The following is a 64,909-nucleotide window of genomic DNA, read 5'->3' as shown; positions in this document are numbered from 1 at the left end:
CACAGTGACCATACAAGCTGAAAGCCTGCGGTAAAAAGCTGCAAATCCCATTTAGATTGAGTCACATTGAATTATGCATTCAGCAGAGGCAGAGCCACGTCCGGGCAGGCGTGTGTGTCTGCCGATGTGGAGGCATGGGTTTGTGTTGTGTGTCAGGAGGGGTCAGGAATAAATTCTCATTGACTTGTGTGTGTGTGTCTGCGTAGGTGAGTTCTCTATGTGCCGTGTCAACAACGGAGGATGTCAGGATCTGTGTCTGCTGACCTCTGAGGGAAGGGTCAACTGCAGTTGCCGTGGTGACAGGCAACTTTTGGATGACAACACCTGTATAGGTACGACAAGCAAGGGATTCACTATAACAAAAGTTCAGCTTGAAATTATCAAGGTTTTAAAAGTCATCTTTCATTTACTGCTTCATTAAACTATGATTTGTGTGTTTTCTCCTGTCCTCGTCTCACAGCCCTTAACACTACATGTAACAACATTGATGAGTTTGAGTGTGGAAACGGAGACTGCGTTAACTACACCCTGACCTGTGATGGTATGGCCCACTGCAAGGACAAGTCTGATGAGAAACAGTCCTACTGTGGTGGGTGGAACCTTCTTCTCTGTCCAGACAGTTCTCAGACAGTTCTCTCCTTGTTGACACTTGTGAGTTGAGTCTGTGTCTCTTTCTGGTTCTCAGCAAACCGTGTGTGTAAGAAGGGCTACAGACGCTGTGTGAACGGCCGCTGCGTGGGGCACAGCTCCTGGTGCAACGGGCAGGACGACTGTGGAGACAACTCTGATGAACTCTTCTGTAACAGTGAGTCACGTTTTCCCATTAATTATGTCATCAAATAAGACAAGACCAGATTAACTTAATCCTAATCTAAGATTAACTTTATTTATGTCACGTTGGGGAAATCCATTTATTACAGCAGCAGATATTTCAAATTGGGTGTCAAAACATGTAAAAGCTTAAAATCTAGTTAAAAAAAAATATCCAGTAAAATAAAATGAGAGGAGGAAACGTACTTGAATAAATGTACTTGTGACACAGGAAAGGTAGGAGGATGTATACTGTATTTGTGCATTATGTATAAGGAAATATTAAAATAAATGTGTGTGTATATATATATATGTATTTAGACTAATATAGTGCGAAATACAACTTGAATTGTGACATTTTTGTGTGTGTTTTTGTGAATAACACATAAAGAGGCATCATTTGGAATAATTCAATCTCTATATGTTATACAGATATAAATACAAATAATGTTCAGGTGACGTTGGGTAGTTGGAACATTAAAAAGCGGTACTGCATTTATTCAACATATATTTTTTCAGTCTGCAGACATTTTAAAACTCTGGTGTGTGTGTGTGTGTGTGTGTGTGTGTGTGTGTGTGTGTGTGTGTGTGTGTGTGTGTGTGTGTGTGTGTGTGTGTGTGTGTGTGTGTGTGTGTGTGTGTGTGTGTGTGTGTGTGTGTGTGTGTGTGTGTGTGTGTGTGTGTGTGTGTGTGTGTGTGTGTGTGTGTGTGTGTGTCAGCCACGCTGTGCTCAGCCGATCAGTTCCAGTGCAGAGACGGTGGCTGCATCTCCAACTCCAGCAAGTGTAACCAGAAGGTGGACTGCGAGGACGCCAGTGATGAGATGAACTGCAGTACGTTCAGTGGACGTCACAACAGTAATAAGAAAAGCCTCCACTCGCTCCCTGGTGCTAAAGTGTCTCTGCTCTCTTTGTCCAGCTGCCACGGACTGCTCCAGCTACTTCCGTCTGGGAGTGAAGGGAGCCACGTTTCAGAAGTGCGAGTTCACCACTCTCTGCTTTGCCTCTTCGTGGCAGTGTGACGGAGCCAACGACTGTGGAGACCTCTCTGATGAAAGAAACTGCCCAGGTATTTGAACACCCTCTGAGAAGCACATGTCTTCTCTTTGATAAATGTACAGACAGTTGGGTTTGAGGAGAAGAGGAACTTCTAACAGACGGGTTAGAGCAAGAGCCTGTAATATACAAGAAACAAAACCAATTTGAATAAAATTGGAAAACTAACCATTTAGTAGCACTTAAATGGCACTTACTTATAGCACTTTGTAGTTTTGAAATTGTACTTTCTGGATTTTTGTTGTTCTTGGTTTTTATCCTCGTGGTTGAATGCACTTATTGTCGCTTAGATTAAAAGATTTAGCTAAATGAAATGTAATGTAATGTAGTTTCATCCATTAAATTGAGGAATGGGACAAAAGTCTTCATTCTGGCTTATTCACTGGACGTTTTCTCACTTATTGACCACTTGTCTGTCTGTGCCAGGGAGCGGGAAGACAAGCTGTCCGACGCCCTACTTCGCCTGTCCTAGCGGCCGCTGCATCCCCATGAGCTGGACCTGTGATAAGGAGAACGACTGTGAGAATGGTGCAGACGAGGCTCACTGTGGTATGTCTGGACGCCTTACTGTAACCTAAACAATGTGAGGTGCACCCGACAACTGTTTTTGTTGTTCCATTTGTATTTTTTACACTTCACGAATTCTTTCCGTCCGTCCAGATAAGTTTTGCTCGGCCGCCCAGTTTGAGTGCGGGAACCACCGCTGCATTCCCAGACGCTGGGTGTGTGACGGAGCCGATGACTGTGGGGACAGCAGTGACGAGGACAGCAAGTGCAGTGAGTGTTTGACAGGAAACCTCAGCGAATACAAATATACAACATTACCAAAAGCAGTACTGACACATGTAGGAGTAGAAGTATTGTGACAGCCGTAGATTCTGTGGGAAAATGTGAGAGTGCATTGAATTCTCAAATCAGATTCAAGGATATTATGAAACTCTTTTAAAATCTTTTTGCATTTAATGAATTTTTTCACGATTATTATAATGGTGCTGACAGAATTGATTGGACAAAAAACAGGGGGATTCATTTTTCGTCAATAAAGTTAAATTAAAGCAATTGAGATAAACGTCAATCTTCTCTTCTTTTCCCCCCACAGAGACCAAAACCTGCAGCCCCGAGGCGTTCCAGTGTCCCGGGTCCCATATGTGCATCCCTCAGCGGTGGAAGTGTGACGGGGACAAAGACTGTCCCGACGGAGCTGATGAGAGCGTCAAGGCCGGCTGTGGTGAGTGAAGACGGGGGGGGGGCAGGATCGGGTCAAAACAAACACAAATGCATATAAATCCATTCTGCACCTGTTGGAGCATGAAACCTACTCACTTGTTTGTGTCTCAGTGTTCAACGACACGTGCAGCAGCAACGAGTTCATGTGCCAGAACCGACAGTGCATACCCAAGCACTTTGTGTGTGACCATGACAACGACTGCAGTGATGGCTCCGACGAGTCCCAGGAGTGTGGTGAGTGAACCCGTGACCTCTTCCTCCTGATGGGGGGGGGGGGGCTTTCAAAAGAGCTCTCTCCTGCTCACTGTTGCTTTTGACGCCGAGCTGGACTGACCTTCACCCTGCTGCTGCTGTGTGTCTCTGCAGAGTATCCGACGTGTGGAGCCAACGAGTTCCGCTGCGCCAACGGACGCTGCCTCATCCAGGGCTCATGGGAGTGCGATGGAGACTTCGACTGCCACGACCAATCAGACGAGGCGCCCAAGAACCCACGCTGCACTGGGCCGGGTAAAAATCCCCATCGCTGCTCTGGAAGCACTCTTACATTTTTACCTAGTTACATCAGTAGATAAATTGACAGCGACAGATGCAGCCAGATGTCCCATTTTCATCTGCAGCCTTTGAGCGTGATGATGTTTAAATAAAGAAGCAGCCAATAAGATAGATGTGATTATAACACCACAGCAGATCAACCGTACATAGAGCAAACACGGGGAAGAATCCTGTATTATTAATGTGTTAATGCACTTTAAAGAGAATATTACATTTGTTATGGTCTTTTTGTCAACTGGAGAGCACAATAAATAGCTATTATATTACATTATATTATTATACAGCACCTTTCTATCTGCATGCAGTGCTGTGTTATTGATGTACGCGTCAGGGAGTGTGTAGCTATCACTGTGTCACTTAAAAAGTCACTTTGAAATCTGGTTTGAGCAGCAAGAGAGACCGGACTGTAGAGCTGTGATTGTAATAACATTTCAAACCCCCTTCATATGTGGCTTGGCTCCAATTTGTGAAAATCCCATGTCATGTGTTTTTTATTTTGTCCAAACTGTCCACTGATCAGTCTCGATACAATCTGAATATGGTGAAAAGCAGATTTGGGCTGGCCCTCTGAAAGAGGCTGAAACACTGGTTCACTGTCTCTCTCCGTTTGTTTCCCTCTTCTAATCGAACAGAGAAGAAATGCAACGACACGGCTTACGCCTGCAACAATGGAAACTGTGTGAATGAGACGCTGCTCTGTGACCATAAGGACGACTGTGGTGACGGATCAGATGAGCTGAACTGCTTCATCAACGAGTGCCTGAACAGCAAACTGAGCGGCTGCTCCCAGCTCTGTGAGGACCTGAAAATAGGCTTCAAGGTAAGTGAACGCTGTGAAACTCTGAGTTGAGTTCCCCTGTCACGAGTGTGGAATATAAGCCCTGCGTACTGTTGCTTTACCTGCTCTGTGCTCGGTCCCCTCCCAGTGTCGATGCCACCCAGGCTTCCGTCTGAAAGATGACGGGAAGACGTGTGTCGACATAGACGAGTGCACGACCAGCTATCCCTGCACGCAGCGCTGCATCAACACACACGGCAGCTTCCACTGTCTGTGCGTGGAGGGTTTCCAGCTTAGTCCCGCAAACCCCACCATATGCAAATCCACCTCTGGTAGGAAACATGACAGATTAATAACACTCAAGTGTTTAAGCCAAATCCACTCACGTGTGACGTCTGCCTCCCTGCAGATGAGGAGCCATTCCTGATCTTTGCCAACCGCTATTACCTGAGGAAGCTCAACTTGAACGGATCCAACTACACACTGATCAAACAGGTGAGACACACAGATACAGTCAAGCACCTGGATAATCTATGCACACCCTCCTGCAGGGGTTTATAGCTGGCCCGGGCTAATGCGGCTCCTGTGCTCTGACAGGGCTTGAACAATGCTGTGGCTCTGGACTTCGACTACCGGCAGCAGATGGTTTATTGGACAGACGTGACCACCCAGGGCAGCATGATCCGGCGCATGCACATCAACGGCAGCGACGTGCAGGTCGGTGTAGCAGCAGCTTGTCTCTGGAAGATAAGGGAGCTGTGTCTTTCTCGTAGGATTGTAAAACCAACATTCAAAGAGATTAATTAGTTGTCAAGAAAAACCCTGGAAAAAATGATTCAATTCTTCATTGTTCAGGCTCCGATTCAGGAATTCTGCTTGCTCCTTTGTTAGGTCCTTCACCGCACGTCGCTCAGCAACCCAGACGGTCTGGCTGTGGACTGGGTGGGAGGGAACCTGTACTGGTGCGATAAGGGACGGGACACGATCGAGGTGTCGAAGCTGAATGGAGCGTACCGGACAGTTCTGGTCAACAGCGGCCTGAGGGAGCCACGTGCTGTGGCAGTGGACGTACGCTATGGGTAAGAGGGATGAAGCTTTTGAAGATGTGGGTCCGCTGAAAGTTAGAAAGTATAACTGACTATTTCAATGTCAATCCCATGTAGTGTATTAGATTGACTTTAAAATGCTGTATTTCCTGATAAAATAGTTAAAAAGTAAAACCCTGATTTGAGGCTTTTTTGCTTTGCATTGTTTTTACATACAAAAACAATATGTAACAAACTAGAGGAAAGAGAAAAACTGAACAAGCTTCATAATCTTCCCTTCAATTTTTGTTTCGCCAGTAAATCTAAATAACACCTCACATCCCTGACAGGTATTTATACTGGTCAGACTGGGGTGACAGCCCTCACATAGGGAGGATCGGGATGGACGGCACCAACAGGTCTGTAATCGTGGAGGATAAGATCACATGGCCCAACGGCCTCACGCTGGACTTCATTAACGACCGCATCTACTGGGCTGATGCTCGGGAGGACTACATAGCATTTGCCAGCCTGGATGGAACCAACAGACACATAGGTAACACACACACACAAACACACACACACACACACACACACACACACACACACACACACACACACAGAGGAGAGTGTTTGGTTTGGACTCATTTGTCTTTGTGCCTCTGCAGTTTTGACTCAGGATATTCCCCACATCTTTGCGATGACCCTGTTTGAGGAGTACATCTACTGGACGGACTGGGAGACCAAGTCCATCAACAGGGCTCATAAGACCCTGGGAATCAACAAGACTATGCTGATCAGCACCTTACACAGGCCTATGGACGTTCACATTTTCCACCCATACCGCCAGCCTGAAGGTAAAACCATTTCATAACAAAGAGTGAAACCCTCACCCGTGTCATGTGACCAGCTCTTAACTCTACTCGTGTGCACGTGCTCTGCTCTCCAGTGGCCGGCCACCCGTGCCAATCGGACAACGGCGGCTGCAGTAACCTGTGTTTGCTCTCACCTGGGGGGGGCTTCAAGTGTGCCTGCCCCACTAACTTCTACCTGGCAGCCGATGGCAAACAGTGCCTGTCCAACTGCACTGCCAGTCAGGTGAGCCACCTGGAGGTTATCAGCTTTTCACATTCAACCTGTTGATAATCTGACAAACACAAATCACCCTTCTCCTCTGTCCCCTCAGTTTGTCTGCAAAAATGACAAATGCATTCCATTCTGGTGGAAGTGTGACACCGAAGACGACTGTGGCGACCGCTCAGATGAGCCCTCAGAATGCCGTGAGTGATGGGGCGCTGTGGAGATAGTCAGCAACATCCTGTGGATTCAGTGTCACGGTACAATGTTTTGGTTGTTCGGATGAATAATGTGCAGCTTCCCCCCCCTCTTCCCCATACTGCAGCTGAGTTCAAATGCAGACCAGGCCAGTTCCAATGTGGCACCGGCATCTGCACCAACCCAGCTTATATCTGTGACGGAGACAATGACTGCCAAGACAACTCGGATGAGGCCAACTGCGGTACACAGAGTCGACACGCACCAGCAGATTTGAAGTCTTTTTCTTCGGTGTTTCTGTGCTAACCTTTGTTCTTGTGTTTCTAGATATCCATGTGTGCCTGCCCAGCCAGTTCAAATGCAGCCATCCCAGTCGCTGCATCCCTGGCATCTTCCGCTGCAACGGACAGGACAACTGTGGAGAGGGAGAGGATGAGAAAGACTGCCGTAAGTCTTCCTCTCACGTTGCCCTGGTAGTGGCAGAGTCTGAGGATTGAACAACCAGCTGCACGGCCTGTAATGGGCCAGGGGAAATTAATATAAACTATTGAAACAAGCTGTAGGAAGCCACCAGACACACTTCTGCTGGACATAGCACTGGAATAATAATGACAGTAATGACCAGGAGCTTTTCCTGACACAGAGAGGAGAAACATTTATGAAAAGACCCCAAATGATCACTGTTAGTTGAGCTGTGCATGGCTCAGTGGGTGTCTGCCCTGGGCCTGGTACCCCCGCCATATTTTCAACCAAGACCTTTCCCCTCTCATTTCTAAACCCCTTTTCTCCAGGGGTATTAAAAAATCGAAAGCGCAGGTAGGAAATCGCTGAAGATTTTCAAGCTCCCCAAAGGATCTCTCTTCATTTTGACTTTTCCTTCAGCAGCACCCCTTGCCCCTCCACTGAACACATTCATCCTCCGCAGAGGGAGATCACATGACCTGTACCTTTGTGCTACTCTGAGGTCACAATTAACCTTGGGGCACCTTTCCATTGTAAAGCTGTAGGAAACCATGTGATGTGATCATTTTGTCTCTACAGGACTTTACTGTTGAGGTCTTTTTGATTTGTGAAAGTGTGATGAGATTAGTCTTTCAGTTAGTGTGTTATGGAGTAAGGGACCTAATCTGTCTGTCTCTTGTGCAGCTGAGGTGACGTGCGCCCCCAACCAGTTCCAGTGCGCCATCACCAAACGCTGCATCCCCCGGGTGTGGGTGTGTGACAGGGACAATGACTGTGTGGACGGATCTGATGAGCCGGCCAACTGCAGTAAGACACAGTTTTGATATTACTGAACCAAACAACACCTCTGCTTAACAAAGAGCTCGGCAGTGCAGCGTGATCACTGTCTCCTAGTGGAGGCTGATGAATGATATGGATGGGAGCCAGTGGACGTCAGATCAAATCTAAGTGTAGAAAATGTTGCACTGGGGTTTGTAATTTAATAGGAAGCGGGCATCAACATCCACTTTATCATCCTGATTATGAGGCTGAGCTGACCAGCATTCTTAATAACCCTTTTATCTATTTGATATCTAGCATTATAATCTTGTATTCCTATTTAAATGGAAGGTGAATTCAGCCTTCTTTTTTCCAACTTGTCCTATGTCACAAAACATAGCACTTTATTACCTATAGTCCCATTCTCCCATTCAGGTATATATAAGAGCTTCTACACACAGGGTTTTCTCTCATTCTCACTTTGCCGTCAGGGGCAGTTTAGGCCTCAATGTTTAGCCCGAGGACAATTCTGCACACAGACTGGAGGAGCCGGGGATCGAGCCGACCTTCTTGCTCATGGACGGCCCACCTTATCTCCTGAGCCGCAGCCGCAGCCACCAAAGTCTAGTCTAATCTACTTTTAACATGTCTAATCAATTAACTCCTCTCTGTCGCAGCCCAAATGACGTGTGGCGTGGATGAGTTCCGCTGTAAGGACTCGGGACGCTGCATCCCGGCTCGCTGGAAGTGTGACGGAGAGGATGACTGCGGGGACGCTTCGGACGAACCCAAGGAAGAGTGTGGTAAGGAGAGAGGTAGAGGGAAAAGGAGATGAAGGCTGTCATGGAGAAGATATCGAGTGTATTAAGGAGCTAGAGCCACGTTTCTAATTTGATGCCTGTCATGGGAATTTCTCAATAGTCAAGCACAAGTCATTACAATGTCTTTCTGGAAGTTTATTCTACATCTGCAGATGGGCATCAATGTACAAGACCATTGAATAGATTTCATACAATGATAAATGACATACAAGAAAAGCAGCACTTTATACATCTCCAAGCCCCTCCTATAGAGGAAACAAATGTTATCGATCAACCTCTTTCATGTTAAGCAATAGGTGACCAATATCCTGTCACCTACTCTTTCCCAGACCCTTGGAATGTAAGATCTGTTTTCAAGATCCCTTTCCCAATGTTTACAACCACAAATCCCCCGTTCTGTTAAGTCTTTGTTAGGTGACCCTGTCAGTGAGGAAGTCATTTAACATCAGTTTGAGTGCAACCCTGACTTCTCAGGCAACATTTGTTATCTTTCGAAACATCAAAGTAGTTCCTCATGTCAATCATTGCACTAATAGTAAAATTTCTATCACAATGCCTCTACGCCGTCGACAGCCAGTGGCCGGAGGCATTGAGTTCTCAGGTCGTCCTTCTGTCCTGTTCTTGTAAAGACGACATTTCAAGAACGCCTTGATTTGGTACAAATATTTACTCGGACTCACGGATTAGCTGATTAGAATTTGTTGGTCAAAGATCGAGGTCACTGTGACCGTACAAAACAAATTTTTTGTCTTGTGAATGTAAAAACTCAGGAGAGCCTCGAGAGAATTTCTCCAAATTTGGTACAAACATTTTCTCTTGGACTCAAAGATGACCTGATTAGATGTTAGTGGTCAAGGGTCATGAGTTATCGATAGAAAATGAAATCACCACAAGGCGATAACTGTAGTTGACGTGTGTTTGGTGCACAGACGAGCGGACGTGCGAGCCGTACCAGTTCCGCTGCAAGAACAACCGCTGCGTGCCCGGCCGCTGGCAGTGTGACTACGACAACGACTGTGGTGACAACTCGGATGAAGACAAGTGTGGTAGGTTCTTTTTTTTTTATAATTTCCTGATTGTCGCAGAGGGACTGCTCACTCGCACGTGTCACGACCTCAACTCACTGTCTGTATGAAAACAAAGATTCTGACGAGCTCTTCTTCAGATGGTAAACGGTGCCTCACCTGTCACTGTGTGTGTGTCTGTGCCCTGTGGACTCAGCTGCAGGCATGGTGGAGCCTTGTTTCTCTTTTCAGTTGATTACTGCTGTGGCCATTTGCACATCTCACATCATGTCATGTCTGTTTTGCATTTCACACTGGCCCGTTGCTGTGAGCCAGAGGTAGGTGTTTTCACGCTTTCACCCAGTTTCCTCTGTGTGCCCCCCCCCACCCCCCCACCCCCCGGCTTGTCTTTTCTTCTCTCTTCCCGCCGCTGCCACCGACGTTGTACCATCCCCACCTCTGTGATTTGAATAACCAGATTTATTTTATTCATGTACGTCCTGCGCGAAACCAACCCTGTTTTCTTTTTAGCAGTCGGCTCTATTCCCACTTTTTCTCTTCTCTTCTCCTCTCCTTGCTCCTCGCCCCTACTCCCTTCCTGAATGACCTCCCCTCGCCCTTCTAAGCTGTCTCCTCTCTCTCCTCAGTGCCTCGTCAATGTTCCGAGAGCGAGTTCTCCTGCACAAATGGCCGCTGCATCGCCGGGCGCTGGAAGTGCGACGGGGACCACGATTGTGCCGATGGCTCAGACGAGGTATCACATAACAGTTTACCTCCTGATTTGCGTTTCTGCTTTCAACTTCAACATCGTAGAGATCGGCTCCTCGTGAAAATGAGAATGAAAACGCCGTGATTCCCTGTTTCCAGAATGGCTGTGATGTGAAGTGTGACAGTGATCAGTTCCAGTGCAAAAACGGCCATTGCATCCCCATCCGCTGGCGCTGTGACGCGGATCCTGACTGCATGGACCGCAGCGACGAGGAGAAATGTGACAGTGGCGGTAATAAACACACACTTATCTCCTCCCGGGTGTTCAGTGGAACATAATGCAGAAAAAAGGGGATGCTGATGTGATGTATAGGGTCATTTCCATCTCCTCATCCTTTTTACCTTGGTCATTTAGTGGGTAGACACTGCCCCCAGGATGAGTTCCAGTGCAACAACACCCTTTGTAAGCCTCTGGGCTGGAAGTGCGACGGCGAGGACGACTGTGGAGACAACTCCGATGAGAAGCCAGAGGAGTGTGGTGAGAGCTACTCGGATTTCACATCCGCCATTTCTTACTCTGGTAGTTAAGACCCTCCTCTTCACTTATGTAATATTTCTCTCTTTAGTTAAATTCCAGTGTCCACCCACGAGGCAGTTCCGCTGTCACAACGACCGGGTGTGTCTGCCGATATCGAAACGCTGTGACGGAGTCAACAACTGCGGGGACGACAGTGACGAACTCAACTGCCGTGAGTTTTTGTTCGTCTCGTTTCAAGTTCTTAGCATTTTGGGTGGATTTTTTGCACACGGCACTAAACCAGGGTGATAACCAATCCTGTGACTCCTCCAGTGCCGCCGTCCACACCGGCGTGTCAGAAGGACGAGTTCCAGTGCTCCAGTGGACGCTGCGTCAGCTCCGTCCTGCGCTGCAACTACTTCAACGACTGCGAGGACTACGGTTCTGATGAAGTCAACTGCAACAAGAAAGGTGCCCTGTGTGTGTCATGTCTCATTTGTCCTGATGGGAGTGTTCAGTCTGCGTGACAATCAGTTCCCTGGTCCCCCCCCCCCCCCTCCAGGCACGGTGCTGAATGACTGCAGCAGTAACAGAACAGTGTGTGGAGACGGAGATGAAGCTCACTGCGTGACGAACGGCACCGACTCTTTCTGCTCCTGCAAACCCGGCTTCCTGTCCAGAGGACGGAACAGATGTGAAGGTACAGCTCTCTCCTCACCGGCTTCATTCTCTCTCACCGTTGCGTTGTGGCTACAGTTGTGTGTAACGTGTGTCGTGTGGCCTTGGGTTGTCGCGCAGACAACAACGAGTGCGAGCAGTTCGGAGTGTGTTCCCACATGTGCAACAACACCAAGGGTTCCTACAAGTGCAGCTGCCAAAAGCACTTCAGCAGAATCAATGACACCTGCAAGGCCGACAGTGAGTATTCCTACATTACAGCTGTTAGCTCTCCAAGTTCATTTGAGAATGCACCGAATGTTGTTTTCCTGCCTTTATTTGTCACATCTCTGCTCTACTGCCACGATCCGTTTGCCTGACTTGAATTCCTGTGCCCCCCCCCCCCCCCCTCCCCCTCAGCTCAGAGACAAGTGCTCTACATCGCTGATGACAATGAGATCCGCAGCCTGGACCCCTCGATGCCAAACTGGCGCTACGAGCAGATCTTCCAGGGCGACGCCAATGTGCGCATCGATGCCATGGACCTGCACATCAAGACCAACCGCATCTACTGGACCAACTGGCACACAGGGCGGATCTCTTCTTATGATTTGCCTTCTTCCTCCTCCTCCCCTAACAACAACCGTAACCGACGGCAAACTGACTCCAGCATCACCGACCTGGAGGTAAGTGCATACAGAATGTTTGCTGTTGTATGCATATGATTTCAAATATGAACAATTTGGAAAAAGTGAGACCAATATTCGGGATTCTCACATCAGCCTCTATGTCTCTGTGTGTAGATCCCTGGTCTGAAGATGCCACGGGGCATCGCTGTGGACTGGGTGGCAGGGAACTTGTACTGGACTGACTCTGGTAGAGATGTTATCGAAGTCGCCCAGATAAGTGGGGCCCACCACCGCAAAACCCTGATCTCTGGGATGATCGATGAGCCATACGCCATTGTGGTCGACCCCCAGAGAGGGTGAGTGGGGCTGCAGCTAAATGAGAGAGAAGGAATCCACTAGAATGCAAAATGCTGATTTGATTGTGATGGCAGCAGTGATGAATGGAGCACTTACATTTTGTCCATTAGGAAAATGTACTGGGCAGACTGGGGGAACCACCCCAAGATTGAAACAGCTGCCATGGACGGAACCATGAGAGAAACGCTGGTGGAGGAAAACATCCAGTGGCCGACGGGTAGAGCCCACACTCATACATCAGTGCTTCTGCTTGTTAACAATCTAGACTGTGGCGTATATTCATTATGTACTTATTCTAATCTGTCCCACCTCAGTTTCATAATGAACAAACATTGTTTTAACCTCCTCATGATAACATAAGAGATTCTTGGCTTTGCTGCGTGCTCCCTTGTGCACTCCCTATCCTCCATAAAGATGTTTCCGACCACACAGACAGTCCGACCTCATAGTTTCAGTGCACGTGCCATGCAATGTATTTCTCTCTCTCATGCAAGAACTTTTCCTTTTCCTTAATCTCTGTACCTCGGAATCTGTTGTGCGTGAAAGCAAAGTTTTGTGTGCCCGACTACCGCCACAGATTGAATAAATTCTGTGGGAAAAGTTGTGAAGGATATCTCCTAACCCTTTATCATGTGTAACTTGCTGAAGTAGGAAGTGTGATTTACTTTTTTAATCCACACTAAAACATTCGACTGTTTGTACAGGTCTGGCGGTGGACTACTTCAATGAGCGTCTGTACTGGGCCGATGCCAAACTCTCCCAGATCTGCAGCGTGAAGTTGAACGGCAGCGACGCAGTTGTGGCTGCAAACAGCATTAAGAACAGTTGAGTGCTCACAGCGCCACAGCTTGAGCTTTAATCCATAACAACCATCAGTCTTTATCAATCAGTTCTCTGACGTAATGTCGTGTGTCTCCTACACAGACGTCCGTCATCCCTTCAGCATCGATGTGTTTGAAGACTACGTCTACGGCGTCACCTACATAAACAACCAAGTCTTCCGAGTGAATAAATTCGGCAAAGGTCCCATTGAGAACCTGACAACTGGGATGAACCATGCAACAGATATAGTTTTGTACCATCGCTACAAACAACCTGAGAGTGAGTTAAAAACAAAAAAAAACACAAAACCCTGAACATCAACGCTGAAGCAAACACGGTTATTTATCCTGGTTTCTAATTCCGATTATGTGTGTGTGTCAGTTGCAAACCCCTGCGACAGGAAGAAGTGTGAGTGGCTGTGTCTGCTGAGCCCCAGTGGGCCCGTGTGCACGTGTCCCAACGGACGCACGCTGGACAACGGCACATGTGTGGAGCTGCCCACTCCCACCCTGTCTCCCATCTGTGAGGAAACACATTCACACATACAACAACACACACACACAGACACTGAGATTTAAATCGTTACTGAAAAAAACCCTCCTTGTACTCTACAGCTCCTCCTAGTGGTCCCTGCCTGGTCCAGTGCATGAACGGTGGCAGCTGTTTCCTGAACGCCCACAAGCAGGCAAAGTGTCGCTGTCAGCCCAACTATGGAGGCGATCGGTGTGAGATCGACCAGTGTAGAGACTACTGCAAGAATGGAGGCACATGCACACCTTCCCCTACAGGTAGGATCTGGACATTGCAAGCTGGTTATGGCATTTTGCGTTGTTGCTTTGTCCACGAGAGCAGTAAACACAAGCATTGTCGTTAAACAAGGCAATGTGAGTCTGAGTCTAAAACGTGGTTTTGTGGGCCATGTTAATGTTTCTGCTCTTTCTCTGTTTCCCTTCTCTTCATCCCTCTGTGTTTCCGTCCCTCCTCAGGTTCTCCTACTTGTCGATGCCCGACAGGCTTCACAGGGCCAAACTGCAACCTGCACACATGTAAGGATTATTGTAAGAATGAAGGCAACTGCACAGTCAGTGCCGGAAACCAGCCGACCTGCCGGTGTCCCGATGACTTCCTGGGCGACCAGTGCCAGTACAGTGAGTGTTCCCAGACTTCCTCTGACCAATAAGCAATACATCACTAAAGTCGTAATTGCAATGTTAATCTTAATTATATGTGTGTGGTGCAACTTAAAGATTTAGTTGACTTCAAAATGTGATTGGTTATGTGTCAAGTTGGAAATGACTGTTGTCTGAAAAACAGGTAACATTCATATCGCATAACGGGGCTCATGGAAAGAAGTATTATTTCATAAAACAACATTAGAGAAGATGTGTATTTCTGTATATTAAGTGAAATTGTTGAATTCTCTGGACAAATAGATCAATAATATACACATTTTTATATTTAGTTAAAGAAAATGTGAAAGGAAAAATCATGAAACTGTACGAAGTTTTTGGCGAAATAACTGTTAATGTTATGATGATGCCTATTGATTTATGTATAACTGATTTGTGAAAAGATAGCAAATCAAATGAGAGGATCGGCCATGTTGTTATTTATATTCCTTTTCCGTTTACTGAATGTGTACAAGTGAATTTAGTTTTTTTTGTGAAACTGTACATTTGTACACGCTGAAATCAACAACCCTAATGATTGCAAGTTGGTTGGTAGGCACCTCTGTATTCATATGTGTGTGTCTGTGTGTGTCTGTGTGTGAACAGGAAGCTGTGAAGGCCACTGCCTGAACAAAGGCACATGTCTGCTGAGTGAAAACGGCGCCAAGCACTGCCGCTGTCTGCCCCAGTTCACCGGCAGCACATGTGAAATAGACAAGTGTCACTATTGTCGTGACGGCGAGTGCATCCCCAGCAGCAGCTTTGCTTCCACAGGGGAGTTTGCCTGCCGGTAAGAGAACTGGACACACAATAACAACAAGACGCACACATGCACAGTTCCCTTGTCCTCCTCATCGTGGCTCCTGTTTCTTTTCATTGTTATTTCATCTCCAATAGCTGCTCGAACGGCAGAGTCCAGCCCAGCTGCTACACATGTGATACCAACGAGTACTGTGCGAATGGCCAGTGCTCCATCAACCCCGTCACCCGCCTCCCGGAGTGCAGGTCAGGAGCAGACTGTGTTCACCTGTGTTCCAGTTCACTCTGAGTGTACCCGCTCACACACACCTCTCTGTGTCCTCTCTTGTGTGTGTAGATGTTCTCCAGGCTGGGCAGGGCATCGCTGTGAGGCGGTGGCCCACACTGACAGCGGCTCAGGCTCAGGCGGACGTAAGTCCACACTGCAGTGACCTCAGTCAACAGTTATTTTGATTGTTTTTTTTATACGATTGAGGATGACTTTGTCAGTTCTTCATGCACCATGTGTGTGTTTGTGTTTGTTTGTGTGTGTGTGTAGGCACAGCCTCCATAGTGATCCCAGTGCTGCTCCTGCTGCTGCTGGTGCTGCTGGCTGGAGGAGCGTTGTTCTGGTACAGGAGGAGGATGAGAGGGTGAGTAACACACACACACACACACATCAGGAGTCCATGCATCCCCTCTTTCCCTCCCTCTCTTACTTCCCTCTTTCCTTTCCTCGGCCCGCACTTCTCCCCTCCTCTCTGTAATGGCATCTCCTCTGCTCCTCAGGTCTAGCCGGCCCGGCAAGACCGGCTCCAGACGCTTGCGGTAACGGTTGCCAGGGTTTAACTTTTCCCTCCATGCCAACATTCAGTTTTGCATCCTGCCCTAACTCTCTCTCTCTCTCTCTCTCTCTCTCTCTGTCTCTCTCTCTCTCTCTCTCTCTCTCTCTCTCTCTCTCTCTCTCTCTCTCTCTCTCTCTCTCTCTCTCTCTGATGCTCTCTGTCCTTCTCTCACTCATGAGTCTTGGTTGCTGTGCGGTGTTTGGTCCTGTGGTGAATGTCGCGTCATTCTATCTGATGTTCTTGGGAGCTGCAGCTCATCATGCTCCCGCAGTGTTCTTATGTTTTTATTTTTTTATTTTTTTATGGATTGCCCCCCTCTGAGCAGCTCCCTGGCAGATCTATTAAAAAGATGCATTGAATAGATCTGTCTGTGCTGCAGATCTCTCTCATACTGGTGTCCCATCATTCTGTGCCACGTTGTGCTGTACTGTGCTGTGGGTCGTATCGTGGTAGCGTCTCTCATAGTGGAGACGTGGGACACTGCAACCGCATTCTTCCAAGCTCAGATTGGAAAATGCAGTTTGAAATGTCCAGCATTTACTCAGAGGTAGATGCAGATGTTTATATTGTCGAGGATCTATTGTGGGATTGTCGTGAGCAGCCTGTCCAGGACCAGTCCCAGGCTCACTGGGTCTGGGTCTGTCCTGGGCTACATGAATGCTGGGCTTGTGTAGGTGTCTGTGCTGTTGCTTAGATCCCTGAGCCTGGCTGGTGGTGAGAGCCATGCAATGCCTCGTCCCTCCCTCTGTAATGTGGCTGTGTCCCTGCTTGCCCTGTTAAAGCTCCTATACCTTTAAATAAGAAGCAAAGGTGTGACTGTGCCGTTAATGTTTTCTGTAGGGCAAAGGGCTTCCAGCACCAACGGATGACCAACGGTGCCATGAATGTTGAGATTGGAAACCCAGCCTACAAGATCTATGAGGGCGAGCCTGATGATGACGCCGGGGAGCTGCTAGACGCAGACTTCACGCTGGACCCGGACAAGGTAGAGAAACATGTACATATATACAGTGGGGAAGGAAGTACTCAAACATTATACAGATGTAAAGCCCCAAATAAATCCCATCACTGTATATATGTGTATATACTGTGTACCCACATACCATAACCTGCACGTTATGTGTGAACTAACAGATGGTTTTGATCATTTCCAGCCCACTAACTTCACAAACCCAGTATATGCCACTCTGTACATGGGGGGTAACAACAGCCGCAACTCTCTGGCCAGCACAGACGAGAAGAAGGAGTTGCTATCACCTGGGGATGAGGAGCCCCTCGTGGACCCGCTGTCATAGACTGTCCATCGGCCTGGATCATGCCATTCCAAACACACCCCTCTTCTTGCCTTTTAAAGAAAAACGAAACAAAAAAATTGATAAAAAAAAAAGAGTGAGAGAGAAAATTGATAAAAACGTGTGAACACTGTATAAAATGTACAAAAATGAAGGACTACTTTTGTATGTGATTGCAGTATTATATTTTGTTCTTTTGAAATTCCTCTGGTCAAAAATGAGTCACATTTTCTATGAGAGATTTTTAATTTACACTTTGTCCCTTACCCTTTACCTAAATAGCCACTACCTCTGTGCAAAATGAAATGAAATGGAAATCTGAAGAAAAGATGCTGTCATTGAAGCAATTTTAACTTTTTATTTTTGTATGAATTGTATAGAAAAGAAAAAAACATTGTTCCATTTCACCAGTGCCAACTGTTTGTTGTTTGTGTTGACTTTGAGCGGGGAAAGGCAAAACTCAAAAGTTTTCTAAATCGGTACAGATGTTTGTCTCGCTGAGTTTTCTCTGCGAGGTGGTGAGACAGATTTGTGATCGCACCGTTTGTGTATAGCACATGTAAAATGTCAGTACCAGATGGCAACTACAGTATTTCCACAACACTCTTTTTTTTTTTTTTTTTTTCTCAGAGAACAATGCTCATTAAATGATCGTGTTGTCTTCCTTGCACAGAATATCATGTTTTACAGTAAAGTGTAAACTGTGGGCTTTATACCGTGAGATGTAAAGCAGGTATGTTTGTTTATTAATCACATTGTCGACAGTTGGAGCTCACGTGTGTTGCTGAAACAAGAGGGTGAGCTGCGTTTTGATGTGGGATTATGGAGAATGATGAAGTTGGTCACAGGTTAAACATTCCAGGCAAAGTGGAGGATGGAGATCACAGATGTAAAGAGACAGACAGGATGGTTAGCTGGGGGAGGCCATAGTGGAGACTTACAACCGGTTTGTTCCAGGGTTTCCCTCCAGAAGGAAAAGGAGACTGAAGTTCTGGTGAAATTGTTGGTAAACCTTGATTGAGAATCAGTATTTTGCTTATCTACTCCTCCAGTCCATTACTTTGTAAAAAATAACAAACGGATAGTGTCCGTCTGGCTTTGTGCGTAGATTTATCTTTCTACCTTTAGAGGATCAAAGTCTGTTTGACCACAGTTTTGTAAAGACTTAGTCTTACTTGCATTACGTTCATTGGGTCCTCAGCATCTCTGTTTTGAAATGAGCTCTGTCTGATCTCTCGTGCTCTGCTCTGCTGCTGCTAATGCTACCATTCTGGTTGCTCTGACACATCCTTACACTCAGCCTCTGCCCCAAAAATGCTGCTTCTGTCAGAAAATGTGTCGGCCATATCTTAATGCATGTGAACAGTAACACCGATCGTTAATGTACCTACAATAACAACTCTTTATTTTGCTTACCTGTCAGCAAGTGTTATTTTATGCTGTTGTATATGTTTTGTCTTTAATTGAGAGAGAGAAGTACAATCATTTTACCTAAAGAATTTTTTTGCTAAATCGTACATGCATTTTCAGAATTACTTTTCTTTGATTAGTCCTTTTTTTTAAATGAAAAATGACACATAGCTTTTATAGTACACGATGCATGGAGGCTCAGACTTTCTTCTGTAAAGAGAATAATGTTTAATTTTTGCTGGAGTACTTTACAAACTAAATAACAGATATTGTTATAAATAAAATTTTGAAAATTGTACAGAAAACAAAGTGTGTTTTGTTCACAGCCTGGTGTATTTGTTTTTTTAATCTAAATATGATGACACTGTAGTCCAGAATATCAGATTGTGCAGTGTTGATATTTAGATGTGTGAGGGAATACATGGTTTCCACATTTAGTTTTTAATGACATAGAATATCGGTTCAACACATTCCTCTGCCAAAGCCCGACAGTCACCTTAAATTCAATCGGCTCCAAATGTCAAACACTAATAGATATCAGTTCTGATTATTTCAATCACGTTCCATGAATTATTCTCAGGGAAAACTGTGAAATGTACAGTGCCTTGCATAAGTATTCACCCCCTTTGGACTTTTCTACATTTTGTCATGGTATAACCACAGATTAAAATTGATTTCATCGTGAGTTTATGTAATGGACCAACACAAAATAGTGCATCATTTGGAAGTGGGGGGAAATATTACATGGATTTCACAATTATTTACAAATAAAAATCTGAAAAGTGTTGAGTGCATATGTATTCACCCCCTTTACTGTGAAACCCCTAACAAAGATCTGGTGCGACCAATTGCATTCACAAGTCACATTTGCAAGTCACATAATTAGTAAATAGGGTCCACCTGTCTGCAATTTAATCTCAGTATAAATACACCTGTTCTGTGACGGAGTCAGAGTTTGTTGGAGATCATTACTGAACAAACAGCATCATGAAGACCAAGGAGCTCACCAAACAGGTCAGGGATAAAGTTGTGGAGAAATATGAAGCAGGGTTAGGTTATAAAATAATATCCAGAGCTTTGAACATCTCTCTGAGCACCATAAAATCCATCATAAGAAAATGGAAAGAATATGGCACAACCGCAAACCTACCAAGAGGAGGCCGTCCACCCAAACTGAAGAGTCGGACAAGGAGAAAATTAATGAGAGAAGCAACCAGGAGGCCCATGGTTACTCTGGAGGAGTTGCAGAGATCCACAGCTGAGGTGGGAGAATCTGTCCACAGGACAACTATTAGTCGTCTACTCCACAAATCTGGCCTTTATGGAAGAGTGGCAAGAAGAAAGCCATTGTTGAAAGGGATCCATAAAAAATCCCGTTTGGAGTTTGCCAGAAGCCATGTGGGAGACACAGCAAACATGTGGAAGAAGGTGCTCTGGTCAGATGAGACCAAAATTGAACTTTTTGGCCTCAATGCAAAACGCTATGTGTGGCGAAAACCCAACACTGCCCATCACCCTGAGCACACCATCCCAACAGTGAAACATGGTGGTGGTAGCATCATGCTGTGGGGATGCTTCTCTTCAGCAGGTACAGGAAAACTGGTCAGAATAGAGGGAAAGATGGATGGAGCCAAATACAGGGAAATCCTTGAAGAAAATCTGATGCAGTCTGCAAAAGACTTGAGACTGGGGCGGAGGTTCATCTTCCAGCAGGACAATGACCCTAAACATACAGCCAGAGCTACAAAGGAATGGTTTGGATTAAAGAATGTTAATGTCTTAAAATGGCCCAGTCAAAGCCCAGACCTCAATCCAATAGAGAATCTATGGCAAGACTTGAAGATTGCGGTTCACAGACGGTCTCCATCCAATCTGACTGAGCGTCATCTTTTTTGCCAAGAAGAATGGACAAACCTTTCCATCTCTAGATGTGCAAAGCTGGTAGAGACATACCCCAAAAGACAGCTGTAATTGCAGCGAAAGGGGGTTCTACCAAGTATTGACACAGGGGGGTGAATACTTATGCACCCAACAGATGTCAACTTTTTTGTTCTCATTATTGTTTGTGTCACAATAACATTTATTTTGCACCTCCAAAGTACTATGCATGTTTTGTTGATCAAACGGGAAAAAGTTTATTTAAGTCTATTTGAATTCCAGTTAGTAACAGTACATAATGGGAAAAAGTCCAAGGGGGGTGAATACTTATGCAAGGCACTGTATAAAAACGCTCGAAACCTTTAAATATTGAAAAAACGGAAGAAAAAAAACTAGTTTGACCGGGCTCTTCCCTGACCCACACTGCATCCTTCCACCAAGTTTCATGCAAGTTGTTTTTGTGTATTTCTGCTGATAAACAAACCACAAAAAAGGGACAAGGGTGAAGACATCAGAATCAGAATTCTTTTAATTGCCAAGTACATTTGCACATACAGGAAATTGCCTTGGTGTGGTTGGTGCATTGGACATAAAAACAACAATCGGACATGACCTCCTTTTGGAATAATCAATACTCACTTAAACATTAACACACAGGGTTCACACACGCACACACTTACTGCACTTTGCATGTCAGAGTACAAAGTGCGAGTCATAAAAGTCGGCTCGCTCAGTAATCTGTCCGTACTGAAGACCGTTGCAATGATGTTCACAAAGATTAATATGACCGATTATTATTTACTGCTGTATTTGTGCACTTAACAGACTAAATTGATATTGTTGTAAATACAAATATGAACATTTGACAAAACAAGTGTATGTTATGCATCATGTTCACATCCTGTGCTGATAAACAGAAGAATACAGCGACGAGTCGGTGTGCAATACTTTATTAGTAGTTTAATCAGGTCTTAGGTGAACAATAAATCAGATCAAATGCACTGTGCACATTAAATTAAATGAATACATTCAAGGTTCATTCTTACAGTGTTTATTCCTTCAAAGAAAATTATATTTAAAACATGCAGATATGCTGCTAAACAATTCAATCTTAAGCAATGAACACTGTCCATTGAATCTCAAAGTAACTATGTGATCATTTGGAGAAACTACAATAAACGGCATATAATATAATAATGTGTATCACACTAAATATTGGTTTTAGATAATCGTAAATCAAAATTAATCATGTTGATATCTGAGGCCTCCCTGCATGTTGAATTCAGACCTGCGTCTACTACAGAGTTCACTTGATGCCTTTAGCCTTCAGCTCCTCTCTCACTCTGCTCAGGTAGTCAGGATCAGGATAACCATATCTGTGGAAAGAGAATGTACAAGGGTCAACACAGTAGTTCATTAAGCTGCTTTCAGTCATGCACTGAACTCCAGATAAACTCCAGATAAATTCCGACACTGGTGTTCATGTGCCGTGAATAAAAAAGACACACACACACACACGTACCGACATTCTGCTGAGTTCATGTCTGAAAACTGGCTTAAGACTGGACACTGAAGGAGGATACAAAATAAAGAAGAGATTTGACTACTGTACTTCTCTGGTCCCCCTGATTGGGAGGTTTTGTGGTGAATGTCGTTCCAGGTCACCTCGTTATCCTGCCCAGTAGTTCTGGACCTCCCAACAGTGAAAATGAGCTTCTGGTTAAATGCTCGAGACAACAGCTTCAGCACTTCTCTGCCTTCATCGTTGTCTGGCAGATATGCAACTCTTTTAGTACCATGGTAATATTGTCCAGGATTGGGATGTCGTTCCTGCAAAGGAAAAGAGGGAGAATAAGAGGTAGACCTTATAGACATCATCATCATTCAATTAACACACATGCATACAAAATCAACTCATTTAAATGAAGATTTTTACCGTCTGTTTCCCTCCTGGAATAACATAGGTGATGACTATAGTGCCACAATTTGGGAATCCATTGAGGGATGACCTCATGATGTTCGAGTTCATTGTACCAGGCGGTTGGTCTCCCTTCATCACATCAAAGACATCTCTACACACAGGACAGATTGGCCCTGAATTTATCTTTGCTAGTTGCAGGCAATCCTTACAAAACTCATGCCCACACTTCAGCTGGGTCTTATTGGTGAACTTCTCCATGCATATGGGGCAGATTGCGTCTTCTTCTCTTACAGCCACTGTCCCTCCTGTGGGTTCTTCAGCGTAGCCCCTGTTGTATCCTGGCGGCCCTTTCGATACAGCTCCAGCGGACGCCCCCTCTGACTGATAATCATTTGTCTTGAGAGAGCTGTTGAATCCACTGACACCGTAGCGTTTGGTTAACCCCAGGGGGGATGTGCCGATCCTCTGGTACAGACGAAGGAGAGCCCTGACAGCATGGCTCTCCATTGATTTGTTTGGTTCAGATCTTCTGTAGAGAGCTTTGATGTTCACTTGTCCTTTACCGATGCCTGATTCTTTTAAGTCCACATTAAACTTAGCTTTCAGCTCAGCTACTTCCTCGTTGAAGGAGGTATTCATCAGGCTCCAGACGCTCCCCTCAATGTCTAGTCCTGCGTAGGCAAGAGGGTCCTTGATGCTCATGCCAATCGTCTGTGGTTTCTCATAAGACGACCGTGTGGGCTCTCCAACAGAAGGCTTGGTGTTAGTTGAGGTCGTCTGTATCATATCGAGAGAATTGCTGATGTCATCCTGACTTTGGCCTGGGTCACTTTCCACCATTTCCTCAGAGGACGGCGTAAGCACAACCTTGTTCTTGTCTTTCTGGAGGACTTCCCGAGCCATTACCTTGAGAGGGATGCTTAAGCTGTCGGATTGAGTGAGGGATATCTGGACGAGGTTTCTGAACTCAGACATAGCTTTGCATGGGTCTCCGTTTTCCTTGTCTGGTTCAAAATTTACCATAACTTGTGCTGCAATTTTGACTCCATTGTCTGCCGCTATACAATCGATGTTCTCCTTGTAGATGTGGTTCATATAGAGGTAAGCGGCAACTGGGATTTTACAAGTGTATTTCTCCTCTTCAGCTACAGAATCTGCAACTGGGCGCCTTAACTCCTGGAAAAAAACAAAATGTTTAATATGGTAAAAATAATTGTGTCACTTCATTAACTACACATACATACATGTTGTGGGTCTGGCACAGATGGTGAAGGGAGGTTAATTGGAGCATTTTGTGGTTCTTGTGTCTCTGGACATCTCACTGACACTAAAGTGACTATTTTCCTGTTTTTGTTGCTCAGCGTTTGTCCCTTCGCTTCCCTCAGCTTTGTCAGGACCCAAATGAGTTTGCCTCCTAATGACATAAAAGAAAACAACTGAATTAAAAAAAATACAATATTAACCCAGTATGCTGCTTGAAGTGTATGATATTGTAGTTAATATAATATGTTGGTGCTGGTTGTGAGAGCTAATTTGAACTTAGAAACTCAGTCATACTGCACCTGGAGCAGGATTTATCTTTATCGAAGCTTCAGAGTCAGAGGCTTCTTCCACCTCGATTACCACGTCAAGCTTGTTAGTGTTGACCCAAGTCTGGAAAGCTTTGGTCAGTTCCAATTTATAGTGTTCTGGTGTGAAATCCTGCTCCCACTTGATGGAGAGAACGACTTGAACTGGATCTTCAGTCATCATCTCCTAAAGACATGATATCATTAGTGTCATCGTTGCGTCAAGAAGAATCCTCCTCATCTCTCAGCTGAGAAAAGTTTGAAAACATTTTGAATATTTAAATATTCTATATATATATATTTAGATAATACTATAACCAAAATGAACATTATGTGCAGTTTCATATTAGAAAAAAACGTCATTCGTTTGTATTAGAGCCTGACCAAATATAAAAACGGAGAAATAAATCGAGCCTTTCACAGATATATCTGAGCCTGTATTTATATTTGCCTGTAAGAAAACCGGAATTTCATAGAAAAAACAATGCAGGAAATAACATGCATTTCTTTAAATTTGATCAAAATAAGTATGTACATTTCTTAATTCAACTTCTAGATATTTGGTTGTATTTGTTTTTTTTATAGTTATTTATAATAAAGTTTCTGATCAACTGTAAAACATCAAGCCTCGATCACATTTGTTCATCATAAGAATTTAAAAATGGCATAGTTGGAAATATTTTTGGAGGCCGAAGTTGACACCGATATTAGAGAATACAAAATTTGCCGATGGCTCAAAATAATTCATCATCAATTTGTTATGACCAAGAAGAGTCTTACATTTTCCAGTTTCTCTATAAAACTTCATTATAAAAAATATAGAAAAAAACCGCCAAATATAGAAAACTTGAGTTAAGAAAATCAACATGCTTTTTACATTTCAACTCAAATGCACATATTTTCTATATCGTTAATTCTGAAAAATAGACGTTTTCACAGCGCGTGAAGCGACAGGCTGTAGTTATGTTGAGACTAGTGGTGAGAATCTATCCTACAAACTTCCATGCTTTCACTTTCACCTACACAGACACACAGGCCTGCTGCAGCGCCACCTGGATTCTCTATCCACCTCGTTTGGTTCTTTTTTATGACTTTAAGACTCTATAAAATCGAACATACCTTAGCACACCCACACACACACACAAACAAACACACACACACACACACACATAGTCTGACACCCACCACATCAGCAGCTGTAGGAAGTTTCACAAAGCCCCCCTCGTCTTCACCCTGCACCAAATAAGAGGGAAGACAGGATATAAGAACAGATCAAATGAGAGAAGAAACACTTGTAAACTGAAGGGATCAGATTTAAACCCACGGTATCCATCGACTCCTCAGTGTCGTTGGTTGCCATGTTGAGTCTTCTTCCTGGAACACACAGGGACCGTGAGTGACGTACACACACACAGAGACACACAAAGAGACACACACACAGAGACACACACACAGAGACAGACAGACAGACAGACAGACACACACACACACACACACACACACACACACACACACACAATATCAACACTAATTGTGTATAAACAATCCTTTACTCTGAACTTGTTGACTGTATAGTGGACGCCTGGTTTCTCTTTGACTTCGAACAGATGAAAGCAGACACCTACAGATTGTCGACTAACTTTAAACTTTACCCTTAACTCCACCCGACGTGTTGTTGTGTCGCTGTGTGTTACATTAGAACGTATTTAACGTTAAAATGTACGTAAATTACATAAGACTTACCCTGTCCGGACTTTCTGGTGCGCACGAAGCTTCTTCCTGTCAGGTGAAAGTGAAAGTGTAGCAGCTGCAGCTACGTCACAGCGGCTGACGTAGGAGGGGATCGAGCAAACAGAACTGAAGAAGAACCCACAAATTAAAGGGGAGGATCCCAGTTTTTTTTACTCTACTCACCGGCAGTGTTGTGCTTGAACGAACGCAAAAGAACGCGTTCATTGAACACGTTCACTTTTATGAGAACGATGAACTGAACGCAACTCAATGACAAATAATGAATTTGAACGGTGACCACGTTCATATTGTAGCGTCCTGGCGTATAGACGACAGGAAACTTCTCTCTTTATGTGTAACTTTATTAAAGTCCAGCGAACACGACACGCTTCTTGTTCGTAACTCTGACACTCCTCTCATCCACCACTGTATTCTTCACTCTCCTTCCTCATTCACCCTTGATACGCCAACTAATCAGCCAATGAGAGCCTGCCATCCCACCAAACCCTACAGCCATTGGCCTAGAACTGTCACGTGCCAAGGGGTAGTGATGGATAAGGTTTTCTTTAACAAGTTAAGTCTTTCATTCTCACTTTCCACCTTAAAACTATGAAATGAACTGAACTATGAACTAGTTCAGAATTTAAATTACAAACTATGAACGTGAACTATTCATGTTTACATGTATGAACTGAACTTTGAACTAGTTCATGAGAGTAGTGAACTTGCACAACACTGCTCACCGGTATATGCCAATGGAGGGACAGGTGAAGTGTTTAAGTTCACAAAACCCTTTCGAAGTTTACATTACATTACATTTAATTTAGCTGACGCTTTTAATCAAACCAACTTACAATAAGTGCATTCAACCACGAGGGTACAAACCCGGAGAACAACAAGAATCAAGAAAGTACAATTTCTTCAAAAAAGCAAAACTACAAAGTACTATAAGCAAGTGCCATGAAATTGTTAGTTTTAAATTTGTATTCAAGGTATAGTCAGAAGAGGTGTGTTTTTAGTTTGCGGCGGAAGATGTGTAGACTTTCTGCTGCGATCAAAAGAAATGGAAAATATCGCTGTTGGAGAGTTACAGATTCCCAAAAAAGGGGACTAGTCATAGAAGAAGGAATAAAAGCATATCTGTCTCACTCTGAACTTATTGAGTGTTGTTAAGTGTTTTTAGGTTACTTTGAAGTATCCTGAAATTATCTATTCCACAGTGAAAATGTTGGACTTTACTTTGAAAAATCTCTTAATCTATACAGTAAAAATGTTTAATATTCAGTATGTGGGTAGTCAGAGAGGTCCTGGACACAGGCATATCAGTCTCACTCTGAATTTATTGAGCAAAGTGTTTTTATAGAACTTTGAAATATCTAGAAATGAACTGATTTGATCGTACACATGTTGGACTTTACTTTGAAAAATCTCTTAATGTATACAGTCAATATGTTTGATATTCAGTACACTGATAATTTGAGAGGTCCTGAACACAGGCATATCAGTCTCTCTCTCTGGATTTAATGATCAAATTGTTTTTACAGTACTTTGAAATATCCAGAAATTAGCTACTTGAAGCTAAAAATTTGTGACTTTTATTTTGTAAAATCCCTGAATTGATAAAGTCAAAATGCTATTCATAAAAATGACACCTAAGATGATACTTCTTGTGAATATAATCCAATCCATTTCCTTTTCAATTATGCATTTTGTATATGCTCTTTGTCAACAGTTTATTTTGAAAAAAACGTTTTGGATGCGTTTACCATAAATGTCAGTATATGCGCGCAGCACAGTGGGCAGAGGAAACACTACGGCTTTTGTCCACAGTGTCGCCAAAATCAACAAAAACGAAAATTTACTCATAGGAGCTTTAAGGTAGTTCAACACACTGATGTCTGTTTGAGTGTTCATTTGTTTGGTAGATTTGGTTGAAGTCTGTTCTGCAATTGGTCGAGCATGTGCACCAGTGGGACCTCAATGTTTATTGTACGATGGGAGGAAGTTGAGACGTCTGGTGCATCTGCCCACAAAGTGTGGTTCACTACAGCTGTAACCAGTGTTCTTTGGAACACTTGCACAGTGACAGCACCCCTCAAACAGCATTTCAACCACCTCTCTAACAGGGCGATACAGATTGGCTGCTGCCCTGCTCGTTCTCATCCTCAGATTCATTTTCTTCTGAGAGTCTCAAGCTCTATTTTTCATGATCTTTAGAGCTGAACATTTTATATAAAAGCTGCTGAGGAGAGCTTGACTTGGTGTCAATGGCCTCAATAAACTGAAACTAGCATTGATGTCTTTGATAAAGATGACACGATGAGACTGCAGGAAACCACAGAATCTGAGACAACAAAAAATCCCAGTTTCTGGTTCATCGGTGACAGGAAATATGTAACTGAGAGTTCTCAGCGAGAGATTTTTTGCACCTGATATTGTTGGTGAAGTGGGAAGCCTTGAGAACCTCAAATAAAACAGTTTTTTAAATTCAACCCACCATAAAATCATTTCACGACACCATGAGCGGAGATGTCCAAAATCTGTTTATTTTTCCTCTGTCAACACACAGTATCTGATCCATGATCTTAGCAAATATACATAAAATCAAATACAGCACAATTTGATTGTAACACAGGTGCGATGTAACAGATGTCTTGTAGAAAAGAAAAACACACACAATTGTTTTCAAAAGCAAATTCAAACACAAATGTAGCAAAGCATCTAAAAATGTATATTAAACCCGATGTAAACCTGTCGTTTCAGATCCGAAATGCTGAAAAAGCATTACCATCCATGTGCAGCACACAACAATGGTCTAAAATGGCACTGCTTTTCTCCTGAGATAGTCTCAGATCAAACATTCTTGCAGCAATAAAAATAGCAATAACATAAACATGACTTAATCCTTTCTGTCCCTTTACATCTTCCCTCTGCTCCACTCAATCTTTCAAACTAGTAATTCTTCATATAGTCAAGTAACCTTCATTCAAAATAAACATGCACTTTAACCTCATCTCCGCTACTTCAGCCGATTATCTTTGTTTCGAAGTGTGTGAAGACGTATCTTTGGTGAGAGTATTGATGTATGTGAATATGCAGTGAAGTCCACTTCTATATATTATACAGCATGTTGATACACAGAGAGCTGGGTGGATGCAGGTAAGGCTGCCACGGTGGCGCTGTGTGCAGAGGTGTGAAGGAGAAGGCATCAGTGTGAGTTGCAGCAATTGCACGATGCCAAGTTGAGCGATGACATCATCGTCATCATCTTACGTCCTCAGCAAGCAGAGCGACTATTCAGCGTCATCTTTCAGAGTGAACCTAGAATAAAGAGAGCGACAGTCGGTCAATGGAAAACAAGTAACGATGATCCTCAAGTGCACAGTTCAATTATATCATAGACGCAGCGGCTCAGCGCTCCCTGATGTGTGTCTAGGAATGTGTGTATGAATGGATGGTTTTTGAAGGTGCTGAACAGCAAATTAATGCAGTTTCTTGCAATGACAGTAAAGCTTTTGGATTCTGATACTCCATCCATTCCAGAATGCTTCAATTCACTCCAGCGTCCATTTCTCTGCTGTACGTGCATACCTGCAAACTTAATATTTTAACTCTAGATGTGAGCAGTTTCATAAATGTTTTTCTTTCCCACAAAGACAACTTATAAACTATAGCAATTTTTCAGACATCTGGAAAATTTCCGGAAAATGGGATGCAGACATTTTCTCTAGTTTCTCTAGTGTTTCACATATGAAGAATGCAGCAGATTGTATGAGTCGGACTCTTTCACAATAACACGATAGTATCCAGAACATCCAGGTGAGGGCTGGTGTCTGGTTCGAGCCTGCGGGAAGCAGGGCATTGCATAAAGAACAGTTTTTTGACAATGGCAATGGGCCAGCGCCAAAAGCTCTCAAGTATCGTTTTCTTTCCAAGACGACATCTTTGTCTGCGTCCTCTACTTGTTTCACTCCTCTCTATCCTGAGATATTTGTATTCTACCGTACTTTTTTTGAAGGCTGGCAGGTAAACCCCCTAAGTTGAATTAATGAATGTCCATCAACAGATTGTCAGTGTTGGTTGTTTACTATTGTTATTAAATAGATAGAGAACAGATTTTTAAATGGAGTCTGACCGTTCCCTCCACTCTACTCACCATTCTGTGACGCCAGGAATCAGGTCAACTTCAGCCAACTCGATCTGCACCTGGAGAACAGGAATGAAACAATGTTAACATGTATTTAGCGCCATCTTAAAATGATTAAGCTTCACATTGAAGGAATCTGAAAAGGCAGGGATACACTGCAAGGCCTGACATGGACAAGAGTGGATTTCAACACGTTTTCCCCGATCTGTGTGTTTTTCGGGACTGGTTACTTGTGTCACTTGTGTATTTACCTCTGAACTACAAACAAATGACTACTGGGATGCACTACATTTTAAAAAGTTGAAGTACAAGACCTCCTGTGGGTCCCATGCCACATTAAGGGGTGGTGTAAATACTGTCGAGTCTCAGACTGACCTGTCCAATCACATCACGGCTCCTGAACGAGGCAGAGTTATTTTTCACTGACACACTGAGGCACCTGAATCTCGTCTCCTCCATCGGCAGATCATACTCAAACCTTAGAGAAAATGCCAAAGATCAATAGACGTGAATACTGAAGCTAAAAAGGATCATCGCAGTTTTAAAAACAACTTGAGTATGAATACAATGCAGTCAGTCAGTTAGCTGAGTACCTCTCCTTGTATTCTGGCTGCACGTCTCTTTTCTTCACTGCTGTCTTCCTCTTGGTGGCCTTGCTCTTGTCTGGCAGCAGCATGAGGGAGACGTAGCTGTCGACACCATCCTTTGTCTGAGGTGTCAGACCTCTGCACCCAGACAAATAGATTAAAGTATATCTTAAATCATTTTTTAAAGCATATTCAAAACATCCCAGCACATTAGAGAAGTATAATACCTCTGTAGAATAAATACAGAGCAATGTAAAAAATAAATGTATTTCTCATTTTCTCCACTTGAGGTTTTATCTTGTTTTCCTTAATATAAAAAAACAAAACACTTACATAAACAAAAAAATACAACACACATCACACCCATCTTCAAATGAGCTCAGACTACCTCAGCACCACTGTGCTGTACTGCGGTTCAGCAGCAAAAACAGTCCTCAGTCATTCAGTACAACAATAGATAACACACTACAGTTACCACTCCAACCAGTACAATGCAAATCTTAATAATCAAAAGTATAATAATTATATCATCCACCACTTATAACTACAATAACCACAATAACATCAAAAATAGTGGCAGCAGAGGAGCAGTGGCAATGATGGAAGGAAGGAATGCCAGAGGGCTCGTTCCATCTATTTGCAGGTTGAGGATTCCCAGGGTACCCAGGGTTCCCAGGGTACCCAGGGTTCCCAGGTCGGGTTTTATCAACTATGTCCTCACTTTGTAAGTTCTTCTTCTAGAACAGTTTTATATATATACAGTATTTAAGCAAACAGTTTTCTATATAACTATAAACACATCATGGTTTCCATCAAAGAATGTTGAATCGATTTCTTACATGTATTAATATTCTGGGTGTAAGTTACTTATATAACTGGAGTAAACAAGCACAGTATTTTAGGAAACACACCTGCAAGCATGGACGACCACGATGAGCTTCCTGTCCTGTGAGGAGTACGACAGCGACAGCTTCACCTGCCCAGCTCCAGAGCCAGAGGCGGCACAGGGCAGAGTGCCTGCACTGATCATATCCCCCATCTTGGAATCCAAAATCTATGGAAAACAGATTCAGTGTGGCAACACAGATATCTTTGTTTTCTAGCAATAAAATACAACATTTGAATACTTGCATATATGAGTGCAGATGTGTCTGCATTCTAACCTTGAGTTCAGCCCTCAGAAGGATTTGACTCTGGGGTGCAGCTCCATCCAGATGGAGCCACTGGTCCAGGACCAGACGTGGCATTGCAAGAAGCTCCTTCATGGTAACAACCACAGATCCCATTGGCTGGTCCCAGCCACTCGACAGCTGCAAACGAAGACAGTTTCATTTAACACTTCTGCAAACAGCAGATTTGCACTCTTCAAAAAGACAAATGTTTAGAAATGTCTTGCCTTGACAACGAGCATCTGATGTTTAGGGTCACGGACCAGGAAGTAGAAAGACTCGCTCCACTCGGGACAGGTGCTGCGGTCACACAGCTTCTCAGAGGCGATGAAAAGAAAAGATATCATCACTACATTTCAAACTGGATCGACTGGACTGAGTGTAGAGGACTGTGTGGGAGGATTCTCACTTTGGTTTTGTACGTTGTTTCACCCAGAACGAGCTCAGCACCCGCTTTGGGCTCCTTTCCACTTTTCTTCAACTGATCGGGCAGAGAGAGGCGCTCAGGTTTTATTACATGATGACCGGTTTTTGTTTACTGTTAAACATCATGTGGGTAAACTGCAGGAAACTTACAGGTAATGATTTTGCCATCTCAATGTGGACAAAGAGCAGAGCAGCAGAGGGAACACCTTTGTTCTGAAACGACTGGAGAGTTTGAAGCTGCAGGACCTGCGACAAGGAGAACAGCCGATTAGGCCTGGAAATAATGTTGTGATGAGAATAATGCTCCCTGCTCTCCTGGCTACACTTCAATAATCTGGATAGGCAGAGGTTAAAACAAGTATTGTTGACCAACCTGGTCAAGATTGACTGAATGTGAAACTGTAGGAACCCACTCCAGTATCAGGTGAACCCGCCCAGACTTCACATCGTTCAGCGTGTACCACTGCAACAGAGGCAAAGAGGAACGGCAACGTTAAATGAGGAAATTAAACCGTTCACATGTTGTGAAATCTGATTATGAGTTAAAGACCAACCTGATCAGTGTACTGCGATCTGATGACCTCGTTCAGCTTTATGCTAAATCTGTGAATAAGAAAAAAGGAAACATTTTAATAGGATTTCAATTTCAATGTCTTGTTTTCCAGATTTCCTGCACTGACACTGAGGTTTATTTTACCACTTAAATTTTTTAAACCAGAATATGTCCCAGTTTGCCAGTCCTCAATGAACCAGCTTCAGTGAAAACAGTTTTTAGATCAATGAACAAAGGATCCTACATATTTTTTATATGGGTTCAAATATAAGTTACTGATGAACAGTGAGCAGTGATCAGGACACACACCTGCCCAGGAAGTCATCAGAATCTAGATCTTTATCAAACGCTTCAAACTTGATCTCCTGGACGCTGTTCCTGCTCAACACCGTCTGTTCAAAACAAACGAAAGGCCACAGTAAAAAAACTTAATACTGAACATACAATGAAACACAGACTATTGTTGAGTATTTCAAATGAGAGCACTTCCTACCTCGTACATTTCATTCCACGTTGGGTTAAGATTTTCTTTTATAACATGACTCTTAAAGCTAACGCCACCTATGTTGATTTTGACGTAGGGGTCACTCTTGCCCTTCACCATGCCCCCCATCATGTTGTCCTTTGCCACCAGCTTCTCGGCCTCCAGCAGGTGAATCCTCAGCACCCCCTGCAGGATGAACATTGTAATTAATACAGGAACTGGTGGAGCTTTTCATGTGTGGCTACTTTAAACAGGACACCACATAGAGCAAGAATATGAGAGGAGAAAAGCATTTATTCTTTATGTCATGATTTTAGATCTTTCTCTACATATGCAATTCAACCTTTGTGGCCAAAATTACTGATATTCTTAATCTCCAAATATTTCCTAGAGCACCTGGTTGTTTCTTCTCGAGCTGAGGCTTATTGAAAATATTTCACTACATCTACAGAAGTCGATTTTTAAATAGATATAACTGTAATAGGTGAATTAACCCTAATACGATAGATGCCTTTCCTTCAATGCTGTTTATCCAAATACATTATGTTGTTTCCTTTCGTAAAGGTCTCTTCTTAGGTGCTAGGTGGAAGCTTAACTTTCAGATCTAAACCCACCTCCTCCCCAAAGTCCTTGCTGGGGCTGGTGTGTGCTGGAAGAGTTTCTTTCAGCTCTGCTGGACCCAGGGTTTCAGCAGGAAGACCAGTCACCGTGGCAAAAGCAAGGCTATCTGGACCAGCACTACACACACACACACGCGCACACACATACACACACACACACACACACACACACACACACACACACACACACACACACACACACACACACACACACACACTCAGTGTGAAAAGTCATGATTTTTTGTGGTGGTCTACAACTGCGACATGACGGACTCCTAATGTAAATATAAAGTGCTCATTCTGAGGTAACAAAAACATGATGGTAATGACTTTCAGCTGATTACACACTGGACCTTTAAGACAACGTGGAGCTCACCCCTTTGTTTGCTGTGGTTCAAAGTCTCCTTCCACTGATGTGTCTGATTGTGAGGGACGCTCCTCCCCATCTGTTGGTTCTCTCTCCAGCTGAGCAAAATCAAATCAAGGTTATGAAGGTGAAAAGAAACAAAACACAATAACAACTGACTGACATGTGATGAAACTCACAGCAGCAGCAGAAGGGAATGTTTCAGGTGCAGTGTAAACGGCAGCTGGTTCAACAGGAGCCGCAGCAGCGGGTGTTTCTGCTGCCTCGGGTTGTTTGGGCTGGTCGGATACAGCAACAGACCTGAACACACACACACACGTATAATGTATATAGCTGTCACAAAACACCAGGCTATACTTTGCAATTAGAGTTAATTTCCTGAGAAACTCCACCTTCCCATTGCTACAGTTACTCACGTTTTCGCTTGTGTTAGTTTGTCTGTCTCTCCGTCTAATTGTTAGCAGGATTACACAATAACTACTAAAAAGATTACCATGGAACCTAGTGGAAGGATGCAGTATGGGTCAGTGGAGAACCCACTGCGATCTGGATCCGGGGTTGGATCCAGATGTTTTTTTAACTTTCTTTAACATTGCCATATTAGGCGACTGATATTCAGTGTGTACAATTTGTTGCAGAGCCAAAGTGTTATTTAAATGTGGCTTCATAAGGGGACTGTTGGGCCTTGGTGGAGGTATGAACTCTACTGAGGGTCATTCTTGTTGCTTGTTTATTTCAAATGTGTATTAATTTGCTAACTCTAAGAATAGAACATATGCGTGAGACAAATTTGAATAGGCACATGACTCCACCCAAACACTCACTCATGTGTTGGACGCTCTGAGATTTCTTCCTCTTCCCTCGCTGCTTTGAATGTCTTGTCAGAGCTGGTGACCATCTTTTCTTTCTCTGAACTAGTCACAGAGGGCTTTGGAACCTCAGTCATCTTTGAGTTCAGGATCTGTCAATAACACATTTCTGGTTGGTTATTCTGTGTATCAGAGACAATGGCGACAATACCCCTGCGTCGGTGTGTATGTGTGTGTGTGTGTGTGTGTGTTTGTGTGTGTGTGTGTGTACCTTGAGTTCGGCCCTAAGTAGAATCTCACTTTCAGGTAAAGCTCCATCCAGATGCATCCACTGGTCCAGGACCAGCTGTGGCTTGGTGAGCAGCTCTCTGACAGTAACAACCAGTGATCCCATTGGCTGGTCCCAAGCACTTGACAACTACCAGTGAACAGGGCACATTCATAAAGTCACTCAGAGATTATGCTTTATTTTTACAGCAGGCTTTAGATAGTGTGTATAACTCACCTTCACTATGAGCATCTCCTTTTCAGGGTCCCGCACCAAAAAGTGGAATCCCTCACTCCACTGAGGAGAGGAGGAGCGATCACAAACCTTCAAACAGAAGAAAAGGAGCAAATACAAAAATCATAATCAGCCCTTAAAGTTGTGTCCTTCTTCTGGGTTCAACTGAAACATCTTCATAGTAGCATTCTAAGCACTGCTCACAGAGCTGCTGTCTTATTTGTCAGTCGTTATGCTGGGAGGAGCCAAAGTTATGACTTTTTTAATTCCACACATAGTACCTTTTAATTATTTAATCTGCAAACTTTTAGTCATTTACCAACACAATTGTTTAGTTACTTGTGTGTGTGTTTCAGGTGTTTATTATCAGAGTCATACCTTGGTTTTGTAGGTTTTGTTTCCAAATACAAGCTCGGCCCCAGCCTTGGGCTCCTTTCCACTTTTCTTGAACTGGACACAGAAATACGTAACGCTTAACATTGGAAGAATAGATTCATTTCATTCTCTTCCCTTCTTCTAAAAAAAACGTCCTTAACTTGCTCTGCCAACAACTTATAAATCAAATTCTCAAGAGTGTGACGTAATTGTCCACTTTATTCCAGTTGAGCATCTCTTCAGCAGCACATGTTTTGATGACAAGGTACTCACAGGCAATGAGTGGGCTCTGTCCACATAGACAAAGAGCAGAGCTGCAGAGGAAACAGCCTTGTTCTGGTAAGACTGGAGAGACTGGAGCTGCATCACCTGCAGCAGAGAATTAACATCAAGAAACACATTACAGTGATTCATTACAGTGGGGATGTGCACATTGAATCAGCTGAGCAGGTGAAGCTATTTGGTTGAGAGAGCAACAGGCAACACAAATGATGATGAATAAAATATGTGCATGATTGACAGAAGAAACCTGAACAAATCATAAAAATGTTGTACTAACTTGCTCCAGGTTGTTATCAGAGGACACTGCTGCAACCCACTCCAATATGAGGCGAACACGTCCAGACTTCACGTCACTCAGCAGGTACCACTGAGGCAGAGATGACAAGTACATTTACTGAGTCACAGCCTGTGATTACACCAAAGGAACACGCATTCATACACAGTTATTATACTCACCTCGTCTATGTACTGGGAACGGATGATGTCAGCCACACTAATTTTGAATCTGTTTGAAATGAAGAATAAAATACACATGTGTGAAGTACAGCCCCAAAAATACAAAATCTAAAGTATGAATAGTTCCTGATGCTGTAACAGTCTTTGTTTTCGACTATAATCCTACATTATTGAAAATACGCAAATTCTTTTTTTGCTTTCTCATAATACAGCACATAATAAGTGATACCAGTGACTGCTGTCCAGCTGGACACCTCCACATTTGCACTCACCTGCCCAGGAAGTCATCTTTGTCCATGTCTTTGTCGTATAGTTCCACTTGCACCTCCTGTCCCGACTGGGGCCTCAGCACCACCTGTGGCAGCAGAGGATAGTTGCTCCTGGTTATCACTGTCATCTCCATTTCAATCAGATCATGAGAATTCAAATTGTGCAGTCGCCTCTACTCACCTCATACATTTCATTCCAGACTGGGTTGAGATTCTCCTTGATCACATTACTCTTAAACGCAGAGTCTCCAACACTGATCTTTGCATAGGGGTCACTCTTGCCCTTTACCATACCGCCCATCATACTGTCTTTGGCAACCAGACTCTGGGCCTCCAGCAGGATGATTCTCAGCAGCCCCTATAAAAAGAGACCATTTAACTATATAAATATATCATGTACTTTATTGAACGTGATGGTGTCACATCCTCCTGCTTGTATCTGGTGCTGTAGATCACTATTAGGCAATGTACCTCACTGGCAAAGCTGAGGTCTGGAGAAGTGTGGGGAGGTTGTGCCACAGCAGGGCTCGGTGGTTCTTCCACTTTCTCTTCAGTCACCTCAGCTGCTGTTTCCATTACGTCAACGTCTTCGTGTGAAGTGACTGAAGAGACAATGGTCTCCACAGGAGGAGTGTCCACTGAACTGGACCTTAAATGTAGTAATGAAGGAAATTTAACAGAGAATCGAGAAAGTGTGAGATGGACGGACGGATGGATGGATGGACGAATGGATGGACGGATGGATAGATGGTCTCACCTCAGCACTGTCTCTATCTCAGGTTTTCGCTGAGCAGGAGAGGGGTCTGATGCCGAAGTGAACTTGGCTTTATCAGTGGCACCAGGACATTTGGTGGGAATCAGCATCTGTAATTGAATTGGATATTAATCATTTCACTTTGTTAATCAGCTTTGTAACAGTCCTGACTGTAAATATCATTATCAGTAGATCAAGTATAAAATCTGAGAACTGACTCTAAAGCCACAAACTCCAAAGATACATACATACACATGAGAAAGAAACAAAGACAAATATTATATAGAGTTACATAGAGCTAAACAAATACAAATACAAAGATAAATATGTTACAATAACATAGAGAGCAAAATAAACTGTACAAATTACTGTAAAGGATAAAGATATGAAGAAAAAGAAACTCAAGCAGTAACATGAATCATACAGACAAAATGAAAAGACTTGAGTTCTCCCACCTTAAGTTCAGCCCTCAGGAGAACCCGACTGTCTGGTGAGGCTCCATCCAGATTGAACCACTGGTCCAGGACCAGCTCCGGTTCCGACAGCAGCTCTTTAATAGGAACCACCAGGGAACCAATGGGCAGGGTCCAGCTGTGAGAGAACTGGAGAAACATAACAAAGTGGGAGTGTTTGTAATCAGACATGACAATATTTGCATCTGTGGTGTGTTGAATAAGCAGTGAAGCCTTCCCACCTTGATTACCAGAACATCTTTTCTGGGATCTTGAACCAGGTAACAGAAAGCCTCATTCCACTGAGGGGATGTGCTGCGCTCACATACCTTTAGAACAAGTGTCAGAAAAAGGGAGAAACTTCAAACTCAGTATTATCTGAATGAGGTCTGGAATTTCCCTTAGAGATTCACTGAAGTGCTCCGTCTATTTATTTTTGGTGCCTTACTGTCGTTTTGCGAGACATGTCTCCAAGAGTCAGCTCTGCTCCAACTTTAGGCTCTTTTCCACTCTTCTTCACCTGCAAAGAGAGAGAACTGACAATTGTGTTCTTTGTGGTTTTACTGCTTTAACCCTGCATTTAATCCTTTACGGCACTCTCTAAGGCCTCACCGGTAAACCATCGGCTTGCTCGATATACACAAACAGTAGACCTGCTGAGGGAACGACTTTGTTCTGGTAGGACTGTCTGGAACGGAACTGAAGAACCTGAAGACACAGGCAAGAGAAGAGTGAATGTGAATCGAGCTAAACACAAAGCATCCATCAATGACTCGATCTAAAAGTACTGACCTGGTCCAACCTGTCGGACTCTGAGGATGTTGGAACCCATTCCAGCACCAGGTGGAGTCGACCAGATTTCACGTCACTGAGAGTGTACCACTGAGAAATAAGGAGGAACCGTGTTAATGTGGCTTATCAAGTTTCTGCAGGTTTAAACAAGTTACATTTGAGACCTTTTTGAAGAAGTAGGAACATAACCGTCGATATGCTCATCACAAACTACAGGTAGAGACAGTGTGTGTCTATGTCGGTCATGTTAGCAGTTTTATTACCCCGTGTTTATATATGTATCATTAAGAGAGAACTGCAACACAGAAGAACAATAGAATCTCTGTAATTTACCAAACCATTTTTATATAAAAAAACTAAATTTAAAGAGCGACAGTTAAGTTAAACGAATGTGAAAATAATAAAGAACTATACTCAAATATATTTAAGAGCTAGTACATATTTTAACATATTCAAGACCTTTTAAGGCCTGAGTTCAGATCATTGATTTAAACGTTATTTTTATTCCACCTCTGTGCCTCTTCTTTCCCCCTTTTTCTAGAACTCGAAATGTCTCGGACCAATCTTTGTTTACTTTTGGTTCAATGTCCACTTGCTGTGCTGCTTTTCCCTCATTCTAACCACATGACTAAAACCATCAACGGTGTGTTTGAAGTATCTCACCTGATCAGTGTACTGGGAATCAATGATGTCCTTCAGACTAATCTTCAACCTGTGTGTCAAGACATATGACATACTGTATGAATGCAGCTTCCTGAGTCTAATTAACGCATGTGACACATAAATAATACGCAGCTACCTTCCCATGAAGTCATCCTTCATGTCCATGTCTTTATCAAACATTTCCACAAGCAGGTCCTGGCCTGGCAGTTGTGTTAGAACCACCTGAAAGGAGAACACGGTCACAATCTTGCAAATCAAAGTATACAACACATTTTTAAATGCATGCTAAAACTACATTTTCCCAGCAATCAACATTAAGTGGAGCGTTAAATCTATTTTCTTTCCATGACTTCCTGTGATTTACCTCGTACATCTCATTCCATGTGGGGTTCAGATTGCCCTTGATAACATGACTCGTGAATGTTTCGCCCCCAACGTTGATCTTGACGTAAGGATCACTTTTCCCTTTCACCATTCCTCCCATCAGGTTGTCTTTCGGAACAAGATTCTGACCTGCCAACAGGTGAATCCGGAGCACTCCCTGAAAACAATGACACACTTTCAAATATGTATACGTGCAATAGACTGTTCAAACATGTACATATATACACTGTCATCTGTTACCTCTGTGGCAAAGCTCGGATGAGGGGAGCTCTGTTGTGGCAGCTGTTTGGAAAGTCCAGCTGCCAGACCAGATGACACATCTGCTCCAATACGTTCCTCATCTAACCACAGGAGCTATTGTGCAGTGGAAAAAATAAGAGATAAATTGTGACCAAAACCACATAATTCATTTCTAGTTGTGACCTCAGTTAACACTTCTACTTTATGCTTGCACTTTTGTGTATTTACTTTCTTAATTTCTTTGTGTAATTCCGTGAAGGATTGGTCATTTGGTCTATTTGTGATTTACCCTGAGAACTGTATTGATATAGATGCGACTGGCTGATCCAGAATTGTCCAACTGGAACCACTGGTCCAGAGAAAGATTGGCGTTGGACAGCAAACGGGACAGAGGGATGGTCAGACTCCCCAAGGTCTGCACACGGTCGGCGTCCTTCACCTGGTGCATTTTAAATGAAGAGAAAAAACAAAATAAGACAAAAAACAGTATGTCTGTCAGAATGCCTGAGTTAAAAGTGTATTGCAGATCAGCTAATGAGCTTTTGAGCTGTTACCTGAATGTCTATGTCCTGTTTGAGTGGATTGTGGATGAAGAAGGTAAACGCTTCCTCCCAATCTGGATTAACAGTTGTGTAACAAGTCTGAAGGCAGGAATAGACAGTAGGGGGGATTTTAATTAGACGTTCAAGATTCACATTAAATCAAAATAAAACAGCACAATTGTTTTCTCATTAGAAATACCTTGCTCTCTCTCGTGACATCCTCCACAGACAACTGCACCATGGGATTGGGCTCTTTATCTCCCTTCTTCATCTAAAAGATGCACATTATTAGACATGGAAATGTTCCTATGCAGTCATCACCATCAGAAATTCTTCTGATATTGATATATACTGACAGAGCTCACATATCTTTATACCAATCCAAAACCACCTCTTTAAAGCAAATTGTTTCCCCAATCAGATAAAAGTGCAGATTTGTTTGCCAGGAAAACACTTGTTTGCTGCTTCAAATCGGCAGTTTCACTGTTCTGCCACTGGAGTAGGCAGTGTAGCATTAGCCAGAGCTAACTATAATGCCAGGAGTCTAGCAAGTAAAAAGGCGACAAGTACCATATGCAATACTACCCCATATGCAAGGGGTGGCACTAGTGTGTAGCCAATTTATTCCTAGATTTATTTAGTTTAAGTTGCTGTTACTCTGTTTCCTGCTGTTACTGTACTGTTTCAAACCTAAAAGGTATTTAATGTCTATTAACTCTGGCTTCACTTTAACAGCTTTTTAAAGGAAGTCCTTATTAAGTATTCTTGGATTTGTTTATTTGTGTTTCTTTCCAGTTCTGACTGTAAAACTAGAAAATAAAATACATCTTATGACATTAATTATCCTGGGCTAGGCTATACAATGATAGCAACCATCGATTCCATACAGGGTAAGTAGCATTGAGCTGTTAAAATGCATTATGTATGTTTTTTAATGCACTTGTATCTGATTGATACTCGGTATTGGCTGATATGTCCAATATGTCCGATATGTCCAATATGAAAACACAGAGAGGCCTGTGAACAAAGACTTCCTCTGTGACCAAGAGCAGAGCTAAAATGACCTCAGCCATTCTGACAGCACATGGTTTATGTGAATAATTGTGTTTCACAAGCTGCCATAGTAACAGCAGAAATAATAAGAGCCCCGTGCAGCTTGGCATAATCAGGAAGTAGAGATTTGCCCCGAGAGAAACCACAAAGCGTGAGCTTCATTCCGAGGATTCAGTCAATGCTTCTTCCTTTAGTATGAGATATGAATGCAGAAATGAGCACAGCAGGAACTATGTGTTCGACAGTCCTGGATAAAGTTAGCCCCACTCCGCACTGCACTGGATGGGAACAGGGTTAGAGGACAAGGCAACAACAATGTGGAATGTCTAACAGATGGCAGTTACTGCTCTGCTTCAAGTGTGACCACACACAGGAAGCCGCTCAGAGCTGAGCACGAACACGGCGGCACACATAGAGACATTTGACTCACAGGAAGTGCCTCAGCCTTGTCCAGATACACAACCAAGATGGCAGAAGACGGCGGATCGGCAGTCTTACTAGTGACACTCTCGTTTCTCTTTAGGATCTGGGAGGGAATTGAACAGAGATTTTTATGAAGTGTAATTGTGTGAGACAATAACAGAGGGCTGAGTGGCACACAAAGATCCACTGTGGGTACAGAGGGTAATCACCTAAGGGGAATTAACAATATCACTGGAAATAAGTGACTCAAACCTGCTCTAGTCGTTCGCTGCTGGGCAACAAGGTCAACCACTCCAGTCGGAAATGAACCCGTCCTGAGGTGGTGTCCTTCAGAGTGAACCACTGGGGAAACAGACACAGACACACATTTACAATCCACACAGTAAATTCAGCGTTGCACAGCGGAAAAAAACACTTTCAGTCACCCATCTTTTTCAGTAATGAGAAAACATTTTTGGAATTCTTACCTACAGAAATATAAAAAAACTAGGTAATCTGGAAATATTTGATCGCGATGCTAAAACCAAACCAAACCTGCAATCTCTGTTCATGCAGCTGTGCTTATGTTTTATGTATTTGTAATTTGATATAATTACTTTGCTCATTTGATCATGTCCCTTTCTCTGTGCATGTGTGTGTGTGTTTGAGTGTGTGTGTATTAGATTAATTTATAATTCTATTATAACAATGCGTTGTGATCTTCCTACATAAGAAAAGCCTAACAAGGGACAGGGTTTTGCAAATTAGCCTCAGCTAGAAATCATGTTTATCCTGCACCTGCAACCTGTTACTATGTTTCTCTGTATTAAATGAACTACTAATAAATACATTTCGAGACTTTGCTTATACAAAAGAATATTGTGAACGATATGAAAACATTCTTTACTCACATCATCGACAAATATGGATTTCTTCACAATCCCCAAATCCAGTTTGGCCCTGTATGAAGGAGGAGTGTAAGGCGGAATTACTAAAAGACAAATGTTCTGCTGAAGATAAAATGATAATAGCATACATTTTAATGAATTAATTGATTGTTACAAAACAAAACATTTCCCCATTGACCATGAAAAGTGGCAGATGAAATGTGGCAATGTCAGATTCAACATCGGCACACAGAAGACATGAATGATGTATATGTACCTGCCCAGGAAATCATCCTGGTCTGGGTCTTTGTCATATACCTCCACCTCCAACTCTTGACCAGGTACTTCATGGACAATAACCTGATGCACCAGACACACATAAGGACATGAAGACGCACAGAACGGACTGAGTGGATGCTGGCTACGGCCTAATGAATGTAAATGAACAGTCTCAAAACTCAAATACAGAACAAGATGAAATGACACATGAAATCCATGAAAAGCTAAGAATATTTCCACCCCTTTGTGCGCAGAATAATAACAACACAGATTCCAGCCTTTCCAAATCAAAACTCTTCATTCTCCTTACCTCATACATCTCCCCCCACTTGGGAGAGTCTGTGTTGTCAACGTGAGGGGAGGTAAAGGTCTGAGGGCCGACCCTCAATATGGCGTAAGGGTCAGACAAGCCGGCCATGACCCCTTTCACATAGCTGTCCTTTGCTGCGAGATTCTGTGCCTCCACTAGGTGGATGCGTACCACACCCTGAGAAAGAAAAAGGGGGTGTAAAGTATGATATATTGGTGTTTGCTGAGATGTGAAATAATATCTATATCTGTAAGGTGCATGTTCAGGCTTTACCCGTGGCAAAGGAGAGCGTAGTTGGGCCACATGCAGGCCAGGAACCAGGGGGACAACCAGGCGGTTTGGCAAAACCAAGAAGGAGGCAATGGCATCCATAATCATGCTGTCTGACATGACACTGAGACCAAGGAGGAAGTAGTGTCAGTGAAAACTGCCTGCATAATTTATTCATCCCTGTGTAGTACAATCCACAGGGAAATCAATACTTACTGTTACTAATGTGTAAACCTAAGTAAAAAAATTTCAGCATGACTCACTTCAGTCCAGGGACGTCCAACAAATTAGTCAGTCCCGTCCAATTAATGTCCAGTTTCTAGGAGGAGATTTAGACAGAAGAATTGACTCTGCAGCAAATCAATCAGGACTGATAAGAAATCAATAGCAGGAAATGTATATGAGGCTAAACTGAGAAATGTGATGGGGACAGGAATCTGGGTTTAAGGCCACAACAAGAAAAGTACACATAGAGGTGCTTGTAAAATGGACTTACGGGTCTTCGGATGAAAAACATGGTGACGGCGCCCACTATGGGCACATCTCCAATCAGAGGCTCCAGGATCACCCTCATCATCCCATGAAGCTAGAGATGGAGAAGATGCTTTTGAAATGTCTGCTAAGTAAACCCATGAGCTTTATGTGGACATCTTCTTAAATAATACAAAAAGGAGGATAAAATAATTACTGCTCGATAAGACATACCTGTATTCCTTTGACTCCAGCCTTGCAGAAGTATCTTTTCACCTCAACATTGATCTCCACATTACCAACATAGCTGAAGATAAAAGAAGCAAAGTGTCACGTATAGTAAAACCTTCTGGAAGCTGTGAAACTGGAGAGACGGTGACTAAGGCCCTGTTCAGACCTGATATTATAAACCACCCTGAGAGATCCGATCACAAGTGATCATCTCTAAGAACGTGTGGTTTTAAAATCGACCTGAATGTGTCTCCAGGATCTCACTTCCACACTCTATATGTAAATAAGCATGTATGTCATTTGTGTATAATAATGTTTTAACCCAGTCTCATTTTACAGATGTATCCATTCTCCTTGGGTATTTGTGTGTGTGTGTGTGTGTGTGTGTGTGTGTGTGTGTGTGTGTGTGTGTGTGTGTGTGTGTGTGTTTGCATGTGTGTGTGTGCATGTGTGTGTATGTGTGTAACCACAAACAAAATGATATTGATTAATTGTGAGGTTGTAGCAAGTCAGATCATTTAAGTTCTGACTGGGGTCTGACAAACACAAAGAGCAAAGCATGACCCTTCACCTGATATACAGATCTAGCAGGACTTGTCCCTTGTCGTTCTCTGTGTGTGCCTTGATCCCTACAACCTTCATGGCCTGCAGAAGACAGAGAGAACATTTGTTTGCACATTATGTGCTGTAAAGAACGTGCAGCATTTGTGTGAATCTTTTAATGCTGCCTCATATTATAGTAAAGCTCTCACCTTGTCTCCCATGTCCACTTTTGTGAAGCTGAGGGTCTGGAGGTGGGAGCTTGAAGCTCGGATAGATGGAGCGATGGTTTCCACCAGAAGCTTCTCCAGGTACTGGCCGACGAAAGGCCACACCTGCTGCAGCACCTGGTCAGGTCGCCAAGCACAAGGTTGTAAGAGGGAAGATATATAATATACATCCCTGACGTTTTCAACCAGTAAGTAAACTTAGTAATGTTAGCCATGTACAATGTAACAAAACTATTTGTCAGATGCTTTGGCTTCCTCAGGCAATAACAGAGGAAAGACAGAGACAGCTGTGGCCAGTTGAGTTTCCTCAGCTGTTTGTCTTCTGATGTGCAAATGTGTGTGTAAGATATTTATGTTGCTATCTGAATGAAGCTGCTATTTTCCATTTCAACAGGGGATAGAACAAAGCAGGGTCAGTGTTTAGTTGGGTGCTTGTGTGACTGTGGAAAAAATAAAAAAGCAGAGTTGGTTACTGTCTGGCATAAGCAGAGCGTGAGTCATCAGCCGCCTGCTCCTGAGTAGGACGAAGCCTGAGCAACAGTGGAATCTGCTGACCTCCCCCTCCAGGGAAAAGTCTCAAATCTCTGCTTCCTCTGCTCAGATCTTGTGGTTCTGTCATCACGAAAATGTATATCTCTGAATCTCTACATCACCCTTGTCTGTCTGAGAGATCGAGAAAGTTGGAGGCAGGAACAATAGCTGCAGGTTTTATTTAGTTTTACAGTGACTGGGCCGCTCCTCCCCCTTCCTGTATGCTAGTCTGTAATGAAATGGAAATGTTGAGAGGGTGCCCTGGCACTGGGCCTTCTCTCTGCAGCACAGACAGAATGGCTACACGAATCAGGGGGGCTGGGCCTTTTTTCTGGGAATGTGGAAGCAACAGAGGGAACGCTACCCTCAGCTAGCATCAGCTATTAACCAAACACACACTAATGTCATTCAACACGACAGCTGAGCTATCACATGGGCAGACGTGTGTCTGTGCTGTGGGCTTAACAAAGGAGGGATACACATTATCTTTGTGTAACGTCATTGGCTAAAAAGATGAAGTGAAATAGGAAACTGATAATATTTTACCTTATTCAGCCACTCAACTTTCTCAACGTCTGGGAAGTTGACCTACAGTAACAGGAAGACATACAAAGAGGATACAATCATTAAGAATAGAGCATGATAATCATTACCATCACAACACTTTCAGGAAATGATTCAGCGATGGCTGATGCACATCTGGAAAGTTATCAAGAACCCATTGCCTTGTGCACCAGGTGTAAATATTTCCAATAGGAAAAAAGCAAAGAGGTGCAGCATCTGTCATTTTAAACATCTCTTTGAATTATGTAGGTGCTATAACATTGTTATCTTTGCAAGTCACTTATCGAGTATGAGTGCTTCCAATCTCTTTTTATATTTTATTCATAATACTAACAGAGGCCATTTGTTGTGCAGTACTGGACAACAACATGGAAAGGACCCATTTTTAATAATTGAATGAGTGTGCATGCTGTCTGGTTATGTAAGCAATTACTGAAACAACACAGGAACCTTGTTTGGGTGTGGCCAGATACACAGAGTGAAAAGCAGACCCATGTGGGTTCCAGCATTTCAATGATTGGTGCATGTCTTACTAATTTTCCAGCGATCTTTAATTAAAACTGCACAAAGAATTTAATGCTTTAAGTGTCCCTGAACTGCTCCAATTTACTTTTAGATTAGTTTAGACACAACATACACACTCACACTCACCTATTAGAGGAAATCCTGGGAGAACAAAGTACTATGTGACAAAAAGGAACTACTGCATGTGTGAACGTTTGAATGAGGACCTAAACTCCAGCAGGAAGAGCTTTTCTAAGGACCTGAGGAGCAGAGTCTGAATCTCACTGTATACAGGGATGTTATTTAAGGATGTTAATGTTTTCTCTGGAGACCCTGGACAATTATGTGAATCCATAGCAGCTAAAAATAGCTGAGTTACTGGAAACCATTCTTTATTACAGTGATTCTCAATTGGGGGCCCTCAGAAAATGTCCAGATTCTTCTATTGAAATGATCAAGATTAGTAGTGGGACGACATATCATCTTCCAATGCACTTAACCTCTGAAGGGGCATTTTGTATACTTCTTCAGTTAGATAGATATCAAGATGCATTGTTATATTATTGTCTTTCAATATGTAAATTATTGCAGAATAGATGTATCGTAATAATATCTTGATCGCGAGCCATGTATTGTATCATATCATGAGTTACCCGGTGATTTCCACTTCTGTGTTGACAAGGGGAAAATATTTGAGATGCATGTTTAATATCTTTCTATGATATTTCTATTATGTTGTTCTTACACACAACTAAGTAGAAGTGTATGAACAACAAGTTATGTCTACTTATTCCAAGGGATGTACATTAGGGGGGTCCCTGGATTGTTTTCTATCTCCTGGGGCCCTTGGCTGAGAATCCACTGGGAACCTTTGGTTGATCAGACCCTGCACATTGTGTCTGTGACGCTGTGGCTTAAGGGTGTTTATGTGAGGTGGGGTTGGGTCACGGTGGGCTCAGGGTGGTGGCTGTGCTGTCAGGTTAAAACACTCTGTTGTTGTGTGCTCGTGTCTCACCCAAGCAGGGAGGTCCCTCTTGATCCTGGACACTTTCATGGACGTGTACTCCTGCTCGTTGTCCTGCAGCTGGATGGCGCACTTCAGGCGCGCCTCCTTGGCCTCTCGGGCGTGCTTCCACCCGGTGTAGACCATCATGCCGAACACCAGCAGGCTGGTGCTGACCCGGTAGTAGCCGGCCAGGTAGACGGGCAGCAGGGCCCCGAGGCATTTCCCGAAGGTCCAGAGAACCGCGACGGCGCTGATCCCCTTCGAAGCCGGAGCGTCGAGCGTGGCAACCGCGCTCGGTGCCTTCTCCTCGGTGTCGCTCGGACCCTCGGCGCCCTTGGGTTCGCTCGACTCTGGTTTGTCGCTTTGCATTATGGAATAAAAAAAGAAACCCCCAAAACCTAACGAAAGCGCTTCTTTCTTATGGTGAATCCGGACTTTAAAAAGCGGACTTTACGCTCACTCCACCGTCACATCCCTAACGTCGGCCACCCACCGTAGGAACACGAGTTCTCCCGGTAACTCAGATCACCGCCCCCGCGAGTCGCATCTTCTTCTAACGGGGCTTAAACGCGGTTTTATTGTTGTTGTGAGTGTCGGTAGTTTTCACAGACTGATCCCAGCTCGAGTCTCCTCAGCCTGTCCCGTTATCTGATGAGGACACTCCCACTGCCACTAAAATAGCTGCATCTTTGACTCTTTCACTGCTGAGGCAAGTCATCCAATAACCTGAGACGATCCACCGCAGCGTGACTGTATTCTGATGTTCCACTGCGAGGGGGCTTTATAAGGCTGGATGTTGTTAAACCCAACATTCATCATGTGGATTCATCATGTGGATTCATCATGTTTTCTCTGCAAGAAATACATTTGTTCCTGAACATTGCTAACCCTGTCCTCTGTAAACTACTTCTAGCATTGCACTATCAAAATGTTGGTCAGAGCAACTTCTCCTGTGATATTTCACTCATTCAAAATCCCAAACTAGTAAAAAAGAAACGGCATTAAGAAATCATATCTTTCAGTGTTATGAACGTGATACTAAACATTACTGGATCCATGTCAAACTTGTGTGGGTTCTTTCTTGGTGCTCGACACGTCCTTCCACCAAGTTCCGTGGGAGTTCCTTCTGCAGTTTTTGTGTGATTCTGCAGAAAAAGAAACAAACGCATGGAGACGGCTGCAAACTTCCCCTCAGGTAGCGATGGCAGGATGACCAACACTTCTCACAGTGGGAAAACTGGAGCATTTCACATTTTTTGCAATAAAACGCAATGAAAAGAATATTATACTCTGCTCCTTTATCCTCTTCATACGGTGTGGTAGAAACACAAAGTCCCTTTAAAAGTCCCAAAACCCCTCAAATATTATTCAACTATTTTGATATCATAAACTGATTTTGAAATAATTGTAGTTAGAATGTTTTGCTTTTGTCCCCTCATATTTACTGTTCTAATAAGGAATCATCTGCTCTGCTTTTCAGCAAATATTTGTACTTCTCTTTTCTCTCACATCTTTCACCCCACACACGCAATTTGTGGGTAATGTTTTAAAAAAGAAATGTGCTCTTTCACACAATGTGCTTCTTGACGCAAGCAAGCAACCACATTTTCTTATTTTCTGCAAATTCAATTTGAGCTTAGCTGTCTCAAGCAAAGCTTTCATGCATTTTCAACATGATTCAACAAAGCACTACAGCATTCACACTGCAATATAAGAACTTTCAACTTCAAATGTGGATGTCATTGTCTATCAAAAGGTACATTTACCTGTCTGGTGGTGCGCAGAACAGCTTTATTCGGATGAGACAATACTGTGAAATAGCCATATAGCTACTGCTTGGTGAAAATTGTTCTGCTGCCTCAGTCGACTTGAAAACAGCAGAGTGTGCACTCTCCTCTGTCCCTTAATCCGTTGTGGGCGCACAGGCCCCTGCAGGACGAAATCATTCCCAGTGCTTGTGGCAGACAAACACCAAATGCTCCACTTGTTTGAAGAGTCACACGGATGTGAAGCTACTGTAGAGACAGGCGATTATACTTAAGTTTACACAATGTGACCCCACCCAGACAGCTCAAGCAATGGGACGGTAACATGAGCATTTACCAGTACAAATCTTTCTCAGCATGACTTCACTTGTCTGTGTTTATATCACTGTGAACAGAACAAATCAGCCGTAAACAAGGAAGAGATACCACAAGATGCATTTTTTTTATTTGCAAAGTACCAAACTTAATTTGTACAAGAGCAAACCACAAGAATATGGACACAAACTAACTGGAAAGTCTCCAAGGATGGCAGAGCAGTCTTGCAGAAACGCTTCAAACACTATGGATAACCTCACATGTTAAGTGCCTATGTTTGAAAAAATCCTTTACACGACTCAGGCCAGAGTTCACAGGTCAGTCAGTCTGTACGAAACATGTCCCTGCAGTGCCACAGGACAGAGTGAGGGAGGCGGAACAAACAAGTCTTTATCCTGCCCTCTGGTGGAGAAAAGCAGAAACTTTTCTTTTCACTGTTCTGTCATTAGTCTTGAACTTCTCTGATAAAAATCCTCACGCTACAGTCGGACCTTTGTGTGTTGCAGTCTTGTCCATAAACCAGTTAGTGAGGGAGAGTGTTGATCCTCATGCTTTGACTTACGATGGGATACGCCACCATCGGGCTGGTGGCATGACTCATGGTAATGCAGGGCAGAGGCTGCGCCATAGACATGGACACTGACACAGGTGCCACAGATACAGCCACCGAAGCCATGGAAACAGGCGGTGCCATTCCTTGGGCAATGGTCTGTACAAGGGCAGCCGAGAGGGGGGTGATGTCGGGGTTGAGGTGGGGTGGAGGAGCCGAAGGTTGGGCTGAATTGGTTTGGGGCACTACAGAGGCACCGGTGGACACCACCAGGTCCTGCTGTGTGACAGGTCGAGGCTGCATTCCAGCGCTGCTCAGTGTGGTGTGAGTCTGAGCAATGCTGTGATTGTAGGAACTCACTGAACCCACAGGGGGAACCAAAGATTGCTCAGTGTGCGCAGGAGTGGAGAGCGTCATCACCTTGGCCTGGTTCCGGAACTGGGCGTTCTGGTCCAGAAGAACCTCATTTGTGGCGATGAGATTTGAAACCTGAGAAACACACAAGAGATGGGTTAGCAGAGAAAACATATTTTTATTTGACAGACAGCTGTCATTTCAAAACCTTTTTTAAGAATTGACAGTCCACCACCATACAACTTTGTTTTGTACTGGTTATTTTCCATCAATCTTCCGTTTGTGAAATTTGTGAAAAAGTGTGAAAAAGTGTGGAAATATATTATATTACATATTCACCAGAAAGATAATTCCTACAAGAAAATACTGCCGTCCAAATGTTTTTATAAATACAAACATGTTTACATCTGAATGTTGTACAAATATTTCAGTACATAAGCTACTATTGATGTGGGAAATGCTGCATAAGAGAGCTAAACATTTTGTTTTGTCCAAGGTCTGAATAATGCTGGTTTATTCATCCCTCATTCTAACCTGCTTCTTTAACTCTTCCACTCTCTTCCTCAGCAAGCAGTTTTCTTCCTCCAGGAACCTGTACTCAAGAGGACGTGGCGGCAGGGCGGCTTGGATCCCCAGCTCGTAGTGTCCAGCTATGCTCCCGTCTGCCAGGCGCAGCCCCTCCAACCGGCGCCTCTTCAGCTGAAGAGCAGTGTGGTCCATTGAAGCCTCCAGGGAGCCAGCGTCAAACAGACCATTCTCAAGCAGAGGATCATACAGCGAGCACGAACTCCTGTCAAACCGCCGCTGTCCTGCAGAACTGATGGACAGACAACCACTCATCCCGCCTACACCTACTCCCCCAACTCCTGAGATACCTGGGTCTCTGCAACCCCCCAAGCTGGGACATCCTATCCCCATCATGTTACTCACACCTCCACCTCCCACAAGTCCTTGCATTCCTCCACAGGTGACTCCTCCTCCAACACCTATCCCTCCCCCTGCAGTCACCATTCCACTGGCACCTGGCCCCATAACACCCCCCACTCCAACCCTGGAAGTCTCATATTCAAAGTCTTTTTTGACATGGCGAAATTTACATTTGTTGCCCCTCTGGCACTCTCCAGTCAGGAAGTCCCTGCAGATGGGGACCTCCCCACGGCTATGGGGGAGATCCATGGGGGACAGGCCCAGTCGTGCTGCAACGTTCCCTCTTAGCCTGAGAGGCAGCTCTCCTGTTTTTTTGTAATAGTCCTCATCCTCTTTAGATCCGTGGACAAAGCGGCAGTTGGCGCGCATACACTCCTTATTCTGGTAGTCATGACAAAAGACGAACTCATTCTTCTGAACTCCCAGGTCTGGTACCTCATTGAAGTCTGGGTGTCTGAAGCGGCAGCGTTTCCCCCTCTTGCAGACATTGCGTATGAAGTCCCTGCAGACACCATCCACCAGGCCTGCACCTTGGCCTCCACCTGCCCCGTTCCCACAACCGTTCCCAAGCGCGCCTCCACCCCCCATGTTCCCAGAACCAGAGACGTTGCCTCCAATGCTTCCTCCTGAGCCCCCTCTGCCCTCTCCAGAGCCCCCTGGCAGACCGGACCCTTCCTCACTTAGACTACCACCACCGCCACCTGACCGGTAGGAGCTGTCCCGGTCAGGCATGTTGCTCGGCCCAGCTCGAGGAGAAAGTAGCACTCATGTGTCTGAAGGGGGCTGACGTGACCTGGGAAACATTCACACACACAGGCAGAGAAATCATGCATGTTTTTATCCTTGTGGTAGTGAAATCTGCAATTCAATGTCCTGCAGGAGAAACACAAAGCCAAGGTGAATACATGTTAGTGAAATATATGACAGACATGACAGATGCCAGTGACGTTACGTTAAAAATGAAACAGTGTTTACACCTGCTGATGTTGTTGTTAGCGGAGAACAAACAGCAGGCAATGTTTTGATAAAATAACAAACTAAAATCACGATAATATTCACAACGCATGTGATTTACAATGCAAACACGCGATGACTGAGGGGAACTAAAGCCCACATTGTTGTTGCCTGTTCCTAAATAATCCCCCGTCGGACTTTGGGGCTAACACCAGCTAGCAGAGGTGACTTAGCTAACTGGCTAAATGCTAACGTTGTCTCACCAACAGAAACCAGGGGCAGGATCCAGCCGAGCCACGGAACACCTCGTTCCGAATCACCAAAGTGTCTAAAGGTATGTCTGTCTACGACACCAACCAGACCCGTGTTGTTAATGTCGGGGCCCCCCGGCGATGTTTACCCTATGTGTTTACCACATTTCCTCATCTACCTCTCACCACCGACGAAGAAGAACGCGCTCTTCTTCTTTCGCTTTTCCTCGAGTTGTTCTAGTGCCATCTTGCGGCGAGAGTAGCGAATTTAGGAAGTGTGTCTGAAGTTGGGTTTCGTTGTCTTGTTTATGAGGAAATAATTGAGACGTTCACGTGAGCGCAGGAGCAGCAGTGGCGTTACGACACGGTGAGTTGACGCTGAGATTAGCTACAAACGAGGTCACGTTTAGGCTTTTTTTCTACGTAGTTTAGATGAAACTGTGCGTAACATCCTAAGATAAGTGCACCTGGGGGGTTCAAAGCCTTCAGCCCCGGTGGGTGTTGTTGTTGCTGACGTGTGGAGAAGCCAGCGGGCAGTCATAGGTGTGGGGATAAACCTGTGGATACTGAGCTCCTAGATAAACTTCTCTGTGAGGGTCTGCAGTGGCTGTTCTTCATCACACTTCTAGATAAACTACTCTGTGAGGGTCTGTAGTGGCTGTTCTTCATCACACTTCTAGATAAACTACTCTGTGAGGGTCTGTATTGGCTGTTCTTCATCACAGTTCTAGATACACTACTCTGTGAGGGTCTGTAGTGGCTGTTCTTCATCACAGTTCTAGATACACTACTCTGTGAGGGTCTGTAGTGGCTGTTCTTCATCACACTTCTAGATAAACTACTCTGTGAGGGTCTGTATTGGCTGTTCTTCATCACACTTCTAGATAAACTAACCTGGGAGGGTCTGTAGTGGCTGTTCCTCATCAAACTTCCAGATAAACTAACCTGTGAGGGTCCGTAGTGGCTGTTCTTCATCAAACTTCCAGATAAACTACTCTGAGGGTCTGTAGTGGCTGTTCTTCATCACACTTCTAGATAAACTGCTCTGTGAGGGTCTGTAGTGGCTGTTCTTCATCACAGTTCTAGATAAACTACTCTGTGAGGGTCTGTAGTGGCTGTTCTTCATCACACTTCTAGATAAACTACTCTGTGAGGGTCTGTATTGGCTGTTCTTCATCACAGTTCTAGATACACTACTCTGTGAGGGTCTGTAGTGGCTGTTCTTCATCACAGTTCTAGATACACTACTCTGTGAGGGTCTGTAGTGGCTGTTCTTCATCACACTTCTAGATAAACTACTCTGTGAGGGTCTGTATTGGCTGTTCTTCATCACACTTCTAGATAAACTAACCTGGGAGGGTCTGTAGTGGCTGTTCCTCATCAAACTTCCAGATAAACTAACCTGTGAGGGTCCGTAGTGGCTGTTCTTCATCAAACTTCCAGATAAACTACTCTGAGGGTCTGTAGTGGCTGTTCTTCATCACACTTCTAGATAAACTGCTCTGTGAGGGTCTGTAGTGGCTGTTCTTCATCACACTTCTAGATAAACTACTCTGAGGGTCTGTAGTGGCTGTTCTTCAACACACCTCCAGATAAACTACTATTTGAGGGTCTGTAGTGGCTGTTCTTCAACACACCTCCAGATAAACTACTATTTGAGGGTCTGTAGTGGCGGTTCTTCAACACACCTCCAGATAAACTACTCTGTGAGGGTCTGTAGTGGCTGTTCTTCATCACACCTCCAGATAAACTACTCTGTGAGGGTTTGTAGTGGCTGTTCTTCATCACACTTCTAGATAAACTACTATATGAGGGTCTGTAGTGGCTGTTCTTCATCACACTTCTAGATATACTTCTCTGTGGGGGTCTGTAGTGGCTGATCTTCATCAACCTTTCAGATAAACTACTATCTGAGGGTCTGTCGTTGCTGTTCTTCATCACACTTCCAGATAAACTACTCTTTGATCGTCGGTAGTGGTTGTTCTTCATCTAACTTCTAGATAAACTATTATGTGAGGGTCTTTAGTGGCTGTTCTTCATCACACTTCCAGATAAACTATTATGTGAGGGTCTTTAGTGGCTGTTCCTCAGCAAACTTCCAGATAAACTTCTATGTGAGGTTCTGTAGTGGCTGTTCTTCATCACACATCCAGATAAACTAACCTGTGAGGGTTTATGGTGCCAGTTCCTCATCAAACTTCCAGATAAACTACTCCCCCGTGAGGGTTTGTGGTGGCTGTTCATCATCATGGCCGTGCAAGGTGTCTACCACCACCTGGGGAGGATTCAAGCCTTCGTGGTCCTGCTGCTCTGTTTATCTGCAGCCGCCTCCTCTGAGAGGGACCGAAGTTACTATGACACCCTCAGTGTGGAGCCGACAACAACCGACGGTCAGATAAAGAAGGCTTTCCGCAAACTGGCGTTAAAGTACCACCCTGATAAGAGCAAGACTGCAGATGCAGAGAAGACGTTCAGAGAGATTGTAGAAGGTAAAACACGCCGCACTACAACTGCTTATTATCTAATTAAATATTAGTACAGACACAAAAGGTCCATATCTATATAGAATACAAACAACAACATATAAAGACAATTATAGCAGCTCACAAATCTAAGGTTATTAGGTTGTTGTTAAAACACATGCAGGCATTTGTTACAGTGTGTCTAGAAACAAAAGGAAAACCTTGTGTCACTCGGTCGAGGGTCAGTTACAGGGATAGTTCACCCTAAACTGAAAATTCACTTGTTGTCTACTCACCAATAATACAATTGAAGTTTGTATTACATTCTTTTGCATTAGACCATAAATTGTGCATAAAGATGGACGACATGACAGGTACACAAAAGTGAAGCCAAAGGGCCTCGATCGCCATCTGGTGGCTGGCTGCAGTATAGGTAATAAACCCTGCCTCCATGTTAGTAAATGGAACATGAACCATACTAGAAAGTCAATGTGCACGTTCTCTCAAAGAGGATTTCTGTAATTTAAGTTAGTTCTTATCCCAAAGATCTTGGCTCAAGTGTCCACCTCAAAATTATCCTCATTAGATGCTATAAAAATGGGGTGAAACTTCAAGATTGACAGCTGAGAAAAAACTCAAATTTGTGGTGTTCGTACGCAGGATATTATGTGTTAATTCCTGGATAGTGGGAGGGAATGGAGAAGAGTTGTCCATCTTTGTATACTTTCTATTCATTACACCATGAGGTTTTTTAATTAGTTTCAACCTCTAAAAAAATATAAATTTGGAAAATGCATTATAACAATCACTTTAACACAATATGTGTTTGTGTTATATTTGTTATTTATACACTTACACTTAAATTAATAGAGTTTGTGCTCTTTAAACCATTGTCTAATGTGTGAGTGCGCCAGGGGATTGCCACAAATTCCGTTGTTCTCTGTACAATGACAATAAAGGAATCTACCTATCATTTTATCTATCGATTGATTGTTTTAACTTGGTGTATCTAATGAACTTGTACCTGATTGTAGATTCCCTGAAGTTAAAGTACCAGCTTTGTTCCCCCCTCCTCCAGCCTACTCCGTGCTCTCCAACAAGGAGAAGAGGAGACTCTACGACAGCCTGGGCCATGAGATGTATCTGGAGAATCAGGTGTTTACTGACGCTGAGGATGACACCGGTGCACAATTCAGTTTCTCCGACTCCTTCCATGACTTCAATGGTAGTCCCTTTGGGGAGGAGGAGCCCCAGTTCATCTGGACCTTTCATCAGGACTGGGAAGACGAGAATGGTCCATTTGAACATCCCAGCTTTGAGGGACCTGCAGGCTTCCATTTTTTATTCGAGGATATGGAAGAAAATGAGGAGGACGACTACTACTATGTAGTCTGAGATCTCTGTCCTGTGTATGACTGTTACGTGTTTTCGTTTATTGATAACAAAGTCTCCATATTAAATTGTTTATTCTTATCCATGCCTTGTATTCTGCGTCTTTTATGGGATGGCTTCTGAGTTCAGTGGTTGTTTCAATGTTAGTGGATTTTCTGAGGTCGTAAGGCTGACAGCTGAGTCACTGATTGGACGGTTAAAGACATTTTTACTGCCTGTGTGGGTGTGTCTAGGGCACAGAGCTACTGACTAACGCACCATTTACTTTTCCCTGCATCAGCACTTTAGATTTTGCACTGTTTTTTTACACCATTTCTCTCAGGACTCAGCGTGCACCTTGACCCGGAGGATATCCTGTGCTGTCTCAGCAGTTTGAACGTAAGCGCTCCAAAGCCGACACAAGACAGAAAGAGCTTTGGGACTTTCAGCACTTTTATAGAGATTTAAGATTTCTACAAACCAAAAACAGGAGACAGGAAACTTTCAGGCTTTGACAATGATGGTAAGTGTGTCTGAAACTGTTGTTTTTATCTCTGGGTATCATGTGACAGCTTTTTACTCCAGGGCAGTGTGCGTAATGTGAAGTTTTGCAAGTTTGAATATGAACTAGAATTCACTGCCCGTTGTATTGATAGTATTAACAGCTACATTCTTAACACAGGAAGAGGTGCAAGAAGGGGCTTCTGCTCCTAGTGTCCATGGTCATAACATCAAGGTGACAGAGGTGGTGATAGACGGGGACACACTCACCTTTCTGATAGTTTCTCAAAAGGTGAGAAGGGATTCTTGTACTTTAATTGTTGAGTAAATCTAAATTAATACCAGAAAGATCATTCAGTTGATGTGCTTTAAAAAAATGGTGGTCCCTGTTTGCCAGCTCTCTGGGACGGGGGAGTACCATGTGTACAGGATCTATGAGGATTTGGAATGGCTGCAGCACCACCTTTTCTCTCAGGAGGACGTGCCCGGGATACAGGGGGTCATAGTGAGTACTTTTCATCTGTGTTGAAGCATTTATTTGACTTGTAAACCATAGATGGACAGTTGCTCTGTCAGTGAAGATTGTGAAGCTGTTGGCTGCTTTTACTGTTAAGATATATCTTATCTGTTTTCATGGTGGAAATGGCCTCTTAGAAAACTACAAGCGATAACTTAAAATGTTGTTGGAACACAGTGCTTTTGTGACGGATAAATACACAAATTAAAATGTTTCCTTCCCACACTGAAAATGTCTTGCTATTCAGCAGTTATGTTAGGCACTTTGTTTATCTTCAAATGCTTCCTCCTCTTCTTCCTTTACTAATACAGTTGAAAATTAAGCAGATGTTCATACAGTGAAATTGCCAAAAGATGATATTGTGAACATAATGTAACTATAAGCTCTGCATATTGTCCAAAAGCTTAACCCTATTGAGGAGTCTCCCTTAAGCGAAACACGCAATAATAAAAATGTTTGTAAAAAACAATACTGGCTTGAATAGAATCATACTTTCTTTTCTTTCTTCAAGTTTCCTCCTATTCCTGCAAAACCTCAGGTGAATGCATCTGCCAAGGTTATGAAACAGCTTGGTGAGTAAACCCGAAGACCACCTCTGCACAATAATATACTTGATCAAATAAATAAAAAACTGTCTATTCGGTGTCATCACCAAAGTGCTGAATGTGTTCCTGCAGGTTTCCTTGGTTTGGGAGAGTGGCAGCCGTACTGTAAAGCACTGGAGTCCTTCCTGCGGCAGGTTGCTTCACACAGCGTGCTGAAGAAGAGTAAAGCTGTGGAGATCTTCCTCACCAGTGCAGATGTAAGTGGACACAAAAAGGCTTTCTCTCTGGTCAGCCTGAGTAAAGAGAGAGATGTTACAGAGAATGCAACGTGATCGTTTTTTTATGACAGCTAAAGATAGTAAATGGTTAAACTTTCACTGTCGTGTCTCTGAAAAGACAGAGGAGAGATTCATATGACAAATAGTTTACATTCACACTCAACATATATACAGGTTCGGAGATATTTGGAAAGCGACATAAATTTGGCCCTGTAAGCTACCACAATGGATTCAAAATTAACTAATCGGGATGCTATTAAAGTGCGGACTTTCGACTTTAATTTGAGGGTATTTACATCATAATTGGAGGAAGGGCTTGGAATTGCAAAAAAAAATCCTACATAGTCCCCCTTTTTCAAGGGACCACCATGTTTTTTAAGTTATTAAGTGTATTGCACATTGTTAGCCAAGCACTCTGAGATTTGGTCAGAGGCCATTTCAAAAACACATTTGGATATTCTTTGCTGTGTTGAAGTCAAAGTGTGTGAGTCAGCGTTGGGCGTGTTTTAAGTCCCGTTGATGACTCTTTTATTTCCTGTTTGACTGCATCAGCCTCATCGGGTCAGGAATGCTGCATGTCGAGCTGAGGCAGTTCTGAAGTGACACAGGAATACTATGATAGTACGTGTCCATCAATGATTTCTATGGATAGAGGACATTATCATTCGAAACCACTGGTGTGAGGATATTTTAACATTGTGTACTCACACTTTTTAACACTTCAGCAAGCACTGGTGGGATAAGTTCATCGCCAATTAATACTGAGAGAAAATCCATCAATTTCATACCAGATATCTTTAGTTGTGTATCTTTCTTGCCTAGTCATGCTATACTGTGATTTAATTTAAACAAATTGACCTTGAAGTTATTTGAGCGTATGTGTGCAGCCTCCAGGTCGACAAAGAGTGAGGAAGAACATTTTCAACCGGCTGAGTCAGGCTGTGGGAGAGATGAGGAAAGAAGGCCACAAGGTAACGACCTGGACTCACACAGACAGAACCCACCGACTCTAAACATGCTAGTGAAGTTCTAACACCCAGGATTTGTATTCACAGGATGTGGATGAGTTCTTTCAAGCGGCTCGGGACCAGAATCTCATTATAACTGGCTGCACCAAGAGCGCGACAGAGGTGGGCGAATCTCTTACTTGTTTTGTTTTCCTCCCTTCGTTCTTTTCTCACATAATCAGATACAAACTGCCCTGTTGGACTTTTTGAACTTTTGTTTTTCCTGCAGAGATTCCTGGATGTGGTGCTAACTGAGCAAAGTAAGAAAAGAGCTTCACTTGTAAAAGTACAAACAAGACATTTGCACGTACATCAAAGCCATAGCAGGTGCTGAGCCTGAATCAAGCAGAAGCAATGATTAATGAACCAGAAACTCAGTGAGGTTTCATGAGTCAGTCAAATGATAGTGTGTCACAAGTCATAAGTCTCCACATCTGTACACATTTAAAACCATGACATTCAGCAGTAGTGGTGCTACAGTGTGAGCCCATAGACTGTATATACAGAACGACATGACTGCTCCTCAGAAGTGAAGCCATGGTGGTGGTGTGCTGCAGTATAGGTCATACATCCCACCTCCTCCATGTTAGATGATTAGACGTGGACCAAACACATTTTTTCACAAAGATGTTTTTTGTCAATTTTGGTAATTCTTATCACTCTGCTGTTTTTTCAAGTGTCCATTTTTCTGATAAGTTTAGTGTTAAATAGTTATGAGATGCTACAAAAACAGGGTGAAACATCGAGATTGACAGCTGAGACTGACTTCACTATTGGTTAACAGGACCGCAGACTCAAAGATGCTGGAGGTCATACCCGGGATATTTCAGCTTGACTTCAGGATAGTGGCAGGAAGTGAAGATGTGTTGTCCATCTTTATATACAGTCTATATATGAGCCATTAATAATGAGTGTATAAGAACGAAGGAGTCATCAGATTCAACTCACTTTTATTTGTGTATTCAGATTGAATGATTATGGTTTTATGAGGCTGTGTAGTGTATTTATATTCATTCCCATCACAGTAACAATTCAATCTGTTCCCGGTCTGTTGCTACTCTGTGTTTGATGATATATTTGTTTGTAGAAATAGCAGTGGCCTGTGGGCACTTCTCCGCTGCTCTGCATCTCTGTGTGGAAGCTGGGGAGGATCCGGACAAACAGGCTTTTTCAAGGTGAGATGGTAATAGAGTTGGTCCAACGTCCATAGCACATGTACTTAAAGCTAATACCTCCGAACACAAGTCAGATTCTATTTTTTGATAAAAAATGTCAACAATCACCTCTTTTTCTTACAGTATTTGTGTGAAATTATCAGAAGTCTTTGAATCCATTAAGGTAAGTTGCTGTTGTTGTTGTTGTTGTTGTTGTTGATATCACATTTTAATGGGCCATAGATTTACCAAATAATCCACACGTAATGTTCTGCTGTGTGGGCAGAAAAATATGATGAGCACTGCAGAGAACAATGTGAGCACTCTCGGGCTCGGCCTCGACCTGGAGTCCCGCTACCAGGAGGCAGAGAAGGTGAGTGGTTTCATCTCATGTCCATCGTCACTACATCTATTGTGAATCTCAGCTTGCTGTCAGCGTGAACCTTAGACTGTATATAAAGAAGATTGATTTATAGCTTCACACTTAACCTGTAATTTCTTTTGTCATTCTGACTTTATAGAGCACTTTATAACTTTATAAGTGCTCAATACGTTTGTAATAACAATAATGTGAATACAATAATGGTAATAATAATAATGGCTAAGTCATGGTTTCTGTCAATTTAGGTTGTTCTCTCATTTTTACAGTAAGTTTGGTTGTAGTTAGTTAGTTGAATGGGGTAAAATGTCATGATTGACAGCTGAGACTGACTCGGTCAAGCACATGTATCAACAATACCTCCATACTGCAATATCACACCTCGGTCACTATTGCTATTCCAAATGAAGTAAAAAACAAAAGATGGCGGAACCGTTCACCGGGATATTTCAGTTTCATTTTAGTAAAATGGGTTGAGTTGGGGACGAGTTACCCATCTTTATACCCAGTCTATCTATGGGGTTAACCATGAGATTAATATGACCAAGTGTTACGTGATTCATTTGTCCAATACAGGAAATGCTGTTCAGGAGAACCTGTAAACTGGCAGAGTTGGAGACTGCGAGGAGGAACGCAGAGAAGGCCAAACCCGTGAAGAAGGCTGCTGTGAGTGTCTGGGCCCATGTAAAACTCCTGGAGCAATGTGCATTCTTTCTTGTCACCAGCAGATGTCGGTAGCGTCCCGCTGATATTTCTCAGTGTCAGGGGATTGACCACTGAGACAAAAAGCTGATGCTAGATGCACATCAAATATATTTAGGCTGATGGAGAATAAGTATATAATGATGATTTCATGGTCTTCATGTTCATCAGATGGAGGAGGTGAAGAAAGCAGCAGAGACGGAGTTCAATCACATTTGTGGAGTTGCTAAACAGGAGGTAAAACATTGAATTCAAACTGGAATCCTCAGTTTCCACATGTCCCACCTGCCTTCGCACCTCAAGTAATTGTGTAGCATCCAGTTTGGTGACATGCCTCTAATGTGTATATGTATTAACATGCATGTGATGTGCTTCCCCCAGATTGCGAGGTATGAAGCGGCCCGTGTGCAGATGCTGCAGCAGGCTCTGGTTCAGTGGTGCGAAAAGCAGCTTCTTACAGCCAGAGAAAGTGCTGACCAGTTCGACCAGTGCCTCCAAGGCTTTAGGGGGATGGCCTAGTGACCTCACTAGCGCCCCCTTCATAAAGCATACTCAATATATGTCCAAACATAGCTTAGCATGGAAAAACAATGAACACGTCCTTCACCCTTTGTACTGGAGCATGGTGTTTTTTTTTATGATTCAGTTGCATCCAGTGTAAATAAAAATGTGATTGCAATTTTTGAAACTCTTCTCATAATTAGACAGGATCCCCAAAATGTGTGCATACTCTCAACTCTAGTTTTCTTTTTCCTTTCTCCCTTCCTTCCTTACTTTCCCCCCAATCTCTCCTTACGCTTACCAATAAAGCCCTGGCAGAGATGATTGATTTTAGATCCTAGCTGTGGCCTTGTCGTCTGGTCAGGCTATCGTGTGTGTGTGTGTACGCACACGTTCTATGCCACATTCATAGATTTGTGCTGAGAGTGTATTGTGCTTCTGCTCTCAAGCCACTACATCAGCTGGGGTCACACAAAATAAAGTGTGATGAATTGATTCCCAAAGTATCTGCTTGCCTTTGTGTGTGGTTCTTTCTCCTGGATCATCAATCAGCTGGTTTGGCTGCAAGCACACACACACGCACACGCACACACAAGGACATGGCAGCAAGGACACTACTTTGGCTTGTTGTTTGGCTTTTTGAAACAATTTTAACAGTGTTAATAATCTCTGTTACGACCATCCGGTTTCCCATGTGATTGTATGTAATCTTCAATGAGTGGCGAACATAAAACTGTGACAGGCTTCACTTGGATTTTTGCACATGTCACATAAAGACAGTGCTGTTGTCCCCCCCTCTCCGTCTGATGAGCACCGCACGTCCATATTTCTGCTCTGCCTTGTGCTTCACGGTTTGAGCGAATGAGACAGAGAGAGACAGGTGAAGGGTCTCAGAGGAGGAGAGGGTTGAGCTCATTTGACAGTGAATGAGTAGATGAAAGGGCAATACATAAAGTGCTAAGAGTAGGTTTTCAATCCACCAAAACTGGAATGAGATGAATCGTTTGGTTGGAATTAAAATCAGCTTTTCTCTATGGACGGCACATATTTCTCTGATGGTTTTGTAACTTGATATCATTTCTCCATCTGAATCCTCCGCCCTCATTACTACTGTCCCCTCAGCATCAGATGGGCTCCCACAGTGCTTACAAACAAACACAAAATTGTTCCACATACTATCTGCTGACTTTTGTCTGAGTGGTTGTGGTGGCCCTTAATTTGATTGTTTCTTAATGTTTTTTACGTAATCTTAATTTAACCACAAAGTGTCTCAGTTCAGGGGCTGCATCCTTTGGAGGCTGCATTTTAAGCCAGATTGTGTCACAGCAGCACAACTAGGCTCCTTCAAATGTGTCCTTTCATCCCGGAGCAACAAAGGCTCCCAGGGTACGCGGCTCCACCTAGCGCAGGATTCACTGTTCTTTGCAGACAAGCTGTTTCTTGGAGAGATAATGACGGCGGCATGGGACCGACGTTTGGGAAAATCAAAACGTCAGATGCTTGAAGTATCAGGCTGCAACTGAAACAAACAGCTGAACGTCCACATGTTAAAAACCCAAAGTTCATTCAAAGTCTCACGTAGTGTCCAACGGCAGTTTGTTGACAAGTAAATCTCAGTAAACCTACGTAGACCAGATTGTCTCATTTTGATCTGTTTCCGTGGTTTATACGCGGCCCACCTCCTTTGTGGCTGTTTTGTGTTGATAAGTGATAAGATCAGCTAAGATACTATTAAAGGCCCAAGTCAGTGGCAAAGGGCGTCCTTCCGATTCAGACATCTTTATTGATCCAAAGGAGGGTTTTTCATTTGCAGCTTACGGCAGAAAACACAGCCCCTGAAGAATGTCTCGTTCACTTCAAGGTTTTTTATCCTGCCTGCATCACTAAGTAGTATGCCTGCCTACATCCAGATTTTTACCATGACAGTATTTCATATGAGACGCTTTAAAGATATAAGAGCTACAGAGTAAAAACTCAAAGTTGCATTTGCTCCATTTGCCCAGTTGCTCAGGGTCCCATGCAGACGCCGAGGCTGACCATGAGGGGATGATGTGCCCTTAACCGGACGAGATTGGTTTTCTCTAAGTTATGTGGCTCAGTGAATTGATTTACTCATGGCAGCCATTTTGTGAAGTCTTCACCTGAGAGGTCAGTGTCTGGTGGAGGGGGTGGAGGGCTGAGTGGAGCTACATACAGGAGCTCCAAAAAATCTTC

General features: G+C 43.5%; 6 protein-coding genes across 9 annotated transcripts in view; 3 read left to right on the top strand and 3 right to left on the bottom strand.

The window, feature by feature from the left end:
* Positions 1 to 19,207, top strand: part of LOC128462373 (low-density lipoprotein receptor-related protein 1-like) — a 92,240-nt gene extending 73,033 nt beyond the window's left edge. The window contains 45 exon segments of the mRNA XM_053410649.1: positions 207 to 332; positions 461 to 589; positions 686 to 805; positions 1,530 to 1,643; positions 1,729 to 1,878; positions 2,292 to 2,414; positions 2,526 to 2,642; positions 2,965 to 3,093; positions 3,204 to 3,326; positions 3,459 to 3,599; positions 4,277 to 4,464; positions 4,571 to 4,754; positions 4,832 to 4,917; positions 5,020 to 5,139; positions 5,314 to 5,501; positions 5,798 to 6,003; positions 6,116 to 6,304; positions 6,397 to 6,545; positions 6,634 to 6,727; positions 6,850 to 6,966; positions 7,050 to 7,169; positions 7,869 to 7,991; positions 8,621 to 8,746; positions 9,694 to 9,810; positions 10,416 to 10,522; positions 10,636 to 10,768; positions 10,892 to 11,014; positions 11,103 to 11,225; positions 11,327 to 11,464; positions 11,556 to 11,693; positions 11,792 to 11,911; positions 12,071 to 12,336; positions 12,454 to 12,635; positions 12,747 to 12,853; positions 13,341 to 13,460; positions 13,561 to 13,737; positions 13,840 to 13,980; positions 14,073 to 14,246; positions 14,445 to 14,606; positions 15,234 to 15,417; positions 15,525 to 15,632; positions 15,724 to 15,797; positions 15,925 to 16,018; positions 17,051 to 17,195; positions 17,365 to 19,207. Of these exon segments, the coding sequence (XP_053266624.1) occupies positions 207 to 332; positions 461 to 589; positions 686 to 805; positions 1,530 to 1,643; positions 1,729 to 1,878; positions 2,292 to 2,414; positions 2,526 to 2,642; positions 2,965 to 3,093; positions 3,204 to 3,326; positions 3,459 to 3,599; positions 4,277 to 4,464; positions 4,571 to 4,754; positions 4,832 to 4,917; positions 5,020 to 5,139; positions 5,314 to 5,501; positions 5,798 to 6,003; positions 6,116 to 6,304; positions 6,397 to 6,545; positions 6,634 to 6,727; positions 6,850 to 6,966; positions 7,050 to 7,169; positions 7,869 to 7,991; positions 8,621 to 8,746; positions 9,694 to 9,810; positions 10,416 to 10,522; positions 10,636 to 10,768; positions 10,892 to 11,014; positions 11,103 to 11,225; positions 11,327 to 11,464; positions 11,556 to 11,693; positions 11,792 to 11,911; positions 12,071 to 12,336; positions 12,454 to 12,635; positions 12,747 to 12,853; positions 13,341 to 13,460; positions 13,561 to 13,737; positions 13,840 to 13,980; positions 14,073 to 14,246; positions 14,445 to 14,606; positions 15,234 to 15,417; positions 15,525 to 15,632; positions 15,724 to 15,797; positions 15,925 to 16,018; positions 17,051 to 17,195; positions 17,365 to 17,505 (6,236 nt within the window). The 3' untranslated portion in view covers positions 17,506 to 19,207.
* Positions 19,208 to 21,724: 2,517 nt separating this feature from the next.
* On the bottom strand, positions 21,725 to 26,451 carry LOC128456222 (uncharacterized). 2 transcript variants are annotated; one of them, XM_053440314.1, is made up of 8 exons: positions 26,023 to 26,451; positions 25,604 to 25,653; positions 25,465 to 25,512; positions 24,274 to 24,466; positions 23,956 to 24,125; positions 22,727 to 23,887; positions 22,313 to 22,620; positions 21,725 to 22,166 (listed from the first exon to the last, which is right to left on the bottom strand). In XM_053440314.1, exons 2-8 carry the CDS (start codon positions 25,637 to 25,639, stop codon positions 22,097 to 22,099), a joined length of 1,986 nt encoding a protein of 661 aa, XP_053296289.1. In that variant the 5' UTR covers positions 25,640 to 25,653; positions 26,023 to 26,451; the 3' UTR covers positions 21,725 to 22,096. The 2 variants fall into 2 exon arrangements, with proteins under 2 accessions (XP_053296289.1, XP_053296296.1); XM_053440321.1 differs by having other exon boundaries at positions 22,403 to 22,620; positions 26,023 to 26,449.
* Positions 26,452 to 28,535: 2,084 nt separating this feature from the next.
* esyt1b (extended synaptotagmin-like protein 1b) lies at positions 28,536 to 50,175 on the bottom strand. The gene is made up of 53 exons (XM_053435569.1): positions 49,928 to 50,175; positions 48,171 to 49,306; positions 46,634 to 46,675; positions 45,539 to 45,673; positions 45,358 to 45,431; positions 44,790 to 44,862; positions 44,581 to 44,670; positions 44,348 to 44,403; positions 44,088 to 44,208; positions 43,815 to 43,991; positions 43,503 to 43,585; positions 43,250 to 43,298; positions 42,612 to 42,701; positions 42,367 to 42,462; positions 41,083 to 41,154; positions 40,896 to 40,982; positions 40,631 to 40,780; positions 40,342 to 40,455; positions 40,082 to 40,258; positions 39,854 to 39,939; positions 39,718 to 39,766; positions 39,055 to 39,144; positions 38,875 to 38,970; positions 38,711 to 38,782; positions 38,505 to 38,591; positions 38,266 to 38,412; positions 37,814 to 37,920; positions 37,528 to 37,705; positions 37,238 to 37,414; positions 37,060 to 37,142; positions 36,788 to 36,836; positions 36,609 to 36,698; positions 36,323 to 36,418; positions 36,053 to 36,124; positions 35,678 to 35,764; positions 35,444 to 35,590; positions 35,188 to 35,324; positions 34,543 to 34,663; positions 34,373 to 34,461; positions 33,991 to 34,114; positions 33,386 to 33,562; positions 33,202 to 33,284; positions 32,894 to 32,942; positions 32,713 to 32,802; positions 32,490 to 32,585; positions 32,323 to 32,394; positions 32,141 to 32,227; positions 31,908 to 32,054; positions 31,656 to 31,798; positions 30,751 to 30,882; positions 30,533 to 30,635; positions 30,167 to 30,216; positions 28,536 to 29,331 (listed from the first exon to the last, which is right to left on the bottom strand). The coding sequence occupies exons 2-53, from the start codon at positions 48,528 to 48,530 to the stop codon at positions 29,304 to 29,306; spliced, it is 5,487 nt and encodes a 1,828-aa protein (XP_053291544.1). The 5' UTR covers positions 48,531 to 49,306; positions 49,928 to 50,175; the 3' UTR covers positions 28,536 to 29,303.
* Positions 50,176 to 50,350: 175 nt separating this feature from the next.
* On the bottom strand, positions 50,351 to 55,634 carry zc3h10 (zinc finger CCCH-type containing 10). 3 transcript variants are annotated; one of them, XM_053438152.1, is made up of 3 exons: positions 55,442 to 55,634; positions 51,681 to 52,866; positions 50,351 to 51,281 (listed from the first exon to the last, which is right to left on the bottom strand). In XM_053438152.1, the coding sequence occupies exons 2-3, from the start codon at positions 52,803 to 52,805 to the stop codon at positions 50,766 to 50,768; spliced, it is 1,641 nt and encodes a 546-aa protein (XP_053294127.1). In that variant the 5' UTR covers positions 52,806 to 52,866; positions 55,442 to 55,634; the 3' UTR covers positions 50,351 to 50,765. The 3 variants fall into 3 exon arrangements, with proteins under 3 accessions (XP_053294127.1, XP_053294109.1, XP_053294119.1); XM_053438134.1 differs by lacking the exon at positions 55,442 to 55,634 and adding an exon at positions 53,291 to 53,503 and having other exon boundaries at positions 51,681 to 52,946; XM_053438144.1 differs by lacking the exon at positions 55,442 to 55,634 and adding an exon at positions 53,291 to 53,502.
* si:dkey-28n18.9 (sorting nexin-32) lies at positions 53,510 to 63,201 on the top strand. Its single transcript, XM_053438165.1, has 15 exons — positions 53,510 to 53,645; positions 57,455 to 57,634; positions 57,794 to 57,904; positions 58,010 to 58,117; positions 58,641 to 58,701; positions 58,807 to 58,931; positions 59,840 to 59,923; positions 60,008 to 60,082; positions 60,189 to 60,219; positions 61,047 to 61,134; positions 61,258 to 61,297; positions 61,400 to 61,486; positions 62,069 to 62,158; positions 62,366 to 62,431; positions 62,576 to 63,201. Exons 2-15 carry the CDS (start codon positions 57,629 to 57,631, stop codon positions 62,711 to 62,713), a joined length of 1,110 nt encoding a protein of 369 aa, XP_053294140.1. The 5' UTR covers positions 53,510 to 53,645; positions 57,455 to 57,628; the 3' UTR covers positions 62,714 to 63,201.
* Positions 55,527 to 57,135, top strand: zgc:152986 (uncharacterized protein LOC101884054 homolog). Its single transcript, XM_053447749.1, has 2 exons — positions 55,527 to 55,767; positions 56,819 to 57,135. The coding sequence occupies exons 1-2, from the start codon at positions 55,527 to 55,529 to the stop codon at positions 57,133 to 57,135; spliced, it is 558 nt and encodes a 185-aa protein (XP_053303724.1).
* Positions 63,202 to 64,909: the final 1,708 nt, after the last annotated feature.

This window comes from Pleuronectes platessa, chromosome 2 (genome assembly GCF_947347685.1).
Source record: "Pleuronectes platessa chromosome 2, fPlePla1.1, whole genome shotgun sequence".
Taxonomy (NCBI): Eukaryota; Metazoa; Chordata; class Actinopteri; order Pleuronectiformes; family Pleuronectidae; genus Pleuronectes; species Pleuronectes platessa.
Note: the sequence above shows the minus strand (reverse complement) of the source record. Positions and strands in the feature narration are given on the sequence as shown.

Excerpts from the sequence above, each read along its gene's own strand:
- LOC128456222 (XM_053440314.1), bottom strand. The coding sequence starts at position 25,639 with ATGGCAACCAACGACACTGAGGAGTCGATGGATACC. Across the intron at positions 24,467-25,464 it reads TTCCTACAGCTGCTGATGTG|GAGATGATGACTGAAGATCC; the intron begins GTGGGTGTCAGA and ends TCATGTCTTTAG. Across the intron at positions 22,621-22,726 it reads TTCCAGGAGGGAAACAGACG|GAACGACATCCCAATCCTGG; the intron begins GTAAAAATCTTC and ends TTTCCTTTGCAG.
- esyt1b (XM_053435569.1), bottom strand. The coding sequence starts at position 48,530 with ATGCAAAGCGACAAACCAGAGTCGAGCGAACCCAAGGGCGCCGAGGGT. Across the intron at positions 40,781-40,895 it reads AACAGGACATAGACATTCAG|GTGAAGGACGCCGACCGTGT; the intron begins GTAACAGCTCAA and ends AAAATGCACCAG. Across the intron at positions 39,940-40,081 it reads CATGGAATGAGATGTACGAG|GTGGTTCTAACACAACTGCC; the intron begins GTAAATCACAGG and ends TTCTCCTTTCAG.
- zc3h10 (XM_053438152.1), bottom strand. The coding sequence starts at position 52,805 with ATGCCTGACCGGGACAGCTCCTACCGGTCAGGTGGCGGTGGTGGTAGT. Across the intron at positions 51,282-51,680 it reads TGGAAGAGTTAAAGAAGCAG|GTTTCAAATCTCATCGCCAC; the intron begins GTTAGAATGAGG and ends TGTGTTTCTCAG.
- zgc:152986 (XM_053447749.1), top strand. The coding sequence starts at position 55,527 with ATGGCCGTGCAAGGTGTCTACCACCACCTGGGGAGGATTCAAGCCTTC. Across the intron at positions 55,768-56,818 it reads GTTCAGAGAGATTGTAGAAG|CCTACTCCGTGCTCTCCAAC; the intron begins GTAAAACACGCC and ends CCCCTCCTCCAG.
- si:dkey-28n18.9 (XM_053438165.1), top strand. Across the intron at positions 57,905-58,009 it reads TTCTGATAGTTTCTCAAAAG|CTCTCTGGGACGGGGGAGTA; the intron begins GTGAGAAGGGAT and ends CCTGTTTGCCAG. Across the intron at positions 59,924-60,007 it reads TGAGGAAAGAAGGCCACAAG|GATGTGGATGAGTTCTTTCA; the intron begins GTAACGACCTGG and ends TTGTATTCACAG.